The 72,089-nt window shown below is 33.0% G+C and overlaps 3 protein-coding genes, 4 long non-coding RNA genes and 1 pseudogene across 8 annotated transcripts; 4 read left to right on the forward strand and 4 right to left on the reverse strand.

Annotated features, from left to right (window-relative positions):
* Nucleotides 1-1,410: 1,410 nt before the first annotated feature.
* LOC140955336 (uncharacterized) lies at nt 1,411-14,398 on the reverse strand. The gene is made up of 3 exons (XR_012169309.1): nt 14,264-14,398; nt 3,664-3,772; nt 1,411-1,603 (listed from the first exon to the last, which is right to left on the reverse strand). It is a non-coding gene; the product is annotated as an uncharacterized lncRNA (long non-coding RNA).
* On the forward strand, nt 14,224-15,076 carry LOC140955337 (uncharacterized). The gene is made up of 2 exons (XR_012169310.1): nt 14,224-14,330; nt 14,489-15,076. It is a non-coding gene; the product is annotated as an uncharacterized lncRNA (long non-coding RNA).
* Nucleotides 15,077-24,416: 9,340 nt separating this feature from the next.
* Nucleotides 24,417-27,232, reverse strand: LOC118038116 (uncharacterized). 2 transcript variants are annotated; one of them, XR_012169390.1, is made up of 3 exons: nt 27,110-27,232; nt 26,911-26,986; nt 24,417-26,540 (listed from the first exon to the last, which is right to left on the reverse strand). It is a non-coding gene; the product is annotated as an uncharacterized lncRNA (long non-coding RNA). The 2 variants fall into 2 exon arrangements; XR_004685723.2 differs by lacking the exon at nt 27,110-27,232 and having other exon boundaries at nt 26,911-27,040.
* A 4,100-nt stretch (nt 27,233-31,332) lies between these two features.
* LOC140955453 (uncharacterized) lies at nt 31,333-32,878 on the forward strand. Its single transcript, XR_012169512.1, has 3 exons — nt 31,333-31,660; nt 31,848-31,914; nt 32,683-32,878. It is a non-coding gene; the product is annotated as an uncharacterized lncRNA (long non-coding RNA).
* A 1,374-nt stretch (nt 32,879-34,252) lies between these two features.
* On the reverse strand, nt 34,253-34,957 carry LOC140955414 (mediator of RNA polymerase II transcription subunit 15a-like). Its single transcript, XM_073408154.1, has 2 exons — nt 34,892-34,957; nt 34,253-34,621 (listed from the first exon to the last, which is right to left on the reverse strand). The coding sequence occupies exons 1-2, from the start codon at nt 34,955-34,957 to the stop codon at nt 34,253-34,255; spliced, it is 435 nt and encodes a 144-aa protein (XP_073264255.1).
* Nucleotides 34,958-54,235: 19,278 nt separating this feature from the next.
* On the forward strand, nt 54,236-56,997 carry LOC118038115 (uncharacterized). Its single transcript, XM_035044416.2, has 6 exons — nt 54,236-54,375; nt 54,505-54,658; nt 54,840-54,987; nt 55,622-55,761; nt 56,425-56,586; nt 56,837-56,997. Exons 3-6 carry the CDS (start codon nt 54,857-54,859, stop codon nt 56,953-56,955), a joined length of 552 nt encoding a protein of 183 aa, XP_034900307.2. The 5' UTR covers nt 54,236-54,375; nt 54,505-54,658; nt 54,840-54,856; the 3' UTR covers nt 56,956-56,997.
* Nucleotides 56,967-59,317, forward strand: LOC118038112 (cuscuta receptor 1-like). The gene is made up of 5 exons (XM_035044414.2): nt 56,967-56,987; nt 57,082-57,085; nt 57,187-58,403; nt 58,464-58,568; nt 58,700-59,317. The coding sequence occupies exons 1-5, from the start codon at nt 56,967-56,969 to the stop codon at nt 59,315-59,317; spliced, it is 1,965 nt and encodes a 654-aa protein (XP_034900305.2).
* A 10,054-nt stretch (nt 59,318-69,371) lies between these two features.
* LOC118038119 (small nucleolar RNA R71) lies at nt 69,372-69,482 on the reverse strand (annotated as a pseudogene).
* Between the last annotated feature and the right edge of the window lie 2,607 nt (nt 69,483-72,089).

Below are 72,089 nucleotides of genomic sequence, written 5' to 3' on the forward strand. Positions count from 1 at the left end.
TTTTTTTTTTTCAACCAAACACATTTTTGTCTCTACTATCTTCATTCTTTTTATCCTAAGATAATAACTAAATGCTACACTAGAGTTTAATAATGATATAAATGCGAACATCTTAACTTCGTAAAATCAAATAAGTAAAGAAGAAGACATAAAAGGGAAGTTCATGGTAATTTATAAAATCGTAGTTATTATATCTTGGTTAAAGCTTGATTCGGCTAAAATCCTAGATTAGCAAGTTATAGGTCAACCTACTAAGTTAGTGAGTTGACTAGTATATCAATTATGATAATAAATATACATATAATATTAAATCTAAATGTTTCATACATGTTGGTTGTGGTGGGTTGGTAATTTTTTTGTGTCAATAAAAAAAACACCAAGATTCAAACATTTACTGTATGAATATTTTTTTTCAAAGTCAACCTTTAAATCAACTAGGTTTTAAATTTTAGTAGTTAAACTTACTAATCAATTGTTTGATTTATGTGATAGGCCTACATTTAAGATGAACATTTACCATAAATTAAATGTATCTTATAGTATCAGACTTGTTATTATAAAACATGCTTTTGTTAAGGAGTTATTGATACTTCAAGTGCAAAATTATGATTTAAAACCTTGATAAAAATACACTTTTAAGTACTAATTAATGTTATACTTGAATGTAGGAGAAGCATAGAGAGTGGGACCCGACTTCTCACGTGCAAGTACAATAGGAGTTCAAGGTAAGGGTTGTCCTCTTGCTTCTTTAAAATGTTTAAATTCTTGTAAAGCTAGTATGTGATAGACATTATGCGTATTTTGTACTACTGTGTATCATGAGAAATATGGCCTATGTGAACATTGCCTACGGGTAGTATAAATATTGTTGCATGAAAGTTACCAACAAGTAGAAGAAATATTATTATTGCGTGAACGTTGCCAATGAGCAAGAATGTTATTACAATGTGTAAGATCTTACATCAGAAGCGAGCGTCCAGAGCTAGGGCTTTATAAGTGCATGCTCATCTTGACTAGTAAGACGCGTTTTAGGGTCATGCGTGGCTACCAAGAACAAAACCGTGAGGGGGACCTAGGTGGAAGCCTTGGATTTGGGTGGACTGGGAGGCCTAAAGCGGACAATATCTTGCTAGTGAGGTGGGGTGTTACATTTGGTATCAGAGCCTAGTTACTTTCATCCACCGAACTTATCTGAGACTTGCCAAAATTTCTACTGAATTTCGGCAGAGTTTCCTTTATACATGGAGGTCCCAAGTTATCGACAATCATTCTGTACAGTTATACTCATTTCTCAATCATATCATAATCATGTAAAACCTCAACAACACATCATTCATGGTACATGCCTCACATTTCGCATGCTCATTTCTTTACCTACCATTAACACACATAATTCATAATAATTGCAAGTAAACAAACCAAGATTACAAATACAGAATAATACATTTTTATGTCCCGACACTTAATGTAAAAGGAGTACTATTACATATTAAGTCATTTAGTTCCTTAAAGACAAAATACATTAATGTTCATCTTCTTATTCAATCATACAAAAGGAGACTAGAGGACCTAAAACGCTACTCCTGGCATGAATCTGAAGGACCTGCAATTTCATAATATATATAATAAATATAGCATAAAAGGAAAATCACACAATACATGAACAGGTAATTAAATATATATTCAACGATATGCAACCATAGTTCCTTGAAATTCTCATTTATCCTTCCATTATTACGTCTTTATCCATCCTTCCTAGAATCATTTAACATTTTCATTTTGTGTCTTGTTTCACCTCATGAGCGCATTTAATTCATTATAATATCTACCATGTGATTTCTATCCCTCTTACTCCATCTCTTTATATCAATTTCAATCCCAACATCTATTATACCCATTATAGCTTTTCCATATAAGTTGTCAACTTGTCATGATTTCGGTCCAATTTTAGTTTATAAATACATTCAACCTACATATTTCTTGTGCCCATTTCGACACATTCCAATGTTTCTTTAGATTTTTAGTAAAATCTCTCATTATCATGGAACCTGCCATCATTTTCACAATATTCACATCCGATCCATCTTCAAATAATGTGAATACCATACATACATCATTCTATTTAATTCATCAACCTAATCCCATTTGACCACTATAGTTAAGGCCAAATTTCATTATCTATCACTATTATTGGCATTTTATTACACTATTATAATTATCACCAAATTCTTATCATGCCAGCAACAACACGAAACCTTAATACAACATATTTACATTATTAGTCATAATTTCTTTCACATCCTCCATGTGCGCAGGACATGATTCTCAAATTATATCAATTACAATTCATTAATTAATTCAAAATACATCTCTCACACACACACACACACACATAAATATAGCATTGCATTCCTTAAGTGTATAAAACTTACTATGGTTAATGAACTTCTATTCTCACGTCCCAAATGATACGATATTTGCCTCCATCCTTCACAAGAATGAGATCTTCATCGGTTTCTCTTTTTTTCTTCTTCAATAATCCATAACATAAACACAAATTACCATTTTTGTTTAACAATTAGGTATCATCCAACATTCCATTTATAATCTGACAAGTCAGTCATCCTAACAATATTAACACCAACACAAGTAAGTTTTAACTCAAGTTGTATATATTCCGGTTATTAGAAAACAAAACAAATGCCACTAGCCCATCACAGGGTAACTAGTTCCTTCGCCCATCTTATTCCATAATTTCCAATCAATATCCGCCTCTTTAAGGCCGAATGAATAATCCTATCAAGATGTCAATCCCCATTTCATTAATATTTTTAATTATTCCCTATAGGAAATATCATTATAATACCTCTCCCCTAAAACTTGGAAGGGAATGCTGACACTAATAAATTTCCATTAGTGTTATTAGTCTCCCATATCAGGATCGGCTAATCAAGTTCATTGTAAATGTCAAAATTAATACCACTGATTGATGTTATCGACTATTTCTACATGAAATAGCCAATCAGATTTTTCTTTCCATAATATCTTGGAATATTTCCGGAAATGTTGATGTCAAGATTCTTGACATCATTAGTTTTCACTTCAGGAATAGCTAGTCAAGTTTCATGTAATTGCCGATATCGACAACACCGGTCGATAGCATTAACTATTCTCACCCGAATAGTTAATCAAATTCAATATCCCTCATTTTCAGGGATGATTATGTCGATGGATGATTATGCCGATGTTAGTAAACCTTACTAACATCATTAGCCTCCGCATTCGGGACCGGCTAATCAAGTTTTGTGTGATTGCCGATATTGACAGCACCAGCAATATCATTAACTATTCTCACCCGAATAGTTAATCAAGTTCAGTATCCCTCGTTTTTAAGGATGATTATGCCGATGTTAGTAAACCTTACTAACATCATTAGCCTCCGCATTCGGGACTGGCTAATCAAGTTCGAGAAATGATCATCAACGAAGTCTATTAGTGTAATTCATATTCTTAACCCAGTCAAGTACTCAAATCCATTTTTAATTTCTCATTTATTTCACTTTATCCTCACTCTTTGTGGTTTCACCCATAGACACGAAGACCAAGAATTTAATAAGTTAGTAAATTAACGCTACATAAAAAGTGTAGGTATAGAACACCTACCAGCTGCAGAAGCTCAACTTGCTCTTTGTTGTTGTTGTTGTGCCCCTCCTGCAGTCCCTCCTTAAGCTCCTACTATACGAGCTCCTGAGAAGTCGAGTGAATGCTTCTCCTACATTTTAAATATAACATCCTGAATCATTATTGAATCTTCCTGATTTATTCATAATATTCATAAATTCACAAAATCAAATACTTCCGTAAACAATTTCCATGAATGTGTTTTATTTTCTTACATGTCATTTAAATGCATTTACATTAGAATTTATTTACACTAACATTAAACGCCCATTTAATTCAATTCTTCATCAATGATCTTCAATGTCCAAAGGGCATGACTTTTCGTCACCGATTTTATTTTGTCCCAAGACATTTAATCTATCACCAAACAATGTAATTTAACTTAAATTTCATCAATGACTACACATGCCAAATATTTCCAAAAGCACACTTAAAATGATTCCTTATATCATAATTCAACTTACAATATGATTTCCCATTCTAATACAACCAAAGTATTAGTCAATCACTATTCTTTATAGAATTTAACTATACCATCACTTATCAACACACCAAACATGACTCAAACATAACACAAACACCACCATCATCATTAAACCCATTGCCATTATCCTTAGTCCCAAAATATACTTTTTATGCTAAACCTCATATTCTCATTCAATATTTCTCAAACCAAACTTAAATTATCATTATATAAATTTAGAATTCAATAAATCCAAATGGTGGAATTATACATCATCATCATTAGAGTAACATATCCAAAATTAACATACATCCAACGGTTAAAACTCCCGATATCAGAACAATACCAGACTGACCTGAAATTTGGAGACCTGCTGTTTAGGAAGGACAATTTCTGGTAGGAGTGTTGTTTTCCGATCTAAACCGTTCAGAATTTATATAACATCTGGATGAACAACATATCCAAAATCCAGACCAATCCAACGATTAAACGATGATATAACGGTTGAAAAACAATGCTGTCTTGAAGGGTGATTTTCCAGAAATGTTCCTCCAATGACAGCCCTCAAACAAAGTCTAATATTTACAGTCCCTCCGATAAGAATGTAGGTGATATTGAGTATAACAACATATCCAAAAATCAATCTAATCCAACGGTGGAAAGTCAAACTATGGCTACTGAAGTGCCTGCCCAGTTGCAATCCCAAAACCCATAGTTTCAAATCAATTTATTCCTTCTATTTTTCAGTAAATCAAGCCATTATCATGCAATTAATCTCAAAATTCACATGAAAAATTACTCCCCCCAAATATTTACATGAACCCTAGGATTTTAAACTTGGAGGTTTTCTTCTCCTCATGCAAGAACAAGAGAGAAAAACAAAATTACTAAAGGGCATGTTGCTTACCTTTGATACTTAAACTTATTTTCAATGAAATCTTGCAAAAATTTACAAAAATCATGTTCCTCCTCTCTTTCCAATTTCCAGTTTCTTCTCTTTGTTTCTCTCAAGCTCTATAACTCTCTAAGTTGTCATTTAATTTGTTTTCTTGGATATAATCCTCCTAAGAGCACTCCCTTTTGATTTAGCTTGAAGAAATGAAGAGAAAATGAAGAAAATGGGACAAAACAAATGGTCTCCCTCCTGTTTTTTCCATTTGCAGAGGACGTGCTCTGTTTTTAAAGAGAGGAGAGGAGAGTATTTGTTTTGATAAAATTAAAAAAATGCCCTTATTAATGCCCCTTGTGTCATCTTCTTCAATTTACCCGATTTTCAGTACTCTCATAAATCCTTTCCAAACTCCGATTAACATGAAATTTGAACCTAATATAAAACAATATGTTTGCAGATTTCTTATAAAATTTCAGCCCAATCCAACGGTCGGATTGAGATATATCATTGATACCGTAAAATCTGAATTTCATGCATTAATTTATTTACTTAGATCCTCATGACATTTCCCCTTAATTTATACTTAATAAATTCAATATTACCACATTTATCATTAATTTGTCAAAATACGTGTTTTGACCGGGGTTTACATATCTTCTGGTTTTTTTTCTTATTCTTTTATCCATTGAAACTTGTCATTGGTTTCGCCAACGTTACAAGTTTTAAACTAAAAATCATGACTCTCTTTTTGACTTCAACAATACCTTTAAATTTGTTTATGGAGATCATTCTCTCTCTCACACGACACATTTATTGTCATTTCCTACTATTTATTCATTTCTTTCATACTGAAAATCCATTACTCATCGAAACGTCATTACTTCGATCCTATGTGTTGTTTGTTTGTTTGTTTGTTTTTTTTTTTCTATTTATTATTATTATTATTATTATTATTATTATTTATTTATTTTTATTTACGGGGGTTTACACAATGTGAATGTTGCCTATGAGCAGGGAAACAAATATATTATTATTATTATTATTATTATTATTATTATTTATTTATTTTTATTTACGGGGGTTTACACAATGTGAATGTTGCCAATGAGCAGGGAAACAAATACTAATTCTATGTGAATGTTGCCTACAGGCAGGGAAACAAATACTAATTCTATGCGAATATTACCTACAAATAGAGAAATAATATTATTATATAAATATTTCCACCTGGTGAATATGACTAAAGAAAGGAAAGATACAGTGAAACGAACATGGATTTGAAAATTTGAATTTTGTTCGTAGTCTTTTGGGATTTGGAGTTCAGATATCGGTCTATATTATGTTTATATAAAGAAAAGACAGCCTATGGACTTGATTAGCCGACCTCGAATAGGGGCAACTAATGATGTTAACAAATATTGTTAACACTGACATAATCTTGATGAAAATATAGTGAATATTGAACTTAATTAACTATTTGTATCACTAATAGTTAATGATACTGATGAATAATGTTTGTATCGACAAGCCCATACTAACTTGATTAACTTCATAAGGAGGAAGTTAATGGTGTCAAAGAGAACTTGGCATCAACATTTTTGGAAACATCTCCAATTGTGATGGAGAGTAATTGATTGACTATTTCGGGTTGAAAATAGCTCAATGGCATTGATCAATTAAGTTGGTGTCGGCATTGCTAAGGAATTGATTAGTTTATCCAAGTAAGGGTGACTAATGACACTAATAGGAGTTATTAGTGTTGGCAGTGACTGCCTTAGAATTTGGGGCGAAAGAAAAAGGGTAAATTATACAAAAGTTAATGTGTGATAATCGAAAAGAAAACCATAAGTAGATTATGGAAGGATAGGTGTTAGATGTAGTAAAGGATCTTCTTTTGCGGATTAACTATGATTATGCCCTATCAAGTGGGTACACATATGCGTAGTTACATGTAGTAGTGACCCTCCATTATCTGGTTGTATTTTATTTATTTAATAAAATTATTCTCTTATTTTGATGTTCTAAGTCTTTCTCATTCCTGTAGGAGTAGTGTCCTAGGTGTCTAGTTTCTTTGTATGAATTAGGGAATTAGCATTTCCAATTCTTTTGTATAACTTAGGGTTAGCATCTTTATTTCTTCTGTGTGAACCTGGGATGAAATGGATGTTGTTGTATTTTCTTTAGATAATTATATGACAGGAACGATGTTAGTGTTCCTTTATCTTAATCTTAGAGACCTTTAGAATTTTATGCTTGTAATATTAATGTTATTAATCAAGTTTATTACTATTAGTTTGTGTTGTAAATTATATATTTGAAATGAATCCCTGGATTTGCAATATATTATGATTAATAATAAGGGAATTTTTAGCATGTATATTTTTTACTATTCATGCTTGATTTTTAAATATTTTGGATATGTTGCGTTGCACCTGACATCGCGATGGCCTTAAAAATTTCATTAAATCTTTGGAAAGAACAGATTTTTGGCATCCTGTTCTTTGATGGGAATATTCTTTGTTTAAGGAGTCGCCACCTAATGTTATGGTCACTAGGTGTTGCTACCCAATTTTTGACCCATGTTTTTTATATATTTTCAAAAAAATCCAAAAAAACATTAAGAAAAAAATTTGAAAATTCAAAAATATTTTTTCTCTCTCGAGTCAACCGCATCTCTTCATTCAAACCATGTCGACCAGGGTAAAAAATAAGTTTCGGGCTGTCTCGGGTCAAAACCGTCATTTTCGACCAAAACCCGGTTCATCGGGTCGATACCCATCAAATGTTTTTTTTGGTATTCCATTTTTTGGCGGTTGAAATGAGATTTTTCTAATACTGATTTGAATTTTTAGTTTTTACCCATATAAATATTTATATATATAATAAAACAAAATTATGGTAGTTGTGTGCATTATTTCTTATTATATATAATAAAAATAAATTATGGTTGTTGTCCCGTGGCCTATAAATAGCCACGAGAGGGGGGCAGAAAAAAAAGGGAGGAGGAGGAAGAGAAAAGAAAAAAAAAAAGAAAGAATCGATTGATACTATTCCTAAAATTTTTAGTTTTTCTTCAGGAGAGTAGGATATTGTCTTTAAAAAAAAACAATTTAAAAATACCAAACATATCCCAACACATCTCAGCCGTTAACATATTCCAGGATTTAATCCCGTTGCGCCACGTCATCCGGTGCACCGAGATTTCGGTGCGCCGCGCCACACAAAATCAAAAACCAGACAATCTGGTCCGTCCGATCAACCTGCTGATCTAGCCAATCATAGCGTTTCATCCACGATCCAACGGTTAACATCCTTCAGCGGCACCGGTACACCATACACGCGTCCGCACCTTAGCAAATCTCGGAGCATCTCTCTCCTCTCGCCGGCGACTCTCTCTCTCTCCTCCGATCTCCACTTTCCGGCCATATAAAGTCTCCGCACCACCACAGAAAGGTATCTACCCTGTTTTAAAACAAAACCCCAGCGGTTTTAACCGTTTTCGCCTCCTCATCTGGCCGGAAAAAGGCCGCGATTCTCGCCGGCCACCGAAGCTTCAAGTGGACGATTCTCCCTCGTCAGCCATCAACGACCGTCAAGACCACCACCAACAGCATCCTCGACCTCAGATCTACCAGAATCGACCATCGGTTTGCCAGAAATCTCGACTGAAAATCTCGTCGCCACCAACAGTAGCCGCGCGTGAGCCACACGCGCCGCCAGTGGCATTTTCGTAAATTTCTGATAAATCCGAGGGTATTTCAGTCTTTTACCTATACTGTGTCACTCATGTAATTTTATTTAGATTGCTAATATTTTTTTATTTTGTATATAAATTTTCTTGCATGTTGTAAAACAAAAAAATAATAATAAAAAATAACAACGCGGGTCCAACACCCATCCTATTATGTCATCATTCGTGGGTCCAAAGCCCAATTTTCAAATATAGTTATACCCATATCTCAACGATATCAAAATAGTTTTATTTTATAAACGAATATTTTATCGACACGTCTCTTTTTCATAAAAGGACCGATGTCAAAAATTTAAATACCAAATATGGATTATGTCTATAGTTTTTTTGGTAATTCAGACGTACTTCTCCTTTTTAGGGTTAAACGTCAATATTTTAGACGAGTCTCCTATTTTTAGGGACTGATGTCATTTTTAACGTGTCTCCAAATTTTAGGGACCGACGTTAACTATTTTTAAAAAAAAAACAAAATTGCAAATAAGCTCAAAATATAATAGCATTTAAATCAAATAAAAAAAACACACAAGTAAGGGTAACCTTTCTTTTGAAAGGATGTTTTAAGGGTGGTGTCTACCTTCCCTTAATCATAACTAACCCAGTACCTGAATCTCTGGGACCAGTGTTTAATTTGGGATTTCTAGTTCCCTCAAATTACTAGATGGCGACTCCAATAAAATTTTCATTTCCCCAATAAAAATAAAAAAAATCTTTTTGTTAAATAAACAAAAATGAGCGGAGCCGTCGCCCGACGTCGTGTATCGACACTAGGAACCCTAACTGGTCAACAGAGATTTTATGATTCGGGACTGGTGTTGTAACCCATTTTCGGGTCTCCACAAAAATAAATAAAATAAATAGCCAAAAGAGGTTAGAAAAATAACAGGAGGCAGAAGCGCTTAGAAAATGGTCAGAAAAATTGGTCAAGGAGGTTAAAAATACAAAGATGGATTTTTTGACAGTATATTTTTGAATGATGAGAGCCCTGTTGGATAAGAAATTGGAAGTTTGAGGAGGAAAGTCCAAATTTGGATGTTTATGGACTTAATTGGATTTTTAATTGAATTTATAGGGGATTTGATTGCAAGAAAAATTTATTTTTAAGTCAATTTGGGCTTTAATTAGAAGAAATTTAAGTTCTAGGGCCAAAATATATTTTTTAGGTCAAATCAGGGGCTTAATTGCATAAATATTGAAGTTTAATGGCCAATTAGGGACTTAATTGAGAAAATCCGAATCCAGGGACCAAATTAGAAAAGGCGCGAAGATAGAGGGGGCTGTCTTGAATTGATTCAGGGGCCTAATTGAAGAAATTGAAAGTTTATTGAACAATTGAGGGCTCAATTGCATAAATCAGAGGCCAAGGACCAAAGTGAAAAACGCGGCCAACTATGGGGGCGGGGACCGAAATTGGCAGGGTCGCAATTGAAATGAACAAAAGATAATTGAGGGCTGATTTGAAATTTGGCGTGTTCTGGCGCCATTTTTAAATGAAACGACGTGTTTTCTCCAAAACGACGCCGTTTCATACATAAAAAAAAAAAGACCGAACGGTGCCGTTTTGAACGGCAATGTTCCCCTTTCTTCTTCCCCCCCGAAACTGCAACAGGAAGAGAGAAATGTTTTTCTTCCTTAAACCTGCCACTTGCTCTCCTCGCGCCCACCAACCCGAAGCCCCATGCTCTGGACCACCAACCGAAGCCACTGGCCGACCGGCCGCTCGCCCTGCCGAAAGCAAGGGAGCGGCGCCTTGCTGTCGCGGGTGGGGGCCGACCAGCCAGCACGAAACCCGCTCCCTATGCGCACTAATGAAGGGCCCAGCGCCTTTTCGCTTCTATAAATAGAGAACAAAAAGAAGAAAGAAGGGACGAAAAAAGAGAGGAGAGAGAGACGACTGGAAAACAAAAAAAAACCGAGAAGGGAGGAGAGAGAGGAGAAGAGAGAGAATGAACGAGACAAAGGAAAGGGAATACTGGAACAAATCGAGAAGAAAAAGAAAAAAAAGAACCGAGAACAAGGAGAAGGGAGGAGAGAGAGAGCGGACCGAACCGTTTGGAACAGCAGCACCGCAACTTGGAGCCGCCGTCCGTGAGCCACGACATCACCACCGGCCTCCACTCGCGACTGTCTCCTCCGCGCCAGGTACGCTTTCTTCCCCCCTGCATTTTTTTTCCTTCGCTGCACAAGGTTTCCTCCTGCATGCAGAATCGTTTCTGCATGCAGGAGGCAGGGAGGGAAAATAATCCCCCCCGTTCAGTTTGCTGGGCCAGGCTGATGCTGGCCCAGCGTTGTTTTTTTTTTTCTTTGGGCCAGACGGGTTCTGGCCCAGAAATATTTTTGGGGCGGGCCAGAATGGTTCTGGCCCAGCCCTGCAGTCTGTGCCGGGTCGGGCCTAGACTAAGGAGGGATTTTTCAGTTGGGCCGAGATCGGCCCAATTTCCTTTTGGGCCGAGGTCGGCCCTACTTTTTTTGCTGGGCTAAGTCCGGCCCATTTATTTGGGCCGGCCCCACCCACTTAATATATTATATTATAAATTATAAATTATAATATATTATAATATATATGTGCGTATATATTGTGTGTATATATATAAAAAATATATTTTGAAAAATCTTTGAAAAATATTGTTGATTTTCCCGCATAGTTTTTTGTCAAAATGGCTTAATAATGGTTTGTATGTCTATACCGTAGAGATACAAATTCAGTATTAAAATACCCGGTTTTCGTCAAAACATCAAATATTTTCAAAATAAAAAAATGTTTTTGCTTTCAAAAAAGAAAATTCCAAAAGTCCTTAAAAATATTGTTTATTTTTCCTGCATATTTTTATTAAGGTGGATTAATATTGGGTTGTATTTTTATACCGTAAGGATACAAACCCAGTATTAAAAATACCCGATTTTCGTCAAAGCATAAAAACAAATATATGTATTTACATAAAAAAAATGTTTTTGTTTTAAAATACAGCCTAGTCTCTCCAATATATATATATATATATATATATATATTATAACATCATATTTTCACACAAGAAAGGAAATTTCAAGACAATATATGTATTAGCATACATTTTGGCTTTAATAACCAGTTTATTCAAGCCATAAGAACTAGGCCAATATTTCAAAAATTCTAAAAAAATCTTTTTGTTTTCTTTTAGTATTTGGGATTACGAATTTATACGTAAAACGTATTCCTAACATTATTAATAAAGTTTTGGTATAGATGTTAGAACGGTTAGGATTTTACCCGATAAGATAAAGACCTTTTTACCGAGGAGGATTTTTCTTGAACCATAGACAGACCAACAACTAGAAGTACAATAACACCTTAGTTTTCATCAGACAATCAAATGATGTAGCTTACCTTAGGTAAGGCGTATTTGGGGTGATAATACCTTTCCTTTACGCAACCAGTCCCCGTACCCGATCTTTGAGAGCAGTTAGGGTTCCTAGTGACCAAAATACTAGGTGGCGACTCCCATTCCATTTTTTCTACCAATAAACGACAAGAATTTCTTGTCTTCCTAATATTTGCCACATAGAAATAGATTTACATTATTTTTTTTTATTAAAATGGAAACACTCGATTTCGCCGCGACACCGCACACGTGCGACAACTGGTTACGTAAAAGGAAAGATATTATCACCCCTTAAACGTCCTACCTGAGGCAGACTGCATTGCTAGTTTCATCTTAAATTGCTAAATGTTTATTATTTTATGCTACGAAAATTTGCTTATAATATTCCTAAACTCTAGCGCCAGTGAATATTTAACTACGAATATTTCCAACTCTGGCATTGATAAATATTACGCAGCTATAACAAACAAAACAAATTTAAATCAGTATTTTTTTATTCCTGACTCTGGCGTCAGTGAATAAACAAAGAAAATAAATTTATTTTATGCATGCATATTTTTTTTTTGTTAAATAAAAATAAAATACAATGAATAATATAAATTTAAACCGGTATTTTTATTCCTGACTCTGGCGTAAGTGAATAAACCAATAAATTTATATAATTTTTTTTCTTGCTAAATAAAAATAAAATACCATGAATAATATAAATTTAAATCGGTATTTTTATTCCTGACTGTGGCGTCAGTGAATAAACCAATAAATTTATATTATTATTTTTTCCATGCATACATATTTTTTTTATTTTTATTTTTCTGTCTTTTATTTTATTTTTTATTTTTGGACTGGGCTGGGCCGGGCCAGCATAATTTTTTTTGTGGGGACTAGGCCCAGCCCAGCCCAGCCCAGCCCATGGATTGTTTTTGTGGGAACTGGGCCCAGCCCAGCCCAGCCCACATGGGTGGGCTAGGCCCAGCCAGCCCAGCCCGGTCACTGGCCCAAGCCAGTGACCCGGCTGGGCAACATGAAGCACGCGTAGGGGTGAGCAAAAAAATCAAAAAATCGATTAAACCGAGAAAACCGGAAAAAAAATAACCGAAAAAACCGAATCTAAAAAAAAACCGATCAAACCGATTAGAAAAATTAAAAAACAAGCCGGTTCGGTTCGGTTTCAGTTTTAAAAAGTTGAAACCGAATAAACCGAACCGAACCGAACCAGTTCAAGTAAAAAAATTAATAGTACTATAAATACCTACTTTTCAGCTTTCCCTTTCTCCTTTCTAAACCCTAGCCGCCACCCATGTTTCACAATCTTTACCTCTCAACTCAGCCCTCACCCTCATCTTCACTCTCAACCTTTATCGCCCATGTTTCTCAATCTTTATCTCTCAGCACAGCCCCCCCTCCCATCTTCATCTCTCATCCCTCAACCTTTCTCACAACCCCCCATCACGGCCCCCCATCTTCATCTCTTATCTCTCAACTTTTCTCACAACACCCCTCAACATCTTCATCTCTTATCTCTCTCAACCTTTCTTTAAGGCTTTAAGCACAATCTTTTTGTCCTTTTCTTTAAGCATAATCGACTAAGCTCATGGATTTACAACCAAATAGCAGCTCTGGAGCCTCCCTCTCTTCAATCTTTATCTTTTAATTTTTGTCCCTGTTTATTTTTTATTTTATTTTTGTAGATCTGTTATGTATTCATTTTCTATATTTATTTACAAGAATGTTGATTTGCCATTCATGTTGCGATTACTGTAATGGATGTTGTGATAAATATTTTTTTCAAATTTTCGTTTGAATCTTGTTCTTTTTGGCTTCCTGATTCAGAAAACCTGCTTAATATGTTTGGCCAAGATGAAATCGGTTTTTTCTGGTTTTTCCTTTCAATTAACCGAACCGAACCGAAAATGCTCGATTTGAACCGGTTTCGGTTCGATTTCAGTTTTAAGTTAAAAATAAATAAATAAATCGGTTTGGTTAGTTTTTTGGGTGAAAACCGGACCGAACTAGAAATGCGAACTAAATCACGCGTGCATTAGCTGATAAAGAGAAATGATTGAGAGTGTACAGTAGGAAGTGAATTAAAATGAAAAGCGGTGAAAGAGAAACTTACTTACCTGGCTCTGGATACACCGAAGGCAGCAGCAACAATGGTTCTGGTCACGGTGGATTTCCTCTGCTTATGTTCGTCCCTTTCTCTCTGTTTTTCTCTGGTTCTTGGCTTGTTCGTCCCCTGTTTCTTGGCTTGTTCGTCCCCTGTTCTTGTTTCCAGTCATTCCTTTCTTTGTTTTCTTGTTCTTGTTCTCTGTTATTCGTCTGCTCACTGTCTTTGTGTCCTGAAGACGAAGGCGAAGCTAGGGTACGTTGGCTTCTTTCCCCCCTTGGTTCTGTTTCCTCTGTGTTCTGGGTTGTTCTTCCCTGGTCCTTCCCCTTGCTCCTCTGCCCGATCTTCTCTGTTCAAGACGAAGATGATGGTGGTCTAAGCACCAGGTCTGCTGGTTGATGGCCCCTTCCCCCTCGGTGAATTTGTGTTTTTTTACTCTGTAATTCTGCTCTGATTTTTTTTAGTTCTCGATCTTTCCTCCTTTGTGTTTTCTTCGTCCTGCCTTTTATAAGGTCAGAGACCTTCAAAAAACCATCACCTCCACCTACGGGATTGTGGCAATCGTGGCAGAAGACATGGTCACAATTAGGATCGGATGCACTGGTATTTTATTGTTGAATCGGCTGCCTCCGTGCGAAACGGAAGGGATGAAGAACACAGCTTCCAAACGGTGCCTTTTGTGTGTTTGAAGCACTTTTTCACTTTGGTCCCTGCTTTCTTTGGAAATTTTGATAGTTGGACCTCAATTAAAATCCCTTTTAATTTTACCCTTGTATTAATTTCAATTAAGTCCCTGAATTAATTAATCAAATCAAAGTTTAATTAAGTCCACAAACTTATTAATTCTTCTAATTTTTCCCCTTTTTGATTAATTTCAATTAAGTCCTTGAATTTATTTAATTAATTAAATCAAAGTTTAATTAAGTCCACAAACTTATTAATTCTTCTAATTTCATTAATTAAACTAATCCAAATTTTAAATAAATTTCCAAACTTATTAATTCTTCAATTTCTGACCAAATTATTCTCAAATCTGATAATTTTATCCCTAAACTTCAAAATTTGTTGTCTTAACCTCATTTTAATTTTTATTATTTGTTCAAAAATTGGGTTATGACATGTTGCACAAGACAATTAGAATTTTGAATCTCGTTGTGAATTATTGACCTCGTGGGAAATTAATATGTTTTCAGATATTAGGTTACTGAACAGGCAAAGCCTGGCAGTAAAACTGAACAATGATTCATTATGTGCTGCAAAAAAAGTTATACAACTTAGTTCCAGATATTCATCACCATTTTCAAATAGCTGAGATGAAGGTCTACAAAACATATGAAGGGCATATAACTTAGTTTTGTTGTTTTGAAGCCCAAAAAGCGAGTTGAAAAACCAGGATTGAACCATCCCGAAATTCCTGCACTGCAAAGATTGTTTCGGTTTATGGCTCTTATCTCAATGCTTAGAGGTCCAAAAATTGCAAGATTAGTGTCATTGGAAAGAAAATTTGATTCTCTACAATTTCTCCAGAAATAAAGATCTTTGAATTCACAAGTTTCCTACCTCAAATCTGGCCTGCAATGTCTGGGTAGGAAGGAATTCAATGCAGAAAAGGAAACTTTCCTCATTACTGCGAGGGTAGAAAAGCCACAATATAAAAGAAGAGAAAGGGGGTCTGAAAACAGAGGAGTGGAGACACGTAGAAACTCTACAACATAGCAAAGAAAAAAACAGAGGAGGCGGCACCAATAGGAACAAAAAGAATAGAGGCAAAAATATTGAAGACCGGGAGGACAACTATCTATTCTACTAAAATTCTCTGTTTTTGAGTGATGTTCATTGTATCAAGTTTGTTTCTCTTTAATTTAACTATGGAGTAGACTTTTATTCTGGGATTTTTGATGTAACCTTACTATGAATATGTGAACAATTTCTTCGATTGAATTATTACATTAAGAAGTTGAGTATTTCATTTTATGTGTAATGCTTGTGTGTGTTTGGCCAACATCTGCATGATTTAGAATTCAATTTGAAATTGAGAAGTGATAATTGTTGTAGCTATTGTTTGAAATACCTTAAGAAATCTATAGGATAGAGATATCTTAGGAACTTTTGTAATCATTACAGGTTTTACAGTATTTAATAAATTTCGACAAGTTCAGAACTTTTGTAGAGTATATGAAATTTGTTTGTTGAAATAATTTATTGATGCTCGAGAGAGATTAATATCTACATTAGGAAAACCTGATTATCAACATTATGAGTAATTAATTTAATCGAGAAAGTTCACATAGGCATACTTACGGTAAGTCAGAAATCCTAGATACAGTACAATTGAATTCATTAATATTTAATCAATTGGTTGTTTGTTTTTAATCATTAATTTTTGTTTCATAAACTATCTCATTTGATTCCTCAAATAGATCATAATTTAAAAGACTTTGGTAATTAGTAGTAATTTTTACAAATCCTCGCAGGACGATACTCTACTCATCACTTTATTACTTGTTACGATTCGTGCACTTTCGAAATTAACCAACAGTCGCAATGCGATATGGTTATGCATTGATGATGGAATGAACATGAGATATGTATAGGATGAGTTGTTGATAACTTGAGACATCTCGGTATAGGGGGGACTCAATTGAAATTTTGGTAGAAATTTAGTTACAGTGTAAAAAAAAATACCCGTATCTTTACGTACCAAATTGTAGGAATTAATTTTAAATGCTCACGAAATCGTCGGGCGTTACATTACTAATAAGGCCAGCTACCAAATCCTCACCCGTCGATGTGGGATATTACAATCCACCCCTCTTATGGAGCCCGATGACCTTGTTGGCACAACCAGACATCCAATGAGGTCGGCTTTGATACCAAATGTCACAGCCCGGCCCAACCTGGCAAATATTATTGGCTTTGGGCCTTACTGCCATCACGAATTTGTTTTTGGAAGCCACGCATGACCCCAAAACGCGTCTGACAAGTCAACAACCAACTTTACTAATAAGGCTAACTATCAAATCCTCACCCGCCGATGTGAGATATCACAATTCACCTTTTTTAAGGAGCCCGACGATACCATCGGCACAACCAAACAACCAATAAGGCCGACTCTGATACCAAATGTCACAGCCCGATCCAACCTGCGAAATATTGTCTGCTTTAAGCCTTACCACTCTCACATATTTATTCTTGGCAAACATGCATGGCTCCAAAATGCATTTGACAAGTTAGCAATCAGCACTAATAAGGTCAGCTACTAAATCCTCACTCGCTAATGTGAGATATTATATTAAAAATATACAAGTTTGTATGCTAGTGTTATGCTGTGGAGATAAAAAAAAACCTTTAACTGTAAAACAAAATATCCAAGTCTAAGGGAACTCGTTAGCATTATTAATAAACTTGAAAATATAGTCATTTTGAATTTTTCTCCATCAAGATAATTTTTCTTATTAACATATTTTTTGTTTATCTCGGTGAATGCAAGCTTTTTTTGTTTACTAGAATCATTGTTTCTATTAAAAGAATATTCTATAATTGTCACAACAAATTAAAAAAAAAATCAAAATAGCATGTTCATACTTTTATGTGCGATTGAAAGTTAAAATAATAATAAATATGATAAAATCATGGTCAAAATATATTTAAAAATTCTAAGATTAAAAAAAGTGATTTAAATTGAACTCTCATGAACAAATTTTTATGTCATATATATAATAATTGAAAAAAATTATTAAAATTTAAATAAAAATTTATAAAACAAGGCTTACGCATCTGACCTTGCTTTATATTTTTATTAAACTCTACTCGAATGCTGGAGCTCAATCAGTTGTTCCTCTATTTTTATTATCTCAGCATTAGTTGTTGAAAAAAAAAAAAAACAAAAAAACTGGAAACATCCTCTCGTGGTTGCTAGGAGTTGGGAGTCACAAAAATTTACATGACTGGATGAGATAACAACAACATCCTTGTAGAAGAGGTTGCCGATGCATTGCGGTTGCTGCTCATTGCGATGTCTTTGCAAATGAAACCCACTAGCTGCTGATGCAAAGCTTGTTGAATTTGCCACATGTTGAGCTTGAGCTTGCATAAAAGCATTAGTGTAGATTAGTTGAGTCTGTTGCAGTGCATAACTGCTACTGCTACTGCCGCTTTGAACAAGATTTTGAGGAGATGCAGAAGTGCATTAGGTAACTTGGTGCCTATAGATGATGATGATGAGATGTGGTCCGAATAAACACTTCCATTACTAGTTGTTGGTGTTTCACTATGAATGGAAGTTGCAGCTGCATTGTTGAAACAGAGGAGTCTGTTAAATATAGCCAAGAGAACACAATTGACTGCCCAACAGTTAATGGGGTCTGTCCTCCAACCATATCGGCTTTCCTCTCTCCTTCCATATTTGAAGTGTCATTTCCTCCATTTTTCTCTTCTTCAGGCACACGGTAATTCATCTGTTGTGTTGCTTGGGCCGCAGTGATGAAGTGATAGCCATGCCTTGCTGCCGTTGGAGGGCTTTGGAGAAGAGCATGATTCTGAACCAGCAATGAAACATCAAGACCTGGGGAAGTTGTGGTTCCGTTGATGGAGCAAATGACATTGCAAAAGGAGGAGGTGTTTGTTAGTAACATTCTGATTTTGCATCAGCTGCCGCTACTAGTTCGGCAGGGAATGATTCTGTTGATGATTTTGCAGATGGTTGGATCTTGATGATCGCTGCTGATTCCACCTAATTCAATCCCATGTGGTTTATGCTGCTGATTCTGCAAATGCTTCTTGGATGACGAGGAGCCACTAGAAATACTTGGATTTTGATGATCCTGTTGACTTTGTTGTGTCTGTATGAATGGTTATTGATGATGTCGTGGCATTTATTGAAGCAAAACTTTAGCTACTTGAAAAAGCTACATTGTTAGCAACAGGGGAAGGCTGGTTGGATAGAAGCTTTTACTACTGCAGTAGCTTGTTATTGATCCATTGAGAAGATGAAAGTGAGCCCTTGCTTGCAAAATATTACTATGAGCCCTAGGGGGCAGAACTCGCTGAAGCAAAATCTGCAAGGGCCTAAATACAAAAAAAAAGGACGTTATGTACAAGTTGAATAAGAAATTGGATAGCTGATAGAATTGATTCAGGCAACAAGGAAAATATGGGGAGTCGCTAGCAAGGTCATTTATGTTACAATGATATATTCTTATTTATTGCTTTTCTGAATATGAGATCATGTTCTTATATCATATATAAGGCTGCTAAGTATTGAAAGTAATAACTATTTACACAGAATTTGGCTGGGATCATGGTGATACATATTTTGTGGAGCTAATGGATTCTATCCTCGTGATTTCAGCAATTAATCTCAATGACAGTTCATGCCAACACTCTCCCTCAAAATGGTGCATAGATGTCTTCAATGCCCAACTTGTCTAGCAAGTTATGAAATACTTTGCTTGAAACAACTTTTGTGAGAATGTCCACTAGTTGGTCTTCTGATTTTACAAATGGAAATTGAACTATCTTGGCCTCGAGCTTTTCTTTGATAAAATGTCGATCCATGGCCAATCAACTCCATGAATCCAAAACTAATTGGAAATTACATCAGATTTCCAATGGCTAAGGCAGTATGAGATGCTATTGCCACAATGTATTTTGATGGCTCCAACACCTCACAAGTCTATGATCTCAAGAGAAGGGTGACAAGACTCAAATAGGGGGAAGGATCAATTGAAACATATTACAACACTCTTCAAGGTTTTTGGAGAGAGATTGATCTTCGGCGTCCAAATCCCATGAAGTGTGAAGTTGATATACAGAAATATAACTCTATTATACAGGAAGATAGAATTTATACTTTCTTGGACGGACTTGATGATCGCTTGGACAAGATTCAAGCTGATGTGCTTCAACTTCACCCTTTTCCAACAATCAAACAGGCATATGCCCATGTAGGATGAGAAGATCTGAGACAAATGGTGATGTTATCAAAAGCAGATACCATTTCCAGCATGGCCATGATATCAAAAGGAGGACAGAAATCACAACAGCATCCTTCTCTTCAAGTGGTAACAGATGGGAAGCTAGGCATGTAATCAAAAACACAAGCTGAGGGAGGTGGTTGTACACACTGTGGGAATATGAAACACACTAAGAAAACCTGTTTCAAGCTCCATGGATATCCGGACTGGTGGCATGAACTCAAGACAAAGAAAAAGCGTGAAAGTGGTCGGGCTACACTTGTCAGCGCTGAGAGCACTTCTTTTTCTTCCATCAAACCTCACCTTTCTCTTATATCTCAAGAGGATTCTTCACCAGCAGCAGCAAATTATTCCCTGGCCCAGAATGAATCAGGTAACCTCGGTTGGATTATTGATTTTGAGGCACCTGATCACATGACATTCGATCCACAAGACTTTATTGAAACGACTCAACCAAAATGGATCTCATGCATACCAATGTAAATGGTGAAAAATATCCAGTTACAGGGGCTGGAGAAGTGGCATTGTCATCCTCTTTTTCTTTATCAAACACTCTACTTGTTGCAACTCTTTCCAATAAATTATTGTTGATAGGACAAGTTACTGAGGATTTGAACTGCTGCCCGCTAATCTATCATAAAATTTGTTTGTTTCAGGATATTCTAACCAAGGAGATTATTAGTTGTGGTACAAAACAAGGGGGGTTGTACTACATTGATGACTTCAGTGTTGGTCAGGTGAACAATGCTCGTCATCTTGGTAACAAAGAACATGATATCTGGTTGTGGCATCACCGCTTGGGACACTCGTCATTCTCCTACTTAAGACATTTATTTCCTAGTTTGTTTTCCAACTCAGACAATACAATGTTAAAATGTAAAACCTGCATTTTAGCTAAAAGTCATCGAGTTTCCTAACCAATAAATTCAAAAAGGTGTGAGACACCATTTATGTTAATTCACTCGGACATTTGTGGACCAGCTCCCGTTTCAGTTTCTTCAGGCATCAGATGTTTTGTGATTTTTGTGGATGACTGCACACGCATGGCATTGCTATATTTGATGAAAAGTAAGAATGAGGTAGCAAGGATTTTTCGCTCTTTCCATACTATGATCAAAACCCAATTCTCTGCCGAACTTCAGATCCTTCATTCTGACAATGGTGAGGAGTATGACAATAAAGAGTTGCAGGAGTACTTCCAAGCATGTGGGCTATACCATGAGACAATATGCTACCAAACACCACAGCAAAATGATGTTGCAGAGAAGAAGAACAGACATATTCTGGAAACAACTTGGGCCCTCTTAACAGCAGCAAATGCACCTCTACGGTTTTGGACAGATGTAGTCACAACCGCTGTCTACTTGTTGAACCGAATGTCGTCTAGGGTCTTAAACTTTAATACTCCATTACAAGCTCTCACCCATCATGTGCCTCTCCCGTTTATACTTATGCTTCCACCAAAAATAATTTGGATGCGTAGCTTATGTCCATCTTCACAAAAATCAAAGAACTTCATCCATGTGCAGTCCGCTGCATATTCCCGGGCTATACACAACATAAGAAGGGCTACCGATGCTATGATCCTGCAACAAGACGCCTTTACATCACAATGGATGTTACATTTCTAGAAACTGAATACTTCTTTCAAGAGCCAGCTTCTCATTCTTCTCTTCAGGGGGAGATGATTGGTGAAGAGTAGAATACGGACCATGGTTATAATTGGGAGAACTGGCCATGGTTTAGATACACAAACACAAGAGTTGGGTAGAATAACGAGACAGAGAATGAACAAGAACAAGAACAGCCCCCTCTCGGTTCAGTATCAACCAATCATTCTCCTAAGAATAATCTTGAGGTATAGTTCGCAAATCTCTCTCTTAATAATATTAAAGATGGTTTTGTTGGCTACAAATTACCTCCTAGGTGTAACTGGGCAAGCCACCAAGTTGATACTCACCAGACCATAGAGAGGAGAAACTAAATATCCAATTGCTAATCATGTCAATACCCAAAGATTGTCACAGCCACTCAAGACCTTTGTGCAAAAGCTGTCTTCTGAACACATCCCAAACACAATGCAAGAAGCCTTGAGTAATCCAAAATGGAATCAAGCAATAATCGAAGAAATGACAACTTTACAAAAGAATGAAACATGGAAGATCATGCCACCAAAAGGGAAGAAAGCAATAGGATGTAAATGGCCTAGATGAGAAGCAATAATCGAAGAAATTGGCTTCTAATCTAGGGCAACCATGAGGCTGTTTTGTGAGAATAAAGCAACTATACAAATTGCACAAATTGCACATGACGGGACAAAACACGTCATGAGATCATGTTCTTATATCATATACAAGGCTGCTAAGTATTGAAAGTAATAACTATTTACACAGAATTTGGCTGGGATCATGGTGATACATATTTTGTGGAGCTAATGGATTCTATCCTCGTGATTTCAGCAATTAATCTCAATGACAGTTCATTCCAACAATTTTTTGGATGAAAGGCTGTTTGGCGATGCTGCGCTATAGTAAAGAAAAAAAAACAAAGCCCTTGATCACCATCGTCACAAAGACAAGCTAAGGATTAGCAGAGTCACAAGACATGCTGAGAATTAGCAGGATCCTTCTATGATTGCTGGTAGCAAACAATAGTCGAATGGGGCTGACAATAGCTCGCAGCCCTACAATAAGTGTAGCTGTTGATTAATTGAATGGAAGCAGGCAAGAACACACAAACAATTCTATCAAGTTTAGTCAAGTTTCTTTCAATGGCAAGCTCGCGCCATCCATCATGCAGTTGCAGGAGCAGACATGGGTTAACACACACATATAATATGCTTTCTAAGTCTCGGTCTTTGAATTAGAAGCAAAATCAGAAAACAACAAACCCCAACCAAAGCCAAATCAAACTCAGTCGACATAAATCCACTCCTCAAAACAGAGAAACCTCTCTATAAGATTCTTCCCCGCTCCCTTGGATGACTGTGTCCCTGTCTTGTTTTCCACTACTGGTCTCTATTCTCTGCCCTTTTCTTTATTCTAGGCCTTTCACAATTTCACTTTTCTCCATGCGGTCAAAAATAGGAAGACGGTGCAAATGCCTTTATAAAAGAAGTATTAGGTTATGAAAATATAATTGCTTAGTGGTATAGATCATGAAAATATAATTGCTTAGTGGTTGTTAAATGGTATAAAAGTATTAGGTTAACAATTAGATAATAAAGTTAGAAGTTGTTAGTTTAAGTATTTTACAGGGGCTACTGTTTGATCCAAAAAATGATTTGAATAGATACAGTTTTTTATCCAAATTTTATACATAGGAAAAGCTTGTTCTCTCTGGTTTTTAATACCATAAACGGTGCATTAATCCAGTTTTTATAGAAATAGCTATGATGAAAGTAGTAAAGAATACGTGGACTATATATATGTCAATAATGCCCAGAAATGATTTCGGGAATTATTATAAATTGCTATCTGGATTATATATATATATGTATAATAGAATTCTGAATGTTCTAAGCTATGATTAGTTTATCAGGTAGCATGCAGTTAACAAATTATTATAGTTGAGTCTTGGAGGGATTTTAACGGGTTTATATGCTTGCGAATAGGTTTTTTGAGCTAAGATTTCAGACCTCCGCTGTTTAAGTAAAGAAAGTAAGTAAATATTCAAACACCCTATTATTTTTAAATAGAATAGATATTTTTCTAAATTATGCATTTTTTCATCTACTAAATGTGTGTGTGTGTATATATATATATATATATAAAGATCAAGCAATGGATATGTTTAGATTGATTTGCTTATATGCGATATTTGTGAACGCATGATATAGAATTTCTGTAAGAATGTTTTATAAACTGATTTATGAAAGAAAACGAAAGATGCGTCTTTAATGTCTCCATTCTGCACATGTAAATCATTACGTTTCATTCTTAATGACCAGGCAAAGTATAGAGAAGTTTGTAGCAGCGAGCAAGAACCCTGAGCTCACAAACCACATCGATATCAGAAATGCGAGGAATCATTAGCAAAAGTAAAAACAAATAATGACATAAGCAAGTGTCGGTCAAGTAATATACATAGACATCAAAATGCATAGACATTTATTTTTACTTCCTCCAGAGTATAGAAGTTTACTTGGCCACCCTTCTGTCTAAAAATTGTAGCTACGAGCTTCATGGTTAATTTTCTTGAACTAGAAGAAACTTCATTTATGGCTATGTTCCAAGATATACAAGTGAATTAGTTGCAAACCATGGGAGTCTCTGTGAAAACATTACAATAGCATTTACTCTGAATATGAACACCTCTATGCATGTGCTGTAATTGACAAAGAAAAGAAGAGAAATCCTTTCAATTTATGAAAATGCAATGAGTTAACCTTATCTCACACTGCAATATATACTCTACAGTATTCATGTATGAAAACATTTGAATAGGGATAAAGAAAATAATTCATCAAACAATATGAGGGTTGTTTGGAAAAAGATTATGGAAGACCACCAGTATGAGTGTTGTTTGGAAAAATAATTCTGTAATTGACTTTTGTAACTTGTCAGGTAACCACAGGTAACTTGTGTGGACCTCCATTGCGAAACAATTGTAGTGAGGAAGCAGTGCCATCCCAGCCAGTGCCTAATGATGAACAAGGAGATGATGGTTTCATAGACATGGAGTTTTTCTACATCAGTTTTGGTGTACGTTATACAATTGTGGTGATAATGATTGCAACAGTTCTCTACATCAATCCATATTGGCGATGCAGGTGGTTCTACTTCATCGAAGACTACATAGATACTTGCTGTTATTTTGTGGCGGCTAGTTTTCGCAAGTTCTCCAACTTCAGAAGGTGAATTTGTTAAATTTGTTACTAGGGAGACGGTCGTTCCTAGTTTGTGATGATTGTTTGTCCTGTATGTCTAGCTATTGGGTTCTTCATTTGCAGTGTACTGTCTCTAAGCTCAACCTTTCTATTTGAATAGTTATTTGGGCTAAATATATAAGCTGGACTTGTCATTCCTAAATCATTAGGAAGGGAATTGATTTGGATTGGTCATTGACTCGGCTGTGATTACTCTTTCAACTCTCAAGACTTGTCTGAAAATAAATTGCCAAAACCACTATTAAGTAGAAACAAAATATTAAGAGATTGAGACCAAAAGGTTTGCTTCCTCTGTGATCTTAGGTTCGAGACCTAGATTGCTTATATGATGGCCACTGGAGGCTTACATGATCGTTAACTTTAGGGCCTGTGGAATTAGTCGAGGTATGCGCAAGCTAGCCCGGACACCCACGTTAAACTAAAAAAAAATAATTCTATGCATTGTTTCAAGGGCGACCCCACCTCAGTTATTCAATCAAAGCATTGAAATCGGAGCAAGATGATCCACCTTATTCAACAGCCTTCCTGGTCGTTTCTCCTAGCTTCTTTGCTCTGCTTCTCATTTCCTCTGCTTCTTTGAGAATTTGAGTGATTGCCTTCTCTACAGCTTCACTTTTAACATGATCTCCATGCACTCTACGCCATTCCCTTAACTCCAGTTTTTAAAACATCAGTCACCAACTTTTCATTATAGAATTGCTCATCAAATATTGGCCTTTTGCCTTCAAGAGTTGAGTTCCATCCTCAATGAGTCACAAATGCACCTATTGCTTCATGATAAAGAAGCAAAACTTGGAGTGCCCTTCCTCTGATAATTAGCCCTTTGCCTTCTATTCTTTCCTCAAATCCTTCAGGAAGAAAATCTTCCTTGTCTTATTGACTCTTTTTGTTTCTTCTAACTACCTAGATAAATTGATGCCCAGAAGCTTCGAGATCTGTTGCAATCTCCTTAAGCTGAGAGGCAATGAAGTTTGCCATGCTTCCAAAGCAAATACAAACAACTGAATTTGGTTTCTTTGAGTCGAGCCACTTCAAACACTCATGTTGAGCGATTGAGGCTTCTTTTCCTCTTCCTGCTTTATCTTCAATGTCTCTATTGCATAGTGAAAACGGGCCTACGTTAATCCACACCCTCTTTAATTGACCCAACGAGACTATATCCTAACCATACAGATTCCTCTTCTACAGATTATTGGATCACTTTATGCAAAGCAGAGGAATGATTTTCTAGAAAAAGAGTGTCTTGGGAACTTACAGTAGATTTCGTTGGAACTCTTGTCTCAGGACAGTGGCATAGCTTCTTGAATCTCTGTTTCTAATCGGAACAGGGGAGCAACGAGAAGCTTGGAGTGGTCGCAGATTGTCTTTCTTTTGCTCATGAGGCTGCCTGTGGAAACACTGAAGATTTGCCCGCAGCTTGTAGGAATCTGTGGCAAGTTGATTCTTGAGAGAACCAATTAGAAGAGAATCCAATTGATGAGCTAGGGTGGCAGTGGCCATCCCAGCTAACATAAAGAATACGTAGAATAACAGAGGGATGGTGGGAAGAAGACGAGAGAAAGAGAAGAGGGAACAGAGGGCAAAACACGATAATTGAATTGCATTCTATATTCTCCTTCTGTGCCATAAGTTGTTACAAATATAGTAGATTCTAGAGAATTTGCTAGCTTAGTTACACGAGTCTTTCGCAATAGTAACAACTACCAGAAATGAAAAACAAGACTGGCGTGGCCGTGGTTATATTTAAACGGTGCGTGTAAGCAAAGGGCATTGGCATTTGCTTGGTGGATCATTTACCTCAGTGATGGCTGATGTATCACGGTCAAGTGATGCAAATTCACCTCGAGGATCAGCTGCAGCAGCTATTGCAGAGCTATGAATCCAAAATAAATTAATAAGTTATGTATTTGCTACTCATCAAACAAAAAGAAACAACTGACACTGCTGAAATTGAAAGGCAACAACTTTTAAATGAGAGAAAGGAGCAGCCTGTCACCTTTCAGTAGGCGTTTAATCTTCAAACAACAGCTGTCTATCTTCAAACAGCAGCATTCTTTTAGTTTGTGATGGCAAAGGACCAACCATATATGGTTGCCTTGGGGACACTTGTGGCTGTTGTGATAAATTAACACTAGTTTTAGACGGAGCAACAGGTGATGGTGTTGTTGGGTCCAGTGGAGAAGGCAACTTTAGAGGATGATGAAGCTGCTTGATCATTAAGAAGAATATCAACCACATGCAGCTCTGGTTCAGCAGGTAGTTGTGGAGCTTCAGCAGTTACAATGTCGTCAAAGACATTGGTAACAATGATGTCACAAAAGTTGATAGCAGAGCGAAAAGCTTCAAATCTCAGCTGGAAAATCTTGTCCTTGTTTAAATTTTCAATCACGGGAGGTGGGATGCAATCAATGAACCCCCTTGTCATAGAGATAGCAGTGGGCAGAGGAGCCAAAGAAGTTTTCAGCAGTTTTTCCAACCATTAGAAATGTTGCAACATCATTGCCATCAGTCACAATACAATCTAGTTTCCCAAGAAAAATAATCAACCCTAATCAAAAGAAAATGTATAATCTAGTTTGGGACATGAAAGATAAATAAACATAAGGCATTATTAGTTCAGGAAAATCCATAAAATGTTTAGAAGTTAGATAAATAAACATTAGGAATTATTAAAAAGATGCAAAGAAAATGCATAATCTAGTTTGGGACATGAAAAGCAATAGAAAAGAGCTCCTAACCATGGAACCACCGTTATTTCATTGTGTCCAATACATGTAAAAATTATGCCTTTGTTAGAAAATGATTTTGTGCATAAGGGGCAGCTTTGATACCACCATTCTCTATGAAGATCATATCAGCTATCAAAGCTTTACATGTAAATCTTTCGCTCTACACATTAATTACTGAGAAAAAATATAGTTTGATGTGTATTTATAAAGAGCAGAGTAAATGTTGAATAAAAGATGAAGCATTAAAAGAATAGTTGAGATTATTGCTGACATACTTTGTGCTGATATGGATCCAGTCAAAGAATTTCTTCGATAGTCTTCATGTTTTTATTTATTTGTTGTTTGATGGATCTGATGACATTCATGGAAGTAGGGAGTTGATGAACCTCAACTGGCAGATGATTATAGCTGAGAATAAAAGCAGTTTTATGTTAAAAGAAAATAATAATAATTTAAGAACATAAGCGAGACAAAAAGAAAAGATAAAGAGCTAGCTTGCTAGTACATATACCTCAAGAATTTCTGGGTTGAAAAACCACAAGGAGGCAACAGTGCTAGTGAGATTTGGTTTTTCTAGGAGTAAAAGGAAGTAAATTGATTAAAATTATTTGAAAATAAGTTAAATGATAATGGGAGAAGGCATGATAGCTAGGTTAGAAAAATATATAAAAACATAAAATTAATTTTTTAGATTATGGAAAACTTTTTATAGCATCCGCTGATTTGATAGTAATCTCTTTCAATGATAGAAGTAGCAAACAACTACCTGCAGTTGAAGTGCGAAATGCATTGAGCCCCATCAAGAATTTAATAAATTGCATTTTTAATTTTACTAAATAATTTTTTTGGCTATGGTTAATTCAAACATAAAAGTAACCACGCAAATAAACGAAAATATATCTTTGCCTTTAGCATAGCTGAGCCTTTGTATTGCGTTACCCGATGAAATCATGATGAAAATGATTATAAATGAGATAACAAAGTATAAAGCTAACAAATGGTTTATTAGCTACTGTCGGTAGTTTTAGAAAGTTTCATAGGGAAAAATTTTAATTTTACAATTAATTCATTCCTATAAAATATAAATTATTTTACAATTTTTAGTTATATATTTTATTATATTATAAAATATAAAATATATTATAATTATAACGATAATTATATTATAATTAGAAATCTAAGTCAATTCTTGGTTTAGTTGTATCACACATTGCTATCATCTTTGTAATAAATAAAATAAAATGAAGATATTTTACAAATAATTCATTCAACCATGGCCTGTGTGTCATGTTATTTCTTAAACCTACACCACTGCCATGTGTGTTACAAAGGGTTAAAATAAAACATGGACGTAGCATAAGCTTTGTTTTTTCAGAATATTAAAAGGTTATTTACTGGAAAAAGAAAAGGAAACATTTGATGATACCAAAAGGATAATAATTAAGTTTTTTTTTTTTCGGATTCAATTGTAAAAACAGCTGTCAATTTTAGATTAAAGCTTGTAAAAATTAAAGGGTGAAGATAAGGAAGTCTATTGTTTTTTATTTAGTACATGGAACCTTGTAGACATCCTTTTGAGGATCTAATTGAACAAATTTAAGAATTAAGAGCTGAAATCAAAAGGGGAATATATGACCTAATTTAGTTTAGGATTTTCAAAATAATGTTGTTTTATTTAAATAAAATGATATGTTTTGATAAAAATAGAATGTTTTGATTCAATACAACATTATACTCGTCAACGTCAAGTTATAAAAAAAAAATCTAGATAATATGTCATTTGACAGTGTTCACTGTCCCCTTTTCAGCCTCATAAAAGCTGACCGAGAGGTCCCTTTTTCAAAGCCATTTAATGTATCTCCCACCCTTTTTTCAGAGCCATATGTGTGACTTGGGCCTTGAGCCCAATAAGCATAACCTATGTGGCCTAGCCCACCTCAACCTTATGAGCATGTTTGGCATGCCTGATTTTTACCAAAGAAGAAATGGTTTTTTATTTTTTTTAAAGACATGTTTATCAAACACAATCTTCAAATTTTTTTCATGTCTCTGACTTTTAGATAAAGATGTATTTAGCAAACACGCTTAACAACTCACTTTTTAACCTTAGTTTGTTCATTATTTTAGTATCTAGTCGAATATGCTCTACATAATCTCAAAACAATTCTAAGAACAAAAGTTTTATCATTTTAAAATTATTTGCAAGTCCCTTACATGTTCTCCCAACAATTTCACTTAATATCAAGATGTAAAACTTACACTATAAATACTAACTTGATATTAAAAATATTTGTTTTTTCTCTAAAAGTTTGAAAAAAAATAAAAAAACTAAAACAATTATTTCAAAAATACAAAAATATATTTTTGTTTGTTTGCATACAACCAATTCCTAATGTTTTCATGCATAATTTATAAAAAGCAAAAAAATTGCATCATTATCATATTTAAAAAAAATACAAAAATAAATATTGTAATTAATTTATGATTATTCATTAGAGTTTAACTAAAATTTTAAAAATACCACATAAATTAAATTTTGTAATTGATATTCAGGGTATGAACTTTATAACATAATGTTAACTTAAATTAAACGAATTAATAGAAATAAATGTTATGAATTAGTTATAGATTTTATTATTTTACCTATAAAATTACACTGTAAGAATACGAATGAGTGCGCGTAACAGTCCCAATTATGTTGTTCCATCAATGTAAAAAGATCACAATATATGCTTTTAAATTGAGGGTAATGTTTTTTTAGGTCCCGCAAAGATTGCCATTTACTCGAAGAATTAAAATGGACTCCATTTTATGCGAATAAAGGTCTAATTAAATCATATCATTCATGAATTAACAATTAGTAGATGGTTATAAGAAACTATTCATCTTTTAAAGGTAAATCAAATGGAAATATATGCAATAGTGTTTACACAAAATAACACGCTTCAAGTCTAGCTGAGAGTTTTTATACACATAAAGTTTACACAAAATAATATGCTTCAAGTCTATCTGAGAGTTTTTATACACGTAGAAGATTATACAAAATATATAGCTTATAACATGTACTAGTTAATACAAATATGCTTAAGGTTAATTTGTACATAAGTTTAACAAAAACAGAGTCCTAAAACTAACGAGCTCTCTTGGTATTAGAAGGATCTGTTATAAAAACTTCATATAGATGCAATTATATTGGTACAAGTTACATATCTTTAATTGGATACTCTTATCTTCTTACATGAACTCATAACTTTGTTTAAATGGATTTAGGGGTGAGCAAAAAAACCGATAAACCGATTTAACCAAGAAAACTGATCAAAAATTAACCGAAAAAACCGAACCGAGAAAAAAAACCGATTAAACCGATTAAAATTTTTAGAAAAACTTCCGGTTCGGTTCAGTTTTCGGTTTTGTGCTGTTGAAACCGGTAAACCCAAACCGAACCGAACCGGTTCTAATAAAAAAATACTATAAATAGAAAAAAAATCTTTGCCTTCAGTAACCTAACCCTAGCAGTGCGGCCGCCCCTTCTCTTTCTCTCAAACATCAGAGACACGCTCAGCTAAATCCTAACCCTAGCACACCCGCAATCGCCGCCTTTCCCTAGATTCTCAAACACCAGAGACATGCCAAGCATCAGCTGAAATCCTAACACCAGCACCCGCGGCCGCTCCCCCTTCTCCTTAGAGTCTTAGACTCTCAAACACAGACAACCAGAGAAACGTCAAGCATCAGCTGAAATTTGAAAGTTGAAACCAATCAAGCCTCTCAAGTCTCAACAATAGATCAACGTGTTCCAGAACAGCAGAACCTATCTAGTTGGCCTTTCCTCTTCATCTATACAAGATCACATACACTTCTCTGAATCTTTATAACATTTCACATATGCATCCTGTCAACATTCTCTCATTGTCATTTTTTTCAGCCCCTTCTACAACAAGATCATAATTTATTAATGACCTTGCTGAATTTCTTCTGGTAATTTTTTTATTTTTATGGTTGCAGATAAGATGTTGGGTCTAAAACGGACTATACTACTGTAGATTCGAGAAGAAAGTTTGATTTTATTGCAGTAAGTTTTAATGATGTTTTTTCTGTTTTAATTAATTAATTAGTCTATCCTCTATTATATTTATTGTATTTGCTTTTCAATGCAGAGGTCAGAGACACGGTTGTTGTTTTGAATGCTCAAAAATCCATATCTAATGTAACCATTTGTAGTTTTTTATTGGGTTTTTATTTTCCTGTATTGCTTGCATAAATGTTTGTGATTGCTTTAATTGGGTTTTTATTCTTGAGCAATGAAAGGAATGTTTGTAGAATTGAAAACCCATGTTTGTGCTTATTTTCGTTGATAATTGAAAACCCATGTTTAAGCACTGAAAGGAATTTATATATTTTGATCTAGTGCTTGCGGCATTGCAAATTAATTAGTTAGAATTGCAAATTAATTATTTTCTTTTTCTTCAAATTAGTCAAATTGACAACAACAATATGAGGAAGTGCAGAATATGTAAAACTGTTTTCCAAACCACGTAGGCAGAATTGAAAACCCATGTTTGTGCTTTATTTTCGTTGATAATTAAGGAAATGAGAGATTCCTTATATGTATTTTGATCTTCAGTGTACGTGTTGGTGGAAAATCATATTGATTTTTATTCTTTATATGAAAAATTGTTTCTGCTTCTATTTGGATTTTTGTTTCTCTGTTCAGCTTCCTATTTTCATTCTATTACTTGGAATTTCTCTTGAAAATTGCTCAAATATGATGTGGAATACTTTTATTTTTATATCTTTTAATTTAATTCATCAAGTTATAATTTTATATTTTTAATTTCAGGTTTCGATGGTGATAATTGGACTATTGGAGTATTTTATGATAATGTTAGTTGTTGTTTTTGTTAAGCCCTTTGAAGGCAATGCTTTGTAATTTGTATTTTAACTTGTTGGTATGCGTTATTTAAACTTATCTGCAGCAGGAGTCCTGCCCCCTCAAACAAAACAAATGAAAAATTATTAGGAAGGCAACAAATGAATATTCAGTTGCAAAAAACAACCCAAAAAAAGAATTGATTTGGTTAAGAATCTTATAAGAAAAGTAGACAAAATTGTCATTAATTACAAGCCCATCAAAAATTTAATTAAAAGCCCATTAGAAACAGCCCAAAATATATTATAGGTTTTCTCGGTTTTTTAACATTAAAAACCGAACCAAACCGAACCGAAACCGGTCGGTTTGACTCGGTTTCGGTTCGGTTTCGGTTGATTTTTTTGAAAAAAATATAATTCGGTTTGGTTGGTTTTTTAGGTAAAAACCGAACCGAACCGAAAATGATCACCCCTAAATGGATTCACTAAGTCTTCAACTTTGCATGGTCCAACTTAAATAATTTTGATCTATTGTACTTATCAATTTTCTCCATGTCATCCAAACACGGTACCCTTCACAAATTGAGTCTTATTGATCATTCCTGAGCGTGGACACCGTTAGCTATAGTTACTCGTATTAATTATTTCTTGGCAATCCTAATACGAATATCATTAATCGAAGCTAATCTTATTAATCGTTCCCCACAGTTCTAACACGAATGTAATTAGCCGAGGCTAATTTTATAATTTATTTTCCAGCAAATCCTACCACGGATGTCACTAGTCAAAATTAATCTCATAATTCATTTCTCAACGCTTCTATCACGGATGTCATTAGTCGAGGCTAATCTCATAATTACTTTCCTAGCAAATCCTACCATGAATGCTTTTAGCCAAAGTTAATCTCATAAATATAACAGACTTTTCCTCCTAAAGAATTAAATTACATCAATGTAAAGGGAAGGGAAAACCACACACCTGCTCTGCCTGTCTCATGACTTCTTCCAACAGAAAATCCAATCATGATCGCTCCTCCTAAATCATAAGAAAATCTTTGGTCATGTTTCCTTCAATGTTTTTAAACCCGGCCCGGGTCACTTGTTTTGCCTAGGTCACCGGGTTAACCCTAACTTTTTTTATATATATATAAATCAAAATAATATCATTTTGATAAAAAAAAAAATAATCAATAGGTTACAATCAGGTTTTGTCGGGTCAGCCAAGTCACCCCGGGTTGTGACTTCCCCTGTTTTTTCTTAAACCCGATCTAGTTCCAACCCCGAGTTCTAGGTCAACCCGTCAGGCCGAGCCGGGTTTCAAAACTTTGGTTTTCTTCAAACCAAATGTTATATTAACTCTATACTCGGTCATTATACATATTGTACTTTCCATACATGTTCATTTTCTCATCATATCATATACATACATATGAAGTATAATTGGCTTGGATTTGTAGTAAATCCTGTGAAATTTTTGCTACAATATCCTCATCATTCTCTCTTCCCCCCTTTTCTTTTCTTAAAACCTCTCGTCCCGCATCATCATGTATGGTTGTGACATAGAAACCCATGCTGCAAGCTTGACATATTGTTCTGCTGCATCGTTGGTATAGAACCTTGCACATTCAATGATTGCAACTGGGGATTTAGTTGATTTTCATGGGACTGCAATTGACGAACTGGAGGCTGGGGAAGTTGTCCTAGCTGTAGATTAGGAATTGGCCTCCTGAATCTGCTTGGGTTTAGAAAACTTACAATCTGCTTCTCATAGGAACCCAATTTCTCCTTGAAACTAGGTGTGATGTTGTTTTTAGAGACCTGTAAGAATGTTATCAAGCGCTCCAACATGGCCTTGAATACCTGTAGCTTTTCAAGCTGTTCTGACTTCGGTTGTTGCGGATGAGAGTCATGCTGGAAAGCAAAGTTAACATACACGAGAACTAAAAATTGCATGATACAGTGACAAAACATTAGTGAAAAAAAATGTTTCTATTCCAATTCTTCTGTGTCGATACATGGTTGTGGGGGAGGATGGGGGGAGGGGTAGGTGATTAGTGCAGATGATACAGTGACAGGCAATGCTGATGAGGTAAACAAATTAATACAAAAGCTCAACGTGGGGAAATTGCAGATAATCATGCGTGGACAGATAATCCGGAAGAAATTGCGGAGACAATTTACCTGCTGTAACTTGGCAGCAATTCTCTGGTACATTTCATTTATTTCAGGGAAATAAGTCTCCTTCATCACTTTGATCTAGGAAGTACAAATAACCAGCAAAACATTGTCGGTCATATGCTTGATTTCTTCAAGTGCCAGTCAGAAAGAAAGTAACACAAACAAACTAAAGGGAATTGATAAAAAAACAAAAAAGGCAGAGGACAACATAAATTAGTTGAGATAAAAATAGCAGAGTGGAATTAATGCTGGAAACTCAAGAGGATGTCAATATTGATGGAATGGAAACATGCAAAGGGCTGTGTAAGTACACCTTCAGACAAGATTCAGGGTTGGTTGAGTTCAGTTACTTTGTCTCACTGCATAATTTTTTTATACAGGTGGTAATGAACTATCAAAATTGAGCAATTTGGAACACCTTGACTTGGAATTAAATCACTTTAATAACAGTATTTTATCATTAATGGAGAGGCTTTCATCTCTTAAATTCTTATATTTGATTAGGATGGGGCTGTTCCTTCAGATGTTGATGGTGTTTGTAATAATGGTTTCCTTGCAAGGATGGCTGCCTCTTGGTTGCTTGGAGGAAGAGAGAATCGCTCTCTTTCTCCTCAAAGATTCTCTTAACTATCCCAATGGCACATCCCTATCCTCGTGGATTTTTAAAAGGCCACGCCGGCACGCCCACTGTTGTTCTTGGGAAAGTATTATCTGCGACAGCAGTCACCGGACTCTATCTTGATGGCACAAGGTACTTATATGCCTTCCTTTTGAACAACTTTGAAGTCAGTGGCACTGTATCTTCTTGAGGTAAATTAACAAATTGTAACTCCATATTACTTATCTGTGACTGTGCCCTGTGAAGAATTCCTCTTTTCCTATTAAACAATTTGTCCATCACGTTTTTGCTCCACCAGTAAGATGGTTCACTGTAAAGACAAATTTTGGAAATGCTTTTGGTTGATCTATTTTATGTTATTCTCCGAAAATATCTTCGTTCCTTGATAGTCTTCTCTTGGATATGATAAGGTACTACTCCATTTTGACTTTGCTTGCCTAGCATTTCCCAAGTTCCTTTACCATCAGTTGAACCTACAATCTTTGGATCTTACAAACATCCAAATAAAGGGAGAGAATTTTCAAATTGGTTGATAGAGAACAACACATACCTTGGTGCAGAAGTAATGAGTGATGTAAACTCTTCATCAAAACAATGAAATTGGAAGACTTGCAAACTCTTCATCAGGTGTGTTCTGCTCAGATAGTGCAATTGACCATATCCTTCTTGTTCTGTTTCTTGTCCTTTTGATGATAGCCAATTTTACAAGATTTAATTCTTCTTTTTGTTTGAAGGTTCTCCGAACTGGACAAATAGATTTGTCTGAATTTGGGATCAAACCCAGTAAATATGAGTGGTATGTGGCTCCAGAACCTGCAATGGTTCTTAAATACATTGTTTTCTCTTTAGCAAATCATTTACTCGTGTTCATCAGCATTAACTAAAGTCTTTACTTAATTCTTTCTTGGGAAATTCTGATTAGGGTTGATTATATAACTAATGATTATAGAACCCTGTTCGGACTAACCTGAACAGCCTCTTCAACATGCAGTCTGCCAAACCCAATCCAGAATAACAAGGCATCCTCTTAAATGATTAATTCACGTAGAAACTACTAGTCCTAAGTTTATAAATCCAATCATAGAGCAATCAGTGAACAAACTTCATTATTATATATCACATAAAAGCTAAAAAAGAAACAAAACTCAAATGAAAATCACTTGAAACTAATAAAATCCAAAACGATGCACCAAGGCTTAGTACCATCAAGATAAAAGACTATGAAAATCAAACTTGGATAAAATGGGAAGATTGTTCACTAGAAAATAATAGTAATTGTTGATGCACACTTCAATAAAATGAAACCAAGCTTGTTGCCAATATAGATTTATATACATAATTGCACTTATCACCAACAACACTATAATGTATACAACCCCAAAGCTCACATATAAAACCTATATATCCATGAAGCCATCATTATCTGCATTGTTCGTTGAAGTTGGCATTAGTGATGGTAGCATAGCCACACCATATATTTTGGGTAGTGGTTCTCCACAAAAAAAGGATTATCCTTATAGCAGCTCTCTTCAAATGTGGCAAATTGTGTAACACTCACAAGAGTCTCGCTAAATCTTTTAAATCTATTAACCTTTCTGGTCTATTATAATCTAAATATAGTAATTTAAGAGATGAAAATCCCTCCACAAATGATAAAATATTGTTATCAAAATGATTAATTCTCAAGTCAAAATACTCCAAATTTCTCAATTTCTGTAATTCATAACCCCCTATATAAATAAATTAAGACTTCATGTAAAAAATAAATAAATAAAAAAGATATTATCAGAGTAATCTAATTATGATCAATTAAGAGGTTGAGGCGGTGAAAGTTTATGTAAGAGGAGTAATTATTACAATAATGATGTCATGATTATAAAATATTAGTAATGTAATAATACATGTGAATATAGGCTATAAATGTTATAAATAATAAAGTTTAAAAGATTATTTCAAAAGATTTTGTTTCCCACATTTAAAAGATATTATATTAGTATGTTATCCTTTTAAGTTGAAGTATTTAAACCAAAAATATTTTTTATTTTACATTGAAAAAACATAACTATTTTCTTGTTAATATAGAGTATATATATTAAAGGACTTCAAATTCCACATTGAAAAAATAATTTTTTTCTTATGAGCATAATATATATTTTTCTAGTATTTATATAGTGAACTTTGAAAAGAGTTAATAACCAACTAAAAAATATATAAAAAGGGGTCTTTGACTAGGTGAAAAAAAAATCAAGTCTCAACCGGGTTTTACCGGGTCGCCCGGGTCATGGGTCAACCCAGCAGGTCAACCGGGTTTTGCTTACCCCGATCTTTTGCCTTAACCTGACCGGTCTCGCCACTGGGTCGACCGGGTCCCGAGTCAACCTGTCAGGCCAGTTCGGGTTTTAATATATATATATATTCTTTTTTATAATGCTTTTAATTTGAATATCTTTTAGAAAAATATGGTTTTATTTTGTTTTGAATTTTTTTTTTAATTTTATATCTCATAATTTGATTTTTATATTAATTTTGGTCATTATTTAATTTTCTCTTATTTTTTTAATTCAAATTGTTTATCTATCAGATTTGATTCTTATTTTTTAATCAATATTTATTTTATTTAAAATAATTTATAAGATTATAATTATTATTTTTAATTTTATTATCTTTTAATTTTATTTTTGTTATATGCCATGTACAGCTTAGGGACCCATCCCTTTGTATAAAAAATGATTTGACGGTGCTTGGATTGGGTGTATGCCTACGTACTTAGTTTTCTAAAAAGGCCTTGAGATTTTTTTTTTCTATGTAGTGTTAGTTTTTAAAATCAATTGGAGTTATTTTGATGTTTATCACACGTGTATTATGTATTCAATTCTTTAATAGTTAGAAAATACAAAGAGTTAGTGACACTTACACAGAGTATTTGTATCTTGTTTTTTTCTAATTAAGAACTTGTATTGATTTATGTATTTATTTTAATTTGAATACTTGCTCTTATGAATTTTTATCAATCAAGTCTCTATATTAGTTTTGTTTCCGGAATGCAAATAACAAGATTAATAGTATATTATTTTTAAATTTTTTTCAAGGCCTAAATTTTCCACATGTAATTTCTATAGATATATATAAATAGCAAGTCTTTTATATCCATCATCGTCATAATTTTATGCAATTCATTTTTTTCTGTACTCTATGATTTTGATGAACATGACTTTTTTAAGCTAGTTGTAGGATATAGAAATTTCTTATAACATTTTAGAAATATAATTCACATCTGAATTGATAAGTTCACAAATTAATATAATAGGTTTTAATATTTATTTTTAATATATATTTCAAATTTATAATAGTTATAAAGTTTATTTAGTTAATAAAAATTGTTCCACTTTTGTTATATCACTTTCTTTTTAAAGGGTTTATGTACAACCTTACATATTATTTTGAAGTTTATTTGTTTTGAATTTAATATATAAAAATCTTTAGTATAGATGAATTTTATTTTTAAAAATAAAAATAAATTTATTTTCAAATAATATTTCTAATATGTGCAATATTGCATATTATTTTTTCTTCTTTTATTTTATTCAATCAATTGATAATGTGTGTATTGTTTTTATTATTTTTTGATTAAATAAAAAAATTATTTTAATTTGAATTTTTAGAAAATACAATTGCGTAAATGTCATGTCTTGTGAAATTAAATATTTTGATCTACATCTGTCTCTTGATTTTTTTAGTTTTTATTTTGAGTCATCGTTTATGGTTTTTTTTATTTATTAACACACATAATTCTCGATTTATTTGACTATATTTTTATATAAATTTTTTAATTTTAACTTAATTTTTTTAAATAAAAAATATATTAAAGAAATCTATATATAATTTTTTTAATTAAACAAATTTAACTTGTGATGAAGCTTTGATCAAATAGCTAAGTCCATGCACTAAAATGAATGGCACTTGAAAGTTCACATATCTTATCTTCCAAGCAAGAAGAGACAAGAAAAGCACTAGGTGATGTTCTTTTCTCCGGTTGTAAATGGATGAAGCGAAAAATACCAAAAACATGGACAAAAATTGATGTGGACCCGCACCACTATGATTATTCTTCATTTTCTTCACTCTTTCTGTGTTTTTACTACTTGATGATTCAAAAGTTATCTATTTAAAACAATTTAATTTTTTTAAAATATTTTACAATATGGTTACAATATTTTTTTTTCTTAAGAAAATAAATTGATGTCATGTGTTAATAACATTTAAGGATTTTTTTTCCAATCAAATAATCAAATTTATTTTAATTAAAAATTTTCCAATCTATAATATCATTCCCAATTAAACCAAAGTTTTTCCACAAGCCCATCTTGTGGAAAAAATGCATGATGGTTGGAAGAGGACGTCTCGCAGCCTCTCCTCGAGGAAAAATGCATGATGGCAACGATCTCAAGGACCAATATGTAGATGGAAATGTTCTCATGGACCCATCTCGTAGAAAAAACACATCCGCGTAAATAGATTTTTTTCTTTTTTCTAGATGAACATGACTTTCTTAAGCTCGTTGTAGTATATAGAATTTTGTTTAAGTAAAAAAGAAAGAAATATAATTCGTATCTGAGTAAATACCTCCACAAATATAATTCCATTGAAAGTTGCATCATGTATTAATCTAAGGTCCATTGTCCATTAATTGTTCGGTGGTTGCATTTTAACACTTGAGATTTATTTTTTATGCATAAGCATTAAATTTTCTTTTTTTCCAACTAAATTGAAATTAAAGCATATTAATTATCCATTCCCAAGCTTATGGGGTAATGGTCTCATGGACCCATCTCGTAGAAAAAATGCTTGATAGCAATGGTCTCATGGACCATCCCACCGGTTTATATTGTGGAAAAAATATAGATGGCAATACATAGTCTCACAGGCCCATTTTGCATTGCAAATTCCTATCCATCTTACTTGTTGATTGTGTTACATAAAAATAGATTGACAAGAACTTTAGGAAGAATAGGAAGAAGACTTGTTGTCATGACAATGACAAGAAGTATTTTAAAAATAATATCATTTGTGGTTCATTTTATCAACGATATTGTTTGATTTTGCCATCACCATCAAAATTAAGGCATGTTTGATTCCTATCATCATGTGATTGGTGCCATGTCATGTGCTTAGCAGTCCTTGGTGACATGAATAATATCTGCAGTCTAGGTGTGATTGAGAAGTATCTAAGTTTTTTATATGCCATTAGAGTCTTCCCCCTGCTAGTTCTGGGTTTGTAACAGGAATGTCCACATGTCATGCACTCGGTCAGCTCAGCATTTTCAAAGAAGTATAACATGCAGAAGTTAGGGCACATGTCAATTTTCTGGTATCCTAAACTGAGGGGTTTCATCATGGACTTCACAGTATAGAAGTTATCTTTCAGCCTGTTCCCTTCAAGTAAAATGCTTCTTGCCCCATCAATAATTTTTTCATACCCGACCTCACTCAACCCGTGATTTGACTTGATGGTGAACACATGTGCTATGATCGATAATTTACTGTGGTTTATGCAGCCATCCCATAATGGTTCGTCAGAATCTTTCAACAAATCAAAAAACCTAGTTGCATCTGCATTAGGTTCTTCTTCTATGATTGGACATTGACTGACATTACCTTCATTCATTCTCATTGCATCCATAACCATATTTCTGTAAGGATTAGTGTTGTCATTTGCTGCTTCATGCACGTTGCTAGCACTAAAAGTTGACCCAACCACTGTTTCTCTCATTCTCCTCTTACTAACAAATACTTTTTCATGTGCATACCAACACTGGTAATTCTCCATAAACCCTTTGTGTAGAAGATGCATCATTACAACATCTGGATGCAGATACTTTTTATTTTGACACTTCCTGCATGGACACCTAATACCGCCTCCAGTAAAATTTCTAGAAATAGATGTTGTAAAATTAATAAAACCCTGAACCCCGTTACAATAATCCATCCTCCGCAATCCTTGGGGTGAATCTCGATACATCCATGAACGATCATCCATGAATTATATCAAACCTCTATAAAATTATGATGACATCATGTATTAATTAACTAAGTTAGGTAAATAAACTTGCAAAAATATTACATTACCTCGAGATTATCCAACAAACCAATCACAACTTCTCATAAATATTAAATATTCATTATCATTTATCAACGTCCATACAAATTAATATATATATAAATTTACAGAAATTACCACTCTGCAATACCATCGGTAAAACTTAAAACGGACCCATTAAGCAAGCTATTAATTATTTCAAAACAGCACATGTAATTCAGTAATTCCATAAAGTTTTAACAATTTACAAACAAATACAATCTTATAAAATCTAAAACAAACCATAACATGTATAAAATTATGTATTCATATACTACAAGTTTGTTTGAGAAATAACAATAAAACATGTACATCTACTAACAAAATACATATACTAAAAACACAATAAAATTGACATTTAAATTTTAAAATTTAAAATGATAGAATTACTTACAAAAATTGATAAAATCCGTCGGTAAATCAGAACATGGATGTTGTGACCACAAAACTTCAAGAAATATAACTTGTTTTGCTGAGATGAGAGAGATTTTTGTTTGGGGGGGAGGGGGGTTGGTTGTTTGCAGATGGATAGAGTTGGGATTAGGAAGAAGAAGGAGAAATAGAGGAGGAGAGGGTCGGCAGAGAGTGCATATATTAACTTTTTCCGACGGACTCACCGACGGAATTGTTCCGTCGGTGAGTCCGTCGGATATTCTGACGGAAAAATCAACACGTCACCGTACGAATCTGCCATTTCGAATCCCTCGGTGATTCCATCGGCATTTTTAACGGTGGACCGGTCACGTCACCCGTACATATCTATCATTTCAAATCCCTTGGTGATTCCGTCAGTATTTTTAATGAAGAACCGATCACGTCACTGTACGAGTCTGCCGTTTTGAATCCGTCGGTGATTCTGTCGGAAAAAATGACCCGCCAAAACCTCCACGTCAACGCCCCACCATTTTTTTCTTAATTCTTAAATTTCCGTCTGCAATTTAGTCGGTAACTACTGATGGACACTTTCCGTCGGTAGTTACCGACTGAATTACGAACGTAAAAAGTTTCGTTGGTAATTTTGACCTCAAATTACCGATAGAAATATTCCGTTTGGTAATTCTGTTGCTATTAAAGCGAATTTCTTAAGAAAATAAATTGATGTCATGTGTTAATAACATTTAAGGATTTTTCCCAATCAAATAATCAAATTTATTTTAATTAAAAAGTTTCCAATCAATAACAACATTCCCAATTAAACCAAAGTTTTTCCACGAATGCATCTCGTGGAAAAAATGCATGATGGTTGGAAGAGGACATCTCATGGCCTCTCCTCGAGGAAAAATACATGATGGCAACGGTCTCAGGGACCAATATGCAAATGGAAATATTCTCAAGGACCCATCTCGTAGAAAAATCGCATCCGAGTAAATAGAATTGTTTTCTAATTTTAGATGAACATGACTTTCTTAAGCTCATTGTAGTATATATAATTTTTTTTAAATAAAAAAATAGAAATATAATTCGCATCCGAGTAAATACCTCCACAAATATAATTCCATTGAAAGTTGCGTCATGTATTAATCTAAGGTCCATTGTCCATTAATTAGTCGGTGGTTGCATTTTAACACTTGAGATTTATTTTTTATGCATAAGCATTTAATTTATTTTTTTGCAAACTAAATTTAAATTAAAGCATATTAATTATCCATTCCCAAGCTTACGGGGCAATGGTCTCATGGACCCATCTCGTAGAAAAAACGCTTGATAGCAATGGTCTCATGGACCATCCCACTGGCCTATATCGTGGAAAAAAATGCAGATGGCAATGCATAGCCTCACAGACCCATTTTGCACTGCAAATTGCTATCCATTTTACTTGTTGATTGTGTTACATAAAAATAGACTGACAAGTACTTTAGAAAGAAAAAGAAGAAGACCTGTTGTCATGACAATGACAAGAAGTATTTTAAAAATAATATCATTTGTGGTTCATTTTATCAACGATACTCTTTGATTTTGTCATCACAATCAAAATTAAGGCATGATTTTTGAAGATTTTAGGTAAAGATGATGATTTTAAGTTATGGTTTATTTAAATAATGAATTTGAGTTAGAAATCTTGATATATTAATAAGTGATCTGTGTGTATTTTAATTAAAGTGCATAAATTTAATATTGAAATTTAATTAAAGTCTCTCTTACAATCCAAAATTTATTTTTAATTAAAGTGCATAAATTTAATATTGAAATTTAATTAAAGTCTCTCTTACAATCCAAAATTTATTTTTAATTAAAGTGCATAAAATAAACATAGTTAAAGTTCTTTCTTTCTCTTTATCTTTCTATTTGTCTTTCTCTCTGTCTCCCTGTATGTTAGATGGAGTTTGCATTAGATAATCAATAATATTGTATATATACATTTTTTTTTGGAGAAAATAACTCATTTCCACTTTGTTTTTAGAACAAGAAAACTTTTACTGAGTTTTATTCAAAATATATATTTGATATTGTAGTTGTTTATATGATTGTAATTTGAAAAAATAAATTTAAAAAAATTATAAATTATAGCTTTTTCTTAATTAATATTTCAAGTGGGAATTTGTGGTAGGACCCATACAAAGTCATAATATACGTTAATCAACCAAACAATTTCCCATATATGATTAGAACAAAACGCATAAGACATCATACTATAGAAACTAATAAAGCACCGAATCAGAATCATCTAGATCTAACTAAATAATTTTTTATAAGTATTTTAAAAAGTTAAATCTACTCGAGTGAGATACCAATTGTTAGTGAAGTATCTTTTTTTTGTTTCTTGTATGTCTTCGTCGTGGTCCAGCAATTTCCTTGTTGTAGTTTTCTATTCATTTTCACACCCCAATTGCCACCCTACTTTTCTTTCCGTTCACGCAAGAGTGCATAAAAGCTCTGCGACAATAGTTGACTCCCAGTCAATACGGTCAAGATATGGTAATTGGTTTTTTTTGTGATTTTTATATGGCTTGTGTGTTTTAGATAGGCTTGTGGTGGTCACCTAAGAGAATGTCACTTTTAGTGTTATCTTTAAGATAAGATAATTGATTGCGTTTAAAAATCAAAATGACAAATACTAGAAAAGTCAATTACTTAAGATTGCGGAAGATATACAAGAGATAAGAAAATGAAATGATTACTATTATCGACAATTTCTCTCTCTCATATATATATATATATATATATATATATATATATATATATATATATATTAGGCGGAGTTTTATGAATCCTTTCTATTAGATATTCAATAATATATAGATAATCAATAAAGTTTCGTTTTGTTCATTTACCACTAGTTTACACTTCAATCAAAAACTAAATTTACATTTACAGTTTTACTATTATTTTAATTTTTTAAAATATTTTAATTTTGTTTAATGCATTAATTTCAAGAAATAAATTCCTTTTATCTTAAAATGACTTGAAAAACTAGATATATTCTATAATTACAGAGAAAACTAGGAGAAAAAAACATTTGAAAAATACATTGGATCTCAACAAGGTTTTGCAGGGTCGCCCAGGTCACGGGTCAACCAGGTTTTGTCGGGTTTTTGCTTACCCCAACTTTTTGCCTTAATCGGACCGGTCAACCACTAGGTCAACAGGGTCCCGAGTCAACCCACCAGGCCAGTCCGAGTCTAATAGCTATGATATATATATATATATATATATATATATACACTCCTTTTATAATGCTTTTAATTTGAATATCATTTAGAAAAAAAAATTAGTTTTATTTTGTTTTGAATTTTTTTAATTTTATATCTTATAATTTGATTTAATTTGATTTTTATATTAATTTTGATCATCATTTATTTTTCACTTTTTATTAAAAAAAATTATCTATCAGATTTTATTCTTATTTTTTTATCAATATTTATTTTATTTAAAAGAATTAGTTTTAAAAATCTTAGTGTATTAGATAATTGGATTTATTTTGATGTTTCTCACATGTATATTATATATTCAATTGTTTAATAGTTAGAAAATACAAAGAGTTAGTGACACTTACACAAAGTATTTGTATCTTGTTTTTTCTAATTAAAAACTTGTATTGATTTATTTATTTTTTGTAATTTGAATACTTGCTCTTATGATTTTTTATCAATCAAGTCTTTATATTAGTTTTGTTGCCAAAATGCAAATAACACGATTAATAGTATTTTATTTTCAATTTTTTTCAAGGCCTAAATTTTCCACATGCAATTCTTATAAAGAAAGTAGCAAGTCTTCTATATCCATTGTCCCCATATGCCTAGCATTAACCTTTTATTCATGTGTTTTTTTTTCTAAAATATAAATAAATAAATAAACTTGAATTGGGGTCAACATTTTAAGAAGGAATATAAGTTTCGGTTAATTACTTAATTTTATGCAATTCATTTTTTAAATATAATAAGTTTTAATAAATATTTTGAATTTAATATTAATAGTTATAAAGTTTATGTAGTTAATAAAAAATGTTCCACTTTTGTTCTCTCTCAATCACTTTTTATTTTAAAGGGGTTATGTATAGCCTTGCATATTATTTTAAGGTTTATTTATTTTGAATTTAATATATAAAAATATTTTGTATAGATGAATTTTATTTTTGAAAATAAAAAAAAATTTATTTTCAAATAATATTTCTAATATGTGCAGCCTTACATATTATTTTTTTCTCCTTTTATTTTATTCAATCAATTTATAATTTGTATCTAGTTTTATTATCGTTTGATCGAATAAAAAAATTATTTTATTTGAATTTTTAAAAATACAATTATGTAAATGTCATGTCTTGTAAAATTTAACTTGTCATGAAGTTGTGATCAAATATCTAAGTCTATATACTAAAATGAGTGGTACTCAAAGGTTCACATACCTTATCTTCCAAGCAAGAAGAGACAAGAAAAGCAATAAATGGATCAAGAGATTAATACTAAAAACATGGACAAAAATTAATGCGGACCCGCACCATTTTGATTATTCTTCACTTTCTTTGATTTTCCTGTCTTTCACTACTTTATGATTCAAAAGTTATCTATTTAAAAAACTTATTTTTTTCAAATATTCTTAAAATAAAAAAATAAACAAATATTATTATGGCATGCAACTAAATTTATTTTGATGTTATGCACACGGGAATTATATATTCAATTTGTTAAGTGTTAGTAATGCAAAAGAGACAATGACAAGTACAAATTATATTTATTGTATAATTTTTTTTTTATTTAAAAGCTTGTATCAATGTCTTTTTTTTTTCAATTTGAATACTTGTATTCATGAAATTTAAATAATAAAATATCTTTATTAGTTTTATTATTAGAAGATGATGTCACAATTTTTTTTTTTTTTTAGATTAGTCGATTGATTTTATTTTATTTTTAATTCATGAACAATAAAGATATGTAAAAATGCTTATAATTTATATATATTTTTTATACTCTAATTGATTTTATTTTTCTAATTAAATTAATTTCTCTAATAAAAGTATATAAACAAAATTCAATAAAACTATACTTTTATTAATAGATATTTGAACTAAAAAAACCCTATATTTTCAAGTAACCAAGAGGTAGACATCCTTTCAAGAAAATCATTGTTACTAACATCATTAACATTTGAATTAATAGCCCCATCTTAATATAAATGCTGATTAATCATTACTTAATTGCTACTAGTATAAGTACCTATCTCTTGCAATGGCAGCGAGGGCTTTCAGGCTTTTACCATACAATGTTTTCAATTCCGTTTTAATTGATGTTTTTTTTTTTTTTAATTGTAACAATATGTTTTGATTTTTGAGTATTTTGAAACTATAGATTTTAGAGCCCCAAGCATTCGGCCCCATCTCTTGGAAAAAATTGAATGGTGACAATGGTATCACGTGGATAATTTGTTGCAATGTCCTCTCCATCAAAATCTTTTTTGTGTTGAAAAGTTGTATATATATATCATTCATGGCCGTCTTCGAGAAATCACATGAGAAACGCACAGTTTCGTTGATTAATCAAACAATTAATTAATAAATAAATAGTAAAATGGTAAGACCAAGACTTGTGACTATGACTGTCAATGACAGGTTTGGCCCTTCACATGACAGGATAAATTAAATTAATAAAAAGCTTGTCGACCAGTAATCACTCTTTGACAAAACTCGAAATTAACAAATCAAATGCAAACACACCACTCAAAATGGCAATGACATTTTCCCTTTTCTATGCGCACTGCCAAACAGTCCCTTTACATGTCATTTTCACCATCCCTCTCTTTTCCATGTGCTTTTCTTTCATCATTAACATCTACTTTATACTAAAACATTTCATTTTAATATTTCCCGTTTTTCATCTTCAATGATGTGGACCCGTCAATGGTCTTATAGACCATCTCACTGCCGTGGAAAAAATGCAATGATAAAAGTCTCACGTACCCATCTCACACGGTAAATGTCTATCCATCTTATTTATTATTATGTTACAAAAAATAAACTCTTTAGAAAGAAAAAGAAGAAAACTTGTTGTCATAATAATGATAAGAAATATTTTAAAAATAATTTTATTTAAAGATAAATTAACTTGAAATTATGTAATTTAAATTTTAAATATAAATAAAAAAATAAGAGTTGAAACGATATGACCCAATCGATTCGATGAGTCCAAAGATAGTTTAGACGACTAATAAAAATATAGTTGTATTTAAAAAAGTTCAAGATGACATATATTTTTTTTAAAAAGTATTGAAACAACAACATATTGGATCAATCCGTTTCAATCGGGTTAACCTTTTAAATCTGTGATACGGGTCATGAAACTAAAATAACCCTAAATAAAACAAATAAAAACAAATTATGAATCATAATTTTCAATAAAACTATTGTTGACTTATGAAATTGAAAAAAAAATCAATCTAAAAACAAGACACACAAAAATGATCTTTCGAAACAAAATTATGAATTTGAATAAAATTATGAAAATATCATCAACAATCTCGCAAAGTCTTTCTAGACTATGATTGTCCTAAAATTTTAACTTTTGATATAAATATATGTAAGAAGATTCCTCGTAATATTTTAGTCTAATCCAACGATTGGATTGAGAAATATAATTAATATGGTAAAAGTAGCTATATTTGTTTTTATAAAAGCAAAACAAAACATTATTTGGCCATAATAGAATGAATGGCTGGAATAGAACCCAAACATTATTTTCGGAGAATAACATTTGTAGAAAAAATGCTTGATAGCAATGGTCTATGAACCATTCCACTAGCCTATATCGTGGAAAAAATACAAATGACAGCATATAGTTTTACAGACCCATCTCACACTATAAATTTCTATCTATCTTACTTGTTGATTGTATTACAAAAAATAGACTCTTTAAAAAGAAAAAGGAGAAGACTTATTGTCTTGACAATGAAACTCTTTTAAAACTAATATTATTTGTGGTTTATTTTATCAACGATACTGTTTAATTTTGACATTGCCATTAAAATTAAAGCATGATTTTCCACATGTTATTTTCATAAAAAAAAAGTAATAAGTCTTCCATATCCGTTATTGTCATGTGAGCTGCCTAGCGTTAACCTTTAATTCATACCAGCGAGACCCGGAAAATTAAATAACAAATCAAGAGGGTGAGCCTTTCGTTGACGAATATCCTCAATGGCCTCTGGGATCGAAGCAAATCCTGTGGCCACAATTTATTGTTAGCACGTGTTTGCAATTTACAACATATATTTTGATGAGCTACTTGTAGAGTAAGGCGCTGTTTGTGTTTCTAGCTTTAGGTGATTGCACCAAACATAGACTAAACAAAAGGGACATACAGTGGTGGAAAAATGCATTATGATTGGAAGAGGACGTCTCATGGCCTCTCCTCGAGAAAAAATGCATGATGGCAACGGTCCCAGGGAGTTGCACATCCAACTGAATGCTTTTTTTTATCATTTTTTTTTTCACAAGATAAGGTAATTGGCTGTTGTGTGTTTTGACTTTTAGCTTTTTTTTATTATTATTATTAACGTGAGTGTCTGAGCCAGTTTGCGCAGAACTCGTCTAATCCCACGGGTTCTAAAATTAACGATCATGTAAATCTCCAGTGGCCTAGAGGTTTATTAGACTCAAACTGGTGACTTTTAGGAAGCAAATCTAAAACCTGACTAATTGAGCTACATTTTATTTTTAATATTTTTTTAGATTATCTTGTGGTGGTCCCCTAAGATTCCGGAGGACCACCGGTATGCATAAGGAAATCACTGCATGGGTGTGTTTAAAAAATCAAAATGGTACACATCAAGTCAAGCATCAATTACTTAAGATTTGTGGAAGATATGATACAAGAGATAAGAAAATGATTGCTATTATCCATAATTTCTCTGCGGAGTTTCCATTAGATAATCAATAATGTATACATTCTTTTAAGAGAAGTAACTCATTTTCACACCCCTAGTTGCCACCCTGCTTTTTTTTTTTGAGAAGTAACTCATTAGATAATCAATAAAGTTTTTTTTTTTGTTCATTTACAACTAATTTACACATCAATCAAAAACTAAATTTACTTTTACTACTATTTTAATTTTTAAAAATTTTTTTTATATTGTTTAATGCATTAATTTCAAGAAATAAATTCCTTTTATTTTCTCTTTCTTTCACTATTATTCTTTTTTCTTCTTTTTTTGAACTGCCTTGTCTCTATTTCTTTTCTGTTTTTCATCTTTCAATCCTTCAAGATTTAAATTATGTAGCAATTTACATTAGGAATATTGATGACAAATTAAATATAACCAGAAAACAAATGCAAAAAAATAATAATGATATTCTAGTAAAGCATTTACATTTCCATTGAAAGATGTGTCATATATTAATTAATGGTCCGTTGTCCATTAATTAATTAGTGATCGCAATACTCTACACTTGAGATTTATTTTTTATGCTTAAGCATTTTATTTATTTATTTATTGTAAACTAAATTGAAATTAAAGCATATTATACATTCCCAAGCTTACAAGGCAATGGTCTCAAGGACCCATCTCGTAGAAAAAACGCTTGATAGCAATGGTCTCATGGACTATATCGTGGAAAAAATGAGATGGCAATAGTCTCACAAACCCATCTCACACTGCAAATTCTTATCCATCTTACTTGTTGATTGTGTTACAAAAAATAGGTTGTTTAAAAAGAAAAAGAAAAAGACTTATTGTCATGATAATGACAAGAAGTATTTTAGAAATAATATCATTTGTGGTTCATTTTATCAATGATACTCTTTGATTTTGCCATCAACGTCAAAATTAAGGCATGATTTTCCACACGTTATTTCCATAAAAAAAGTAGCTAGTCTTCTATATCCGTCATTGTCATGCAAAGTGAGCTGCCTAGCTTTAACCTTTGATTCATAATTTTCCTTTCTTTATGAAATTACAATTAGTTTTTGGTTAATTACTTTTATGCAATTCAATTTTTTTTTTCCTACAATGTGGTTCTAATCAGCGTTATAAAATTTAATTCAAGCCTAACATTTTAATCTGGAACCTAACCCAATTCAGGTTTAGAAAAAACCAAGTGAGAGTTGATCTAATTAAGCCTAATCGACCAGATAAATCAACTCACAACCTAGTCAACTCAGTTAAAAACTTGCAGTGAGATTTTCCACATGTTTGTTTAACTATGCAATTTTGATTTTTTCTAAAATAATCTTAAAATAATACAATTTTAGATTAACACCAGTCAACATAAGCTAACTTGTCCAATTTATGACCCAAATCTTGATCCGAGTATTTTGCCAATCTATGACCTAAACCCTCATCTGGGTATTAAATCTAATCATGTTTTAATAACTTTGGTTTTTAATAAACATAACATTTGATCTATGACCCAAATCTTGATCCAAGTATTAGGCCAATCTATGACCCAAATCTGGAATTCTTAATTGCACTGTTAATTACTGTTTTTTATAAACGAAATCACCACTAGATTGAAAAGTCATTAATGTTATTTGATAGGTTTTTAAATTTTTTTTTATTAAATTGAATATTTAAATTAAATATTACATATGAAATCATCGACGGATTGAAAAGTCATCGGTGATATTTGGTGGTTTCTGAAAAATTTTGATTAAATTAAATATTACAGATGGAAGCACCGACAAAATAGTTTAAAATATTAATATTTAATTATCTTTCGGTGTAAACCATTGGTAAAATACCCCCAATAAAAAGATTAGAATCTCTCATTTCACAATAGACATTGCCCTTTTTCTTCTTTGTCTTCCCCTTATGTAAAAAAAAAAACATTAACATCCCTTTCTCTTCTCTTCTCTTCTCCTCTTTTCTTCTTTTTCTTCTCTTGTTTTTTTAATTAACATATTTTATGAATTTGTTTTATCTTCTCAACTTCACTCGCAACTACATTAAGGTAAGATTTTTCTTTTTTCTTCTTTTTTGTGTTCTTTTTCATTATATTTGTTCTTTTATTTATTTTTTTTAATTTTTTTTGTTCTTAATAATTTTATGAATGTTGTTGTAGGATTTTTTTTCATGTGAGATCAATTTTTAGTTGATTTATTTATAGATTTTTAAATAGATTTTTAATTATTTAATTATTTTTTCTAGTTTTGTTAAATAGATTTTTTTTAAAATATATTTTTTTAAATAGTCACTGACAGAATTGCATACGGTATGTTTGAAGGTTACATAACAAGCTTCCCGAGAAAATTACCGAGGAAATGAAGCAGGTAAATTTTTTTTAGCGTGTTTTACTTATCAGTAAATCTATCAGATATAATATTTTTTTATTATTAACAAACAAAAAATTACCGACAAAAAATTCACAAACAGAACATTTCTGTTTGTGATTCCTGTCGATAATTAATTTACCTAGAAAATTAAATAATAAAATCAAGAGGGTGAGCCTTTCCTTGACGAATATCCTCAACGGCCTCTGGGGTCGAAGCAAATCCTGTGGCCACAATTTATTGTTAGCACGTGTTTGCAATTTGCAACATATATTTTGAGTAATGCGCTGTTTTTGTTTCTAGCTTTAGGTGATTGCACCAAACATAGACTGAACAAAAGGGACATACAGTGGTGGAGAAATTGGTTCCAGTTCCTTTTGATACATGTAACCAGTTTTGTATTCTTGCTCACTTTTTCAATTTGGTTTCCGTATCGTGTTTTGTAATTATTACTTACTGCTGCTGTTTTTCAATTTACGAATCATTTTTTCCCTCGAACTGCCCATATCTTTTTGTTGGAAGCTCCATTTGTATAGCATCCTTTTTAGAGAAGTAACTCATTAGATAATCAATAAAGTTTCTTTTTATTCATTTACTACTAGTTTGCACTTCAATCAAAAACTAAATTTACTTTTACAAACTATTTTAATTTTTTAAAAATATTTGTATATTGTTTAATGCCTTAATTTCAAGAAATAAATTCCTTTTATCTTAAAATCTGGAATTGAAAAACCAGATGTATTTTATAACTAGGGAGAAAAACTAGAAAAATGATTAGTCTTCTCATTCTAATCATATAAATGATATATCTTTTGACTCGATTAAAAAAAATATATTTAATATTAAAATGTAATAAAAAACAAGTCATGAATACGTTTCCTAACATAAAAACAAAAGAGTGTGTATGTATGTTATGTATTTGAAGTTTTTGTATATAATCTATAGCCACACAATTCACAGGGATAAGATTTATAATTATTGATAATTTATGTATTTAATTATATATATGATAGTGAGATGACACCATGCAAGTAGGCTCCTAAATGATTCTAAATTATGACGAGAGAAATATAATTATAAAGTAAAAAAGATCTTACACGGAATCACATACAAATGTCGATAACAATGCTGAAGTACTACAATAATTTTTTTATTTTATTTTATTTATATAAATTGGATAATTAGTAACCAAAATATAATTAAAATGTAAATAGACTAAGTGCTAAACAATAAAATAAAATAATATTCAAATCAAGAATATTTCCAAAAAGAAATAAAATAATATTCAAATCTCCAAACATGGAACCTGCACAATATATGCAGATAAAGTCAAGGAAATTAAATGGCCAAAGTGTAGTATAAATAGGACCTCTATGGTTGCCCAAAGGCACATAACAAACAACAATATTCTACAATTCATAGAATTATCTAAGATGATGATGAAAAGAATTGGGGCTTTGATGCTGCTAGCATTATTGACTCTGGTTGGCGAATGGTATGGTCGTTGTTATGGATGTTTGGAGGAAGAGAGGGTTGGTCTCTTGGAGATCCAATCTTTGATCAACCCAGATCACATTTACTTGAGAGCTTGGGTGGACGGTAGTAATTGTTGTGAGTGTATGGGATCGAGTGTGATAACACTACAAGGCGAGTGATCCAACTCTCTCTTTTCGGTGCGACGGATTTCCGCTTGGGCGATTGGGTTCTCAACGCATCTTTGTTTCAGCCTTTTAAGAATTGCAAAGTCTTACATTGAGAGAGACTGGATGGTTGGCTGCTTGGAGAATGAAGGTTAGTTCAATGTTTCTGCACTTAATTATAATCATAAAATAAATGAAGGTTGGTTGGTGTTTAATGTCAATTATCTTGCTTTGATGATTCTCTTCCAGGCTTCGAAGTCCTATCATCAAAACTGAGGAACTTGACCTAAGTGCTAACCGATTTAATAATGATAAAAGCATTTTGTCATGTTTCAATGGTAACCTTTCCACTCTCAAGTCTTTGGATCTATCAGGCACTGGGTTGACAGCTGGATCAGGTAGCTTCTATGGTAACCTTTTAGTTATTTATTTAGCTTTGAAACCTTTTCTTTTCTCCTCCTCGTATCATTTTTTTTCTATGCGTTTAATTATTTCCTTTCAATATGCTCTTGAGGAACATCATGCAGGTCTCAAAGTCTTGTCATCAAGGTTGAAAAAGCTGGAGAACCTTCATCTAAGTGGGAATAAATACAACGATAAGCATTTTTCCATCTCTAACTGGATTTTCATCCCTCAAGTCTTTGGATCTGTCAGTCAATCAGCTGACAGGATCTATCAATAGTAAGTTACATTCTCTTTATCAAGAGAATTGAAGAATTATATCTATGGAGATTTGATCTTATCCAATAATTGTTTTGCTAATAAGACAGGAAGAGATTAAAGGGATCAAAAACATTACTTGCATCTATCTTCTTCCTTAATCTATGCACTGTATATTTTTTTATGTATATCTTGCACGTAGGTTATCAACTCCAACCGATGAGGCTGGGAAAATTAGAGAACCTTTACCTGCGTGGCAATCAATTGAACATCAGCATTTTATCAATTCTGAGTGGGCTTTCTTCTCTCAAGTCTTTGGATCTATCAGGCAAATCAGCTGACAGGATCAGGTATAATACACAGTTTCTAACTAAATGCTTTCACATGACATTCTCTTAATTATATTGTTTTTTTATCAACAAAAATGAGGACGACTTTATATATATTTAATAAAAACTATCAAAAAAAACTCTCTAATACAAATCACTAGACAGGCAACGAGAGAGACTGCCGATTTCTTTATTAGAAAAACTCTCGACTGTTTTATATCAATAAAGAGAACAGCAATAAAAACCACATATTTGATATTTAATTATTGTTTGTAACCATTTATTATTTCCTCTCTTTTTAATCATGGCTTTATATTATTTTATGGTGAAATATTTGGACTATCAATAGTAAGTTACATTCTCTTTATCAAGAAAATTGAGAACTTTATATATATATATATATTATATATATATATATATATATATATATATATATAAGTATCAACGATAGCATTTCATCATGTTTGATTGCGATTTCATCTATGAAGAATTATATCTACGGAGCTTTGATCTTATCCAATAATTGTTTTTCTAATAAGACATGAAGAGATTAAAGAGATCAAAACTAGGATGATCAAAACATTACTTGCAATCTATCTTCTTCCTTAATCTATGCACTGTATATTTTTTTATGTATATCTTGTTGGTTTTCAAGTACTCCAACCGATGAGGCTGGGAAAGTTAGAGACCTTGACCTGAGTAACAATCGATTGAACAGCAGAATCTTATCAATTTTGAGTGGGCTTTCATCCCTCAAGTCTTTGGATTTGTCAGAGAATATGTTGACAGAATCAGGTATAATACATAGTTTTTTTTTTTTAAATGCATTTGAGTTTGAATGGGTTTTGAATAACATAATATGAAGCTCTCTCCTATAATATTATAATTAAGAAAATTGTAATTATTAAAACTCTCAACTGTTTTTGTCAATAAAGAGAACAACATAAAACCCACATATTTGATATTTAATTCTTGTTTGTAGCCATTTATTATTCCCTCTTTTTTTAATCAAAATATTATTATGTGGTGGAGGATATTGCCTTATAGTCGTGGTGAATGGTGAAATATTTGGACATAGAAGAAATAAAACGTGAAAAAGTTTCTAAATTTTTTTAAAACTAATTAATTAGTTTTGCAAAATTAGGCAATATGTTTCTATCTAGGATCAATTATTATTCTTGTCTTAATTACTGTTGAGATCATAACCTGGCTTCCATCTTTAACGACTTTATATCCATAAATTGTTTTTTATTTTTATTTTTTTTCCAATTACAATGATATTTAAAAATTGTTTTTAATCTTTAACGACTTTATATAATTAAATATGCGATCGCTCATGTATCATTTGTTTATGTATAATTTGAGAATCATATATCAATTGAAACATTAACTCATCAATTCTAATTATCTTTAGTCTCTATCTAAGACTTACTCTTAAAAACATTAACTCTCTTGCAGGTTTTGAGATCAAATCATCACATTTAGGGAAACTCGAGAACCTAGACCTGAGCCATAATAATATATTCAACGACAACATTTTATCACATCTGCGTGGACTTTCTTCTCTCAAGTCTTTAGATCTATCATACAATATGTTGCTAGGATCGATGACTGTCAATGGTAAAGTTATGAATATCTCTTGGCATCTTCTATTATTAACTCTATTTTTTAACAATACCTTTTGAAATCTCTAGATTTTTCAGGCAATTTGTTGTTTCTATCCAAAAATCATCTCACTATTCAATATCAATTCTCTCAGGGATACTAATTTAAGTCAAGGCTAATCATAGTTTAGTTTCTTAAATCTTAATTAATAATATTGAATGGAATGGCTATTTTCATCATGTCTCTTCTTCTTTCTTTTTCATAGGGACTTTCTTCAATTCGAGCACCCTTGAAGAATTGTATCTAGATAATACTTTCTCTCCCAATAAACTTTCTTCAGGACATTGGAGCATTGCCTGCTCTTCAAGTATTGTCTGTTGGTGAATGTGACCTCCATGGCACCCTTCCCGCTCAAGGTAAGTAACAACTCTCCATCCGCCTATAATGATTACATCACAAATAAAAGATTCTTTCAACACTATTTTGACTGTTTCAAGATAAATTGTACAGGTTGGTATGAATTGAAGAATCTGAAAGCAGTTATATCTCTTTGGAAATAATTTAGGGGTTCACTCCCAGATTGTTTGGGGAACTTGTCATCTTTACAAATATTAGATGTTTCTGAAAACCAATTTACTGGAAATATTGCCTCTAGTCCTCTTACTAACCTCATATCCCTTAAATTCCTCTCACTATCAAATAACCTCTTTGAAGTTCCCATTTCAATGAAGCCTTTTATGAACCACTCAAGCCTCAAGTTCTTCTCCAATGAGAACAACAAACTAGTAATAGAACCTGCTGCCTATGATAATTTGATTCCAAAGTTCCAATTAGTCTTTTTCCGCTTCTCAAGTAGTCCAACATCGGAAGCACTCAATGTAGATATTCCCGACTTCCTCTATTACCAATACAACTTAAGAGCCCTTGATCTCTCCCACAACAACATCACCGGAATGTTTCCATCGTGGTTGCTTAAGAACAATACACGATTGAAGCGACTATATCTGAGCGAGAACTCCTTTGTTGGTACTTTGCAATTGCCAGATCACCCATGTCCAAATATGACCCAATTAGATATATCCAACAACAACATGAACGGTCAAATTCCAAAAGATATTTGTTTGATCTTTCCAAATCTAGACACCTTAAGGATGGCCAAGAATGGATTCACAGGTTGTATTCCTTCATGTTTAGGAAATATTAGTTTTCCGGGAACTTTAGATTTATCCAACAATCAATTGTCTATAGTAAAACTAGAAAAACTAACAAAAATATGGGTTCTCAAGCTGTCAAACAACAATTTGAGTGGGCAATTACCGACCTCAGTGTTCAATTCTTCTACCTTAAAATTTCTCTACCTAAATGGTAACAACTTTTGGGGTCAGATATCAGATATTCCATTATATAGGTGGAATGACTGGATTGGGTGGAATGAATGGAATGTATTGGATTTGAGTAACAATCAATTTTCAGGCATGCTTCCGAGGAGCTTTGTTAATTTTTCATACGGTGGAGTACTTGATCTGTCCAAAAACCATTTTAAGGGTCCGATCCCAAGAGACTTTTTTTGTAAGCTTGACTACCTTGAATATTTGAACCTTTCTGAGAACAACTTGTCTGGATATGTGCCATCTTGTTTCAATCCACCACAAATAACCCATATTCATCTATCCAAAAATAGATTGAGCGGTCCATTAAAATATGGATTTTATAACAGCACTTCCCTGGTTACGATGGATCTTCGAGATAACAGCTTCACCAGCTCCATTCCAAATTGGATTGGCAATCTCTCATCATTGAGTTTTCTTCTTCTGAGGCTAATTACTTTGATGGTGAGCTCCCTGTTCAGTTATGCTTCTTAGAACAGTTAAGCATTTTTGGATGTTTCACAGAACCAGCTCTCTGGTCCACTACCCTCTTGTTTAGGCAATCTCACTTTCAAGGAAAATTCCCAGAAAGTAGTGGTTCCCCAAGCTGGTTTTCGATCAGATTACATGGTAAATGATTATGATGAAAAATGAGTCCAACACTAATGGAAAGCATTCAAAGGTTGGAAAAGGGTTTTCCACTGAACTTTACAGAAGAAGTGATAGAATTTACAACTAAAAATATGTATTATGGTTACAAGGGGAAAGTTCTCAGCTACATGTTTGGTATTGATCTCTCTAATAACAACTTCGTAGGAGCAATCCCACTAGAATTTGGAAACTTAGGTGAGATACTGTCATTAAACTTGTCACACAACAATCTCACTGGATCTATCCCTGCAACATTCTCAAACCTAAAGCAGATTGAGAGTTTGGATCTTTCTTACAACAACTTGAATGGTGCCATCCCTCCACAACTTATTGAAATTACCACACTGGAAGTTTTTAGTGTGGAGCATAATAACTTGTCAGGTAGGACACCAGAGAGAAAAAATCAGTTTGGGACCTTCGATGAAAGCTGTTACGAAGGAAATCCTTTCTTGTGTGGACCTCCATTGCAAAACAATTGTAGTGAGGAAGTAGTGCCATCACAGCTAGTGCCTGATGATGAACAAGGAGATGATGGTTTCATAGACATGGAGTTTTTCTACATCAGTTTCGGTGTATGTTACACAGTTGTGGTGATGACGATTGCAGCAGTTCTCTACATCAATCCATATTGGCGACGCAGGTGGTTGTGCATCATCGAAGACTGCATCGATACATGCTACTATTTTGTGGTGGCTAGTTTTCGCAAGTTTTCCAACTTCAGAAGGTGAATTTGTTACTGGGAAGACAGTCATTCCTAGTTTGTGATGATTGTTTGTCTAGTTATTGGGTTCTTAATTTGTAGTGTACTGTCTCTACATCAAATATATAAGCTGGACTTCTCATTCCTGAACCATTAGGAAGGGAACTGATTTGGATTGGTCATTATCTCGAGTGTGATTACTCTTTCAACTCTCAATACTTGTCTGAAATAAATGGCCAAAACCACTACTAAAGTATAAACAAAATATTCTATGCCTTTGTTTCAAGGGCGACCCCACCTCAGTTATTCATTGAAAATAAATTGCCTCATAATCAAAGTATTGAAATCGAAGCAAGAAGATCCACCTTCTTCAACAGCCTTCCTGGCCGTTTCTTTGCTCCGCTACTCATAATTTGAGTGATTGTCTTCTCTACAGCTTCACTTTTAACATGATCTCCATGCACTCTAAGCCATTCCATAACTCCAGTTTTTAAAACATCAGTCACCAATTTTTCATTATAGAATTGCTCAGAAAATATTGGCCTTATGCCTTCAAGAGTTGAGTTCCATCCTCAGTGAGTCACAAATGCACCTATTGCTTCATGATCAAGAATCAAAACTTAGAGTGCCCTTCCTCTGATAATTAGCCATTTGCCTTCCATTCTTTCCTCAAATCCTTCAGGTAAAATCTTTCTTGTCTTCTTGACTCTTTTTGTTTCTTCTAACTTACCCAGATAAACTGATGCCCAGAAGATTCGAGGCCTGCTGCAATCTCCTTAAGCTGAGAGGCAGTGAAGTTTTCCATGCTTCCAAAGCAAATATAAACAACTGAATTTGGTTTCTTTGAGTCGAGCCACTTCAAACACTCATGTTGAGAGCGATTGAGGCTTCTTTTCCTCTTCCTGATTTATCTTCAATGTCTCTATTGCATAGTGAAACCGGGCCTACGTTAATTCACACCCTCTTTAATTGACCCAACAAGACTATATCCTAACCATACAGCTTCCTCTTCTACAGATTCATGGATCACTTTATACAAAGCAGAGGAATGATTTTCTGGAAAAAGAGTGTCTTGGGAACTTACAGTAGATTTCGTTGGAACTCTTGTCTCGGGATAGTAGCATAGCTTTTTGAATCTCTGTTTCTAATCGGAACAGGGAGCAACGACAAGCTTGGAGTGGTTGCAGATTGTCTTTCTTTTGCTCATGAGGCTGCCTGTCGAAATGCTGAAGATTTGCCCGCAGCTTGTTGGAATCAAACCAAAGCCCCTTCTAAGAAAAAATTTAATGACCAAAAGGAAGAAAATCATAAAAATCTGCCTTGTGTTTAAAAAAAATCTAGTTAGATCAAAGGAGAAGATATATTATATATTCAACCTCGATTTTCTACGTTCAGGTAAAATCTTTTTTTTAATATACAGGTTACACCAAAATTTTTACTAAAATTTCGGTAGATTCCCTCTATACTGGAAGGTTCAAGTTATCAACATATACCCTATTTACACTTATAATATCTCACATCTCATAACTCAATTACGACCGAATCATCCTAGATCTCAACCCAACTCATTATCATCAACATAAAACATCTTATTCAATAACATCATATAATGTAATTCAAATGAAAGATTTAATTTCAACTATAAACATGCATGATTAAATAGGTACTTAGAGTTTCAAATATTATATTAAAGACAACACATACAAAATTTACGGATTGATATAACATCTCAAGTTTTAGGAAATAAATCATTTAATTTACTAATAATTTACATGGTAAAAAACAAAAGACAACTAAACTAGTATCACTCTTGACGCGAACCTGATGGACCTGAAGATTTGCCCTCATAAAAATCTGCCTTGTGTTTAAAAAAACACCTCCCTTTTGTTTCCTCAACATGTCAGGTCATGTTTGATGTTTGATGTTTGATGTTTGATGCCCCAGGCAAGGAAAGGGACAAAATTCTAGAAGAGATGATTCAAGATGACAAGCTCAAATATTTTTGTTACAATATCATTCTCTCTTCCCCCTTTTCTTTTCTTAATATCCCTCGTCCCGCATCATCATGATTGGTTGTGACATAGAAACCCCAGATAAAGATGAAAAAGAGCCATGCTGCAAGCTTGACATATTGTTCGGCTGCATCATTGGTATAAAACCTTGCACATTCAATGATTGCAACCGGGAATTCTCCTTCATAACTTTGATCTATGAAGTATAAATAACCAGCAAAACATTATCGGCCATATGCTTGATTTCTTCAGGTGCCAGTCAGAAAGAAAGTAACACAAACAAACTTAAGGGGATTGATAAAAATAAAATAACAAAAAAAGGGCAGAGGACAACATAAATTAGTTGAGATAAAAATAGCAATAGCAGAGTGGAATTAATGCTGGAAACTCGAGAGGATGTCGATATTGATGGAATGGAAAGATGCAAAGGGTTGTGTAAGTACTACCATTCTTATTCCCGTTTCAATACTCTCCTAAGCACACAAAAAAATGTCAAAAATGTCCTTATCAAATATGCAGTTATGATGTGAGACATTCAGAATTTCAACCTCATTTTCTATAAAATTCAACAATACTGGATATGGTTATGATTCAATGGAATAATGCAAAAGCTCAACAGTGCAGATGATACAGTGACAGGCAATGCTGATTAGGAAAACAAATTAATACAAAAGCTCAACGTGAGAAAATTGCATATAATCATGCATGGGCAGATAATGTAACACCCTGTAATTTAATATATTCGTAAAAGAACTTGGAGCCCTAACTTAAAAAATATGGGTATTTTTTTTTCTTCCACTGAACTTATCTACGACTTGTTGAAATTCCTGCTGAAATTTCGGCAAAGTTTCCCTTATACTCGAAGGTCCCAAGTTATCAACAATCATCCTGTATAATTATACTCATTTCTCAATCATATCATAATCATGTAAAACCTTAATTTCACATCATGCTTGGTACATGCATAACATTTTGCATGTTCATTTATTTCTCATTAACACACATAATTCATAAAAACAAACATTAAGATTACAAATACAAAATAATACATTTTTATGTCCTGACACTTAATGTAAAAGGAGTATTATTTCATATTACGTCATTTAGTTCGTTAAAGACAAAATACATTAATATCCATCTTCTTATTTAATCATACAAAAGAAGACTAGAGGACCTAAAAAACTACTCTTACCATGAATCTAAAGAACTTGCAATTTCTTAATGTATAGATTAAATGTAGTAAAAATAAAATATAGCATAGAAGGAAAATCACACAATACCTGCACAAGTAATTAAACATATATTCAACGATATGCAATCATAATTCTTTGAAATTCTCATTTAACCTTCCATTATTACATCTCTATTCATCATTCATGGAATCATTCAACATTTTCATTTTGTGTCTTGTTTCATCTCAAGAGCACATTTAATTCGTTATAATATCTACCATGTGATTTCTCTCTCTCTTACTCTCTATCTCTTTATGTCAATTTCAATCCCAACATTTATTATACCCATTATGGCTTTTTCATATAAATCATCAAACTCATCATGATTTCGGTCCACTTTTGGTTTATAAATTTATTCAGCTTACATATTTCTTGTGCCCATTTTGGCACATTTCGATTTTTCTTTAGATTTTACGTAAAATCTCCCCTTATCATGGAATCTATCATCATTTTCACAATATTCATATCTGATCTATTTTCAAATAATATAAATACCATACATACATCAATCTATTTAATTCATCAATCTAATCTCATTTGGCCACCATAATTAAGGCCAAATTTCATTATCCATCAATGTTATTGGCATTTTATTACACTGTTATAATTACCATCAATTTCATTAACCATTGTATCAATTACAACTCATCAATTAATATATATGATTGCATTCCTCAAGTATATAACACCTACCATGGTTAATGAACTTTTATTCTCACGTCCCAAGCGATACGATATTTGCCTACATCCTTCACAAGGATTAGGTCTTCATCAATTTATTTATTTTTAATTTATTTCTTCAATAATCCATAACATAAACACAATTTACCATTTTTGTTTAACCGTAAAGTATCATCCAACATTCCATTTATACTATGACAAGTTAATTATCTCGACACTATTAACACCACCTAAATACGTTTAACTCAAGTTGCATATTCCAGTCATTAAAAACAAAACAATGATGCCACTAGCTAGCTCATTACCGGGTAACTAGTTCCTCCGCCCATCTTATTCCACAATTTCTAATCAATATCCACCTCTTCATGGCCGAATGAATAATCCTATCAAGATGTCAATCCTCAATTTCATGAACACTTTTAATTATTCCCTATCATAAATACCATTATAATACCTCTCCCCCAAAACTTGGAAGGGAATGCTGACACAAATGAATTTCCATTAGTGTCATTAGTCTTCCATATTAGGACTGACTAATCAAGTTCATTGTAAATGCCAAAATCAATGCCACTGATTGATGTCATTGACTATTTCTAACTTGAAATAGCCAATCAGATTTTTCTTTCCATAATACATTGGAATATTTCTGAAAATGTTGATGTCAAGATTCTTGACATCATTAGCTTTCACTTCAGGAATAGCTAATCAAGTTTTGTGTGATTGCCAATATCGACAACACCGGTCTATATTATTAACTATTCTTGCCTGAGTAGTTAATCAAGTTCAGTATCCCTCATTTTCAGGGATGATTATGTCGATTTTAGTAAACCTTACTAACATCATTAGCCTTTGCATTCGGGCGCTAATCAAGTTCCAGAAACGATCATCAACGAAGTCTATTAACGTAATTCATATTTTTAAACCAATCTAGTACTCAAAGCCATTTTAATTCCTCATTTCTTTGACTTTATCCTTTCTCTGTGGTTTCACCCATAGAAGCAAAGACCAAGAATTTAATAAGTTAGTGAATTAACGCTACGTAAAAAGTGTAGGTATAAGACACCTACCAGTTGTAGAAGCTCGACTCACGCTCCCTTGTTGTTATTGTGCCTCTCCTGCAGTCTCTACTTAAGCTCCTACTATACAAGCTCTTGAGAAGTTGAGCGAATGCTTCTCCTACTTACTTTTCAATATAACATTTTGAATCAATATTTGAATCTTCCTGATTTATTCATAATATTCATAAATTCACAAAATCAAATACTTCCGTAAACAATTTCCATGAATGTATTTTATTCTCTTACTTGTCATTTAAATTCATTTATATTAGAATTTATTTACACTAACATTAACCGTCCAATTAACTCAATTCTTCATCAAAGATTTTAAATGTCCAAAGGACATGACTTTTCGTTACCGATATTTTTCTAATGTCCCAAAACATTTAATTTGTCACCAAACAATGTAATTTAACTTAAATTCTAGCAATGACTACACATGCCATTCTTCTTTTTTTTTCAAAGCATACTCAAAATGATTCTTTGTATCATAATTCAATTTACAATATCCCTTACCATGATTTCCCATTCATTTCTTCATCAAGACACATAATTTACCAAACATTCCAACACCTATTTAACTAGCATGGCCAATCACAATAAAGGTTAATTTTTCAAAGTTAGTTTCAATTTATCCCAACATACTTTCCCATATCATGCTTCCCATTCCAACAAAACCAAAGTATTAATCCACCACTATTTTTTATAGAATTTAACTATACCATCACTTATCAACACATCAAACATGACTCAAACACTTCCATCATCATTAAACCCATTACAATTATCCTTAGTCCCAAAACATACTTTTTATGTTAAACATCATATTCTCATTCAATATTTCTTAAACCAGACTTAAAACATCATTCTGTAAATTTAAAATTCAATAAATCCAAACGGTGGAATTATACATCATCATCTTTAGAATAACATATCCAAAATTAACATACATCCAATGATTAAACCTCCCTATAATAGAACAATACCGAATTGACCTGAAAATTGGAGACCTACTGTCCAGGAAGTACAATTTCTGGTAGGAGTGTTTGTTTCTAATCTTTACTGTTCAAATTTTATATAACATCTAGATGAACAATATATCCAAAATCCAGACCAATCCAATGGTGAAAAGATGATATAATGGCCGACAAACGAGGCTGTCTTGAAGGGTGATTTTCCAGAAATGTTCCTCCAGTGACAGACCTCAAACGAAGTCTGATATTGACAATCCCTCCGGTTAGAATGTAGGTGACATTGAGCATAATAATATATCCAAAAAGCAATCTAATCCAACGGTGGAAAGCCAAGATATGGTTGCCGACATTCCTGCCCGGTTGCCATCCCAAAACCCATAGTTTCAAGCCATTATCATGCAATTAATCTCAAAATTCACAAGAACAATCATTCACCCAAAATATTTACATGAACCCTAGAATTTTAAACTTGGAGGTTTTCTTCTCCTCATGCAAGAACAAGAGAGGAAAACGAAATTACTTGAGGGTATGTTCCTTACCTTTGCTACTTTAACTTATTTCAATGAATTCTTGCAAAAATATACAAAACTCATGTCCTCCTCTTTCAAGTTCTAGCTTCTACTCTTTGTTTTTCCCAAGCTTTATAACTCTTCAAGTATTAGTCACTTGATTTGTTTTCTTGGATATAATCCTCCCAAAAACACTCCCTTTCGATTTAGCTTGAAGAAATGAAAAGGAGATGAAGAAAATGGGAGAACAATGGTCTCCCTCTTGTTTACTCCATTTGTAGAGGACATGGGCTGTCTTTAAAGGAGGAGAGGGGATTTTTTTTGTAAAATTACCAAAATACCCTTATTAATGCCCCTTGTGTCATCTTCTTAATTTACCCGATTTTGAGTACTCTCGTAAAGTCTTCCCAAACTCCGATTGACATGAAATTTTAACCTAAGATAAGCCAATAAGTTTGGGGGTTTCTTATAAAATTTCAGCCCAATCCAACAATTAGATTGAGATATATCATTGATATCGTAAAACTAGACAATCAATGTCTTTTATGATAAAATATATTTCATGCATTACTTTATTTACTTAGATTCTCATGACATTTCTCCTTAATTTATCTCAATAAATTCAATATTACAACATTTATCACTAATTTGTCAAAATAAGTTTTTAGATCGGGTTTACATATCTTCTTGTTTTTCTTATTCTTTTATCCAATGAAACTCATTACTAATTTCACTAACATTACGAGTTTTACATTAAAAATCATGACTTTCATTTCGACTTCAACAATACCTTTAAATTTGTTTATGAAGATCATTCTCTATCACATGACACATTTATTATCATTCCTACTAGTTATTCATTTCTTTCATACCGAATCTCCATTACTCATTGATACATTGCTTCGATCTTATGTTTTTTATTTATCTATTTATTTTTATTTATGGGGCTTTACAGATAATCCAGAAGAAATTGCAGAGACAATTTACCTGTTGTAACTTGGCAGCAATTCCCTGGTACATTTCATTTATTTTAGGGAAATAAGTCTCCTTCATAACTTTGATCTAAGAAGTACAAATAACCAGCAAAACATTATCGGTCATATGTGATTAGTACTTAAAAGTGCATTCTCATTAAGGTTTTATATCATCGTATTGCACTAAAGTATCATTAAATTCCCTAACTACAACATGTTTTATAATAACAAGTCTGATAATATAATATATCTTTAATTTATGGTAAATGTTTATTTTGAATGCAGGTATATCTCACAATTCAAAGGATTTATTGATGTGATTAACTATTGAAAGTGAAGAGACAAAAAGAGGACTAGGCTAAGAGAAGAGATGCTGGTTCAATTCCAAACTCGAACACCATTCGGTTATTGGATCATAACTGGAGTTGTAGAACTCGGATTTAGGTCTACTTTATATGAATCGAAAAGCTAAGACATAGACCTACAACTTTCATGAAGAGTCCAAGACTCAAATCTGCCATTTTCAAGTTCAGATCTTAGGAACAACGGAGAAGTCGGAACCTGTCCTGCAGCTCGGACACTGTTCGGTTTTCAGCTCATATCTTGAGTTCTAGAAGTCCAAATGATCTCTGGTTTTTTTTGTTGGAAAGCTAAGACAATTGCCCACAGCTTTAATGGAACAAAGGGCTCTAATTATGATGTTAGCAATGACGTTTTGACCAGCCAACAATATCAATAACCAGCCAATAATGTCAAGAACCAGCAGCCAACATTGTCAAAAACCAGCCACCAAATCAATGGTTGGCCACCAACTAAATAGTTTTTCAACCAATCAATAGTTCTAATTTTTAGCCTATAAAAGGAGGCATTTGCCATGTATTTATATATTATTTTTCAGATCAAAATCATCTTCTTGCTTTCTCTCTTTGTAATGTTCAACTTTTCTTTCATGCTATATTAATATCTTGTTTATGCTTTTTTTCATTTCCTTTCCTATACTTAGTTAACTTATATCATGTTTATGTTCTTTATTGTTTATTTATGTTTTTCTTCTTCATTATGTTTAGCTAAGTTAATTATGTCAAGGTGAAAAGGTTTCACTAGTGGTGTTAGAATAGATATAATATAAACTTAACATGGACTTTAATGTTTATATCCAAGAAAGATTGTTATTAACATGTTTTATCTTTTTATCTTACTAATTCTTAATACCTTGCTTAATGTTTAATCTAGATTTGTGTTGTATAACACTTGGTACATCAAATGCTTGATCCTTCATAGTTTTCGGCCGACATCATTATTATGATAGGAACTTGATTTGTTGTTAACATAAACTAGCAACATGAATGCCTGATGATATTTATAAGTATGGTGTTACTTAGATAAGATAATTAATATGATCATGTTAACAATTTATAATGAGCTAATAACGATAAATCATCCGATTGGAACCTCCTTTGTGTGTGGTTTCCAGTTGAGTAATAAAAAGAGTTTATATTATATTTATTTGAAATACCATTAGTGAATCCTCTAACCTTTACATTTGTTTTTATTATTGTTTAATCCTTACATCAACCTTACCTCTCAAAGCTCTCTTTATTATTACTACTACTATTATTATTATTTACATTCTTGTTATATTATATGTACGTTAAGTATGCTCTGTGTTTGATCAAGGATCCTGACATTGTTGGTCTTGCCTTGTTCATTCGCATCAGAAATCTGTTTATATTATATAATATATCTCTTTAATATTTTCATAAACTCAGTATATAGGCTGGAAACCTGTGACCCGATCTTTTAGATCATTCTCAGGTATAACAACGCCACGTACTGAGTATTATTATTATTACTCTTAGTATTACTATTATTATTGTTGTTATTGTTGTTGTTGTTATCGTGTTGTTATTTATAATTTATACAATTAACCTCCCTGTGGTTCGACCCCGGTCTTGCCGGGTTATTTATTACTTCGACACTCCTGCACTTGGGAGAAGACATCAATCTTTTGGTCGTGTCAAGTTTTTTGGCGCCGTTGCCGGGGAAGGTAAGTATTGTATAAATTATATATTTCTTTTATTTTCTTTTGTTTTTACTTTTATTTGTTTTTTCTAATTTTTGTTCTTTTTCTTTTCTTTTCTTTGCACTTGCATGAGAGTTTGGACACGTACATTAAGTGGTAGACTTTCTAGGAAATCCTCATTTTCTTTAGAAAACATGGCCGAAGAAGATAACCAGTCAATTCATAATGAGAATAATGAGAATAATGAGAATAATGAGAATAATCGTGCGAGAACACTTAAAGATCACATGAATCCAATAAGAACAAGTGCACCATCATGTATTGTTTTTCCTCCTGATGCGTCTCATTTTAATTTTAAGCCAGGTATTATTCAACTTTTACCCACTTTTCATGGCTTAGAATTGGAAAATCCATACTTGCATTTAAGAGAATTTGAAGAAGTTTGTAACACCTATAATGACTTAAATTGTAGCATGAACACCATCAGATTAAAGCTTTTTCCTTTTTCATTAAAAGATAAAGCTAAAACATGGCTACAAAATATTAGGTCAGGATCCATTCGTGCTTGGGATGAAATGCAACAACAGTTTTTAAAGAAGTTTTTCCCTTCTCATAGAACAAACTCTTTCAAAAGACAAATCACCACTTTCACTCAAAAACCAGGAGAAACATTTTACAAGTGTTGGGATAGATATAAAGACTTGCTTAACACCTGTCCTCATCATGGTTTTGAAAAGATGGAGATTGGTTTCACAATTTTTATGAAGGGTTAACACCTAAAGATAGGCAAATGGTGGAATTGATGTGCAATGGAACTTTTGAAGATAAAGACCCTGATGAAGCAATGGAGTACCTAGACTTGTTAGCTGAAAATGCTCAAAATTGGGACACCACAGGCACGTGTGAGGCACCAGGTAAAACTCAACCTCATACATCTAATGGAGGCATGTACAACCTTAGGGAAGATCATGACCTCCAAGCCAAATTTACATCTTTAGCTAAAAAAGTTGAGGCACTAGAATTAAAAAAGAGTGGTCAGTTTAAAATCTGTTCAAGAAATTGTGTGTCAAATTTGTGAAACTAATGAACACTCAACCAATGATTGTCCAACTTTGCCTTCTTTTTAAGGAATGTCTCCATGAACAAGCCAATGCTTTAAATAGTTTTCAAAGGCCAAGTAATAACCCATACTCACAAACATACAACCCTGGTTGGAGAAATCACCCAAATTTCAGTTGGAAGAATGGTAACAATAATGCACAAACTTCACAGCCACCATTTCAAGCACACCATAATTTTCAAAATTCTCATGGATATGCACCTCCTTATGTTCCCCCTCCTAGAAGAAATCTTGAGGAAACACTGCATACATTCATTGAAAAGCAAGAGACAATCAACACTCAAAATGCTCAAACCATGGCAGATCTAAAAGATACTCTTGCAAAGTTCACATCTGCTCTTAGTTTTCAGGAGAAAGGTAAGTTTCCATCTCAACCACAACAAAATCCCAAAGGGCAATACAATTCAAGTGCAAGTGGTTCCGGAAAACCAACATATGGATCAAGTCAAATCAGTCACTACTCTCCGTAGTGGTAAGGTTATTGAAAAACCCACTCTTGAACCTTGTGAGAAAGATGAAGAGTCTATCTCTGAGGGTAAGGAAGGGGTTGAACCTGAACATTGCAAAGAAAAGGCTGATTCACCGCCAGCACTTCCATTTCCTCATGCCATGACCAAACAAAGGAAAGTCAATCATAATTCTGATATCTTTGAGACTTTCAAACAGGTAAAGATCAATATACCTTTGTTAGATGCTATTAAACAGGTACCGTCTTATGCTAAATTTTTGAAAGATCTGTGCACTGTGAAAAGAAAACTGAATGTGAAAAAGAAAGCCTTTTTAGCCGAACAAGTAAGTGCCATTCTTCAAAATGATAATGCTTTGAAATATAAAGACCCTGGTTGTCCTACAATTTCTTGCTTTATTGGAGAACATAAAATTGACAGAGCTTTACTTGATCTTGGAGCTAGTGTGAATTTACTTCCATATTCGGTTTTTCAAAGTCTCAATCTAGGTGAGTTGAAACCTACTGCTGTAACTCTTTTACTTGCTGATAGATCTGTAAAAGTGCCTAGAGGAATAGTTGAAGATGTGTTAGTACAAGTTGATAAATTCATCTTTCCTGTGGATTTTATGGTGTTGGATAGACAACCTGTTGAAGCATGCAATCCAATTCCTGTTATTTTAGGACGTCCATTTCTTGCAACCTCTAATGCATTAATTAATTGTAGGAATGGAGTGATGAAGTTATCTTTTGGAAACATGACATTAGAGATGAATGTTTTTAACATTTACAAGCAACCTGGAGATAATAATGATTTACAGGAAGTAGATTTTATTGAAAAATTAATCTATGATCAATTTGAAAATTCTTCCAGTGAAACTGAGTTTAATGAATCTGAAGATTTGCAAATGGTTTATTTTCAGGAAAAGTCAAAGGCAAATAGTTGGAGACCAAAAATTGAGGAATTGCCACCACGATCAATTGAGTCCATACCTTCAAGTGTTCAACCACCAAAACCCGATTTGAAGCCATTACCATTTAATCTCAAATACTCATTTTTGGGAGAAAATGAAACTTTTCCGGTAATAATTTCTTCCAAACTTAATGTTCATCAAGAAGGTAAGTTATTACAAACTCTGAAAATGCACAAAAATGCATTAGGATGGACCATAGCTGACATAAAAGGAATTAGCCCTTTGATTTGCACACACAAGATTTATTTGGAGGAAAATGCTAAACCATCTAGAGAAATGCAACGAAGGCTTAATCCTAATATGAAAGAAGTAGTGAAAAATGAAGTCATTAAGCTTCTAGATAATGGAATCATTTATCCTATTTCTGACAGCAAATGGGTAAGTCCTACCCAAGTTGTACCCAAAAAGTCTGGAGTTACTGTGATAACAAATGAGAAGAATGAGTTAATTCCAACTAGGACTATTACTGGTTGGCGCATGTGCATTGACTATAGGAAACTTAATTCAATGACTAGAAAAAGATCATTTTCCTTTACCTTTCATGGATCAAATCCTAGAAAGAGTTGCAGGTCATGAATTTTATTGTTTCCTAGATGGCTATTCAGGTTACAATCAAATTGAAATTGCATTTGAAGATCAAGAGAAAACTACTTTCACATGTCCATTTGGTACGTTTGCATATCGAAGGATGCCTTTTGGATTATGTAATGCACCAGCCACGTTTCAAAGATGCATGCTTAGCATATTCAGTGATATGGTTGAACGTTTTCTTGAAATTTTATGGATGACTTTTCTGTT

This window comes from Populus alba, chromosome 3, assembly GCF_005239225.2.
Source record: "Populus alba chromosome 3, ASM523922v2, whole genome shotgun sequence".
Classification (NCBI taxonomy): domain Eukaryota; kingdom Viridiplantae; phylum Streptophyta; class Magnoliopsida; order Malpighiales; family Salicaceae; genus Populus; species Populus alba.

What these genes read in the sequence shown, in the direction of transcription:
- LOC140955414 (XM_073408154.1), bottom strand. Translation starts at nt 34,957, where the DNA reads ATGAAGGAGACTTATTTCCCTGAAATAAATGAAATGTACCAGAGAATT. An exon ending in TTGCTGCCAAGTTACAGCAG is followed by an intron (nt 34,622 to 34,891) that starts GTAAATTGTCTC and finishes TTTGCTTTCCAG; the next exon opens with CATGACTCTCATCCGCAACA.
- LOC118038115 (XM_035044416.2), top strand. Translation starts at nt 54,857, where the DNA reads ATGAGGCTGGGAAAATTAGAGAACCTTTACCTGCGTGGCAATCAATTG. An exon ending in GAATATGTTGACAGAATCAG is followed by an intron (nt 55,762 to 56,424) that starts GTATAATACATA and finishes ACTCTCTTGCAG; the next exon opens with GTTTTGAGATCAAATCATCA. An exon ending in AGGATCGATGACTGTCAATG is followed by an intron (nt 56,587 to 56,836) that starts GTAAAGTTATGA and finishes TCTTTTTCATAG; the next exon opens with GGACTTTCTTCAATTCGAGC.
- LOC118038112 (XM_035044414.2), top strand. Translation starts at nt 56,967, where the DNA reads ATGGCACCCTTCCCGCTCAAG. An exon ending in TGAGGCTAATTACTTTGATG is followed by an intron (nt 58,404 to 58,463) that starts GTGAGCTCCCTG and finishes GATGTTTCACAG; the next exon opens with AACCAGCTCTCTGGTCCACT. An exon ending in GTTTTCGATCAGATTACATG is followed by an intron (nt 58,569 to 58,699) that starts GTAAATGATTAT and finishes TATGGTTACAAG; the next exon opens with GGGAAAGTTCTCAGCTACAT.